Source organism: Delphinus delphis, chromosome 19 (assembly GCF_949987515.2).
Source record: "Delphinus delphis chromosome 19, mDelDel1.2, whole genome shotgun sequence".
NCBI classification, from domain to species: Eukaryota; Metazoa; Chordata; class Mammalia; order Artiodactyla; family Delphinidae; genus Delphinus; species Delphinus delphis.
Window position 1 is genome coordinate 17,959,938 of NC_082701.1, and position 62,188 is coordinate 18,022,125.

At 48.7% G+C, this 62,188-nt stretch overlaps 2 protein-coding genes across 4 annotated transcripts; one reads left to right on the forward strand and one right to left on the reverse strand.

The window, feature by feature from the left end:
- The first annotated feature begins 1,243 nt into the window (after window positions 1–1,243).
- GJC1 (gap junction protein gamma 1) lies at window positions 1,244–24,692 on the forward strand. 2 transcript variants are annotated; one of them, XM_059998157.1, is made up of 2 exons: window positions 1,244–1,265; window positions 22,585–24,692. In XM_059998157.1, the coding sequence occupies exon 2, from the start codon at window positions 22,605–22,607 to the stop codon at window positions 23,793–23,795; it is 1,191 nt and encodes a 396-aa protein (XP_059854140.1). In that variant the 5' UTR covers window positions 1,244–1,265; window positions 22,585–22,604; the 3' UTR covers window positions 23,796–24,692. The 2 variants fall into 2 exon arrangements, with proteins under 2 accessions (XP_059854140.1, XP_059854141.1); XM_059998158.1 differs by lacking the exon at window positions 1,244–1,265 and adding an exon at window positions 21,332–21,410.
- Window positions 24,693–39,206: 14,514 nt separating this feature from the next.
- ADAM11 (ADAM metallopeptidase domain 11) lies at window positions 39,207–59,163 on the reverse strand. Of its 2 annotated transcripts, XM_059997660.1 has the most exons (27): window positions 59,094–59,163; window positions 58,466–58,641; window positions 50,014–50,090; window positions 49,799–49,865; window positions 48,721–48,806; window positions 48,564–48,639; window positions 48,084–48,150; window positions 47,948–48,015; window positions 47,530–47,604; window positions 47,378–47,449; window positions 47,005–47,171; window positions 46,385–46,469; window positions 46,179–46,269; window positions 46,011–46,062; window positions 45,403–45,502; window positions 45,249–45,320; window positions 45,047–45,139; window positions 44,568–44,648; window positions 43,973–44,023; window positions 43,811–43,874; window positions 43,509–43,608; window positions 43,186–43,305; window positions 42,926–43,094; window positions 42,722–42,836; window positions 42,544–42,634; window positions 41,876–41,893; window positions 39,207–41,354 (listed from the first exon to the last, which is right to left on the reverse strand). In XM_059997660.1, the coding sequence occupies exons 1-27, from the start codon at window positions 59,161–59,163 to the stop codon at window positions 41,339–41,341; spliced, it is 2,319 nt and encodes a 772-aa protein (XP_059853643.1). In that variant the 3' UTR covers window positions 39,207–41,338. The 2 variants fall into 2 exon arrangements, with proteins under 2 accessions (XP_059853643.1, XP_059853642.1); XM_059997659.1 differs by lacking the exon at window positions 39,207–41,354 and having other exon boundaries at window positions 41,845–41,893.
- Window positions 59,164–62,188: the final 3,025 nt, after the last annotated feature.

A 62,188-nucleotide genomic window follows, 5' to 3' on the forward strand; every position in this document is an offset into this window, starting at 1 on the left:
CTGATGTGAACTTACTGGTAGCCATGGCCTGATCAGTCTTCAGGAGTTTTTTTTTTTTTTTAACTTTATATTGGAGTATAGCTGATTAACAATGTTGTGATAGTTTCAGGTGCATAGCAAAGGGGTTCAGCCATACATATACACGTATCCATTCTCCCCCAAACTCCTCTCCCATCCAGGCTGCCACATAGCACTGAGCAGAGTTCCCTGTGCTACACAGTAGGACCTTGTTGGTTATCCGTTTTAAATATAGCAGTGTGTACATGTAGATCCCAAACTCCCTAACTATCGCTTCCCCCCATCCTTCCCCTCTGGTAACCATAAGTTCATTCTCTAAGTCTGTGAGTCTGTTTCTGTTTTGTAAATAAGTTCATTTGTATCATTTTTTAGATTCCGCATATAAGGGATATGATATTTCTCTTTCTTTGTCTGACTTACTTCACTCAGTATGACAATCTCTAGGTCCATCCATGTTGCCGCACTGCAAGGCTTATGGGATCTTAGTTCCCTGACAGGGGATTGAACCCAGGCCCTCGGCAGTGAGAGTGTGGAGTCCTAACCGTTGGACCACCAGGGAATTGGCTTCAGCAGTTTTAATAGACCAGAAATACAATGATCACTTATGGTGTGGTATACACAGTGGAGACTCTTGTCTCCCAGGAAGATAATCGCAGCTAGGCTTAGGCAGGCTATCAGATGGAATAAAGAAATTGCTATCAGATGGAATAAAGAAATTGAAGATTAGTTTTTTCCTTTGACATACTGTACTTAGTTCTAATTTTAATTTCTCCCCATTTGGTGGGCCAAGAGTCAGTATAATTAATGTCCCAAGAAACCTGGCTATATTATGCAGTTATACATTAAGGCTGACATCGACAGTTTGAGTATTTCACTTCACTGACAAAATTTTTTTTTGAAATAGGTATACATAATACAAAATCAAAAGGTATGAAAGGATGTACAGTGAAAAATAAGTCTTCTGGGGCTTCCCTGGTGGCGCAGTGGTTGGGAATCTGCCTGCCAATGCAGGGGACACGGGTTCGAGCAGCTAGGCCCGTGAGCCACAGCTACTGAGTCCACATGCCACAACTACTGAAGCCTGTGCTCCTAGAGCCCATGCTCTGCAACAAGAGAAGCCACCGCAATGAGAAGCCCACACAGCGCAACGAAGAGTAGCCCCCGCTCACCACAGCTAGAGAAAGACCATGGGCAACAATGAAGACCCAATGCAGCCAAAAACAAACAAATAATATGTTTTAAAAAAAGTAAGTCTTCCTTTATTCTCTTCTCAGTCACTCAGTTTTCTTTTCTCTGCTGAAGCAATTACTGTTTGCTTTTTTTGTGAATTCTTCTACAGATATCCATATATTCAGTATCCCCCACCCCCCCAACGTATATAAATGGTAGAATACTCTACACACTGTTCTGTACCCTGCATTTTTCATTAATAATATCTTAGTTTGTTTCATATCATTGCAGATAGAGCTCTTTTTTTTTTGACTAATAGATGTTCTGTAATTTGTTTACCCAGTCCCGTACTGATAGACTTTAAATTGTTTACAGCCCATTATCAGCAGTACTGCAGTGAATATTCTTGTACATTATTTTGTATGTCTGAACATTTCATTAGATAAGTGTTGAGCACTGGAATCGCTGGATCAGAATACATCTGCATTTTCAATTTTGATGGATATTTCCACGTTGTCTTTTATAGAAGCTTACCATTTTACCTCATCACTTCCAGTAGAGCACAAAGAATGCCTCTTTATATATACACCCTTCTTGCTGATCTGTTATCAATTTTTAAATTTTTTCCAATTGGATAAATGAAAAAGTAGTATATTGGTATAGTTTTTTTTTTTTGCGGTGCGCGGGCCTCTCACTGTTTTGGCCTCTCCCATTGCGGAGCACAGGCTCTGGACGCGCAGGCCCGGCGGCCATGGCGCACGGGCCCAGCCGCTCCGCGGCATGTGGGATCTTCCCGGACCGGGGCACGAACCCTTGTCCCCTGAATCGGCAGGCGGAGTCTCAACCACTGCGCCACCAGGGAAGCCCTATTGGTATAGTTTTAATTTGTAAATCTTTAATTACAAGTGATATTGAATATCTTTTCATACTGTATTATTAAAAGCCATTTATATTTTTCTGAGAACTCTCTCTTCTTTGCACGTTTTTTTTAAATTGAAGTATAGTTGAGGACCTTGTTGTTTATCTGTTTTATATATAATAGTTTGTATCTGCTAATCTGAAACTCTTCGTTTATCCCTCCCCCCTTCCCCTTTGGTAACCATAAGTTTGTTTTCTGTGTCTGCATTTCACATTTCTATTGAGTGTTTTTTTTTTTTTAATGATCTGCTGGAGCGCTTTATGTGTTAAGAGAATTTAGCCTTTTATTCTAAGAATTGCAAATAATTTTAAGCATTTAGTGTATCTTTTGAGTTGTTTATAGTATTTTTTTGCTTTCTAGAAATTATATTTTATATAATTGAATTTGTCATTTCTTTCATTTGACCTCTAGGTTTTGTGTCATTTTAGAAAAGTTTTCACTAAGATTATTAAGAAAAAATGTTCATGTTTTCATCTAACTTTTATTGTATTGTTTTTAATTTAAAATCTTTGATCCATCTGGAATTTAAAGATCCAACTTTAATTTTTTTCTAGATAGCTACCCATGGTAGTTCAATATCATTTATTGAATATTCCATGTTTTTTCCGTTAGTTTGAAATGCCACCTTTATCATACATTAAATTCTCAGATGTATTTGGATCTTCTGGACTTTCTATTCTGTTCTAGTTTGTTAATCGTTTTGCCAGTTCCACATTTTAAAATTATTACAACTTTATAGTATATATTGAGAGAAGCTTGTATGCCCTCATTTCTCTTTCTGAAATTTCCCAACCATTCTTACTATTTAATTTTACACATTAAATTTAGAATTAGTTTGTCTGGTTCCAAAGAAATCCTATTGGCATTTTTAGAAATCAAGATTGCATTAAATTTAGATTAATTTAGGAAGAATTAATATTTTTATGATGGCTATTATATCCAAGAACATAGAATGCTTTAAGTCTTTAACGTGTTTTACGCATTTAAGTCTTTTGTGTTCCTCGGTAGTATTTTCCTGGGTATTATGTTTCTTGTGAGGCTTATTCCTAAGTTTTTTTCATCTATTTGTTGCTGTTTTAAATGGAATCTTTTCTTTAGTTATATTAATTGTATATCACTGTCAGTTTTTTCAGTGACCTTCTGTTTGGTCTTAAAATAAAATTAAATACTAAATCTACATGGTATAGGAAAACGATCAGTAGGTCTTGAGTTGTATTCTAGGCTTTACAGCTAATTAGTTGTGTGATCTTAAGCAAGTCATCATGATCTTTAGTATTCTCTTCAGTAAAATAAGGATATTAATGTCATACTATGGTGTCAGACAATGGGCCACTGCAGAATAGTTGAAGGATGACCTCAGAATCCATGCAAGTATTATCTGTGAAGTGTATAAGTAATGTCTTACAGATACGTATAACCTTTTCAAATGTATATATGAGTGATGTTATGATACATAAACTGCAGATTTATTTTTAAACTTTACCAGTGTATGTGTTTTCTCCAAAGATAGATAATAAATGTATAACCACTATTATGTAGTGGAAAATCTTTTGCAGTTACATAAAGGTCCTCAGACTCTAGAAATTGGAGACTACTACTAGCGTAGCCAATCTCTTAACATTTCTTTTACCATTGATATAGTGTGTGAACCTATGAAACCGTGTGTTTGTGGAAGATTTGGGTGATAAAGGTGCTTGGTTTGTTTGTTTGTTTCTTAAGATAATGATTTTTAAGCTTATAATGTCAGAAATGTTAATTATTAGTTCTGTTTTTAAAAGACCTGGCTGACTAGCCTATCTGGATTTGTACAGAAAATGATTTAGTGAGAGAAGCCATATAGTACTTTCTGAAAGGGAATTTGTTTGCTTGTCTAACTCAAATAGTTTTCTTTGATCTCACATTCCAGTTCAGTACTAGATGTTCATGTCATTCAGAGTGAAAGCTTTATATTTATTAAAGGTTGAGCAGTTCAAGCAGATGTGCACTTCTCAGATTCACTTGGAAAGGAAAGCTTTCTTTTTTGAGCTTGGAAAAATTACCGGGAGTTGGGGGAGTATCTCAGTTCTTATTGAATTGTGTATCTGAAGCCATTGTCTCCTATCATACTTGAACTCTGAAAAGGAAAGAGGATGGGAAAATGTGTTTATGATCTGTGATATATCCTGGGAGGAAAATTATGTATGCATAGCTTGAATAGATTTATTTTGGTTGCCAGTTAATTATGGTTACTAGTTCAATGAGAAATTTAAAGCAACCTTAGCATTTTGAACCCCAGCTAGAATGCTCTTAGTAGTTAAAAGCTTTATTTTCTACTGCTTTTTTTTTTTCTACTGCTTTTTATTTATTTTGCCTCAGAAAACTGTTTTTTGCCATTTGGTTTTATAATTATATACATGTCAGTGTAGTTTCTTGATAGGAAAATGCAGATGGGAGCAGTGCTCAGATTAGTGCCCTTTAGCAAAGCCTTAAAGTAACAGGTTATTTTGGTTTAAAAAAACTCCATTTAAGGCAGTATATTAGCATTTAGTATCTTGACTCAGGAGATACATCTTTTGGGTTTGTAGTGAATCTCATGGGCACAGTCTTATCCCAACAGCAGAATCCTTGATATGAAGTGGAGTGATTAGGACAGGAAGTATGAGGTTTGTAACATTTTCGCGTGTCAAGTAAACATTTAATAGAACTCATAAGGGACACTGGAAAGGTTTTGGTGGCTGTTTTAATAATCATTTTCTCAAATAGAGGTGACTCTTTCCAAATATTCAATATCAGGCACTCAATAACCAGCAGGTAGCAATGGCAACAACTATGCATTTCAAGGGAGTATTGAGTATGTTAATTTTCTGTGTTGCTTCTGGAGCATTTTAGAGTGAGTCTCTAAAGAAATGGGAAGAGCAGCATTATTATACTACCTGCTATATAACATATGTCAGAGGACTACTATCTTTTGATATATCCTTCCAAATTAAGGATTACCCTGTACTCTCACCATCCTATATTTTACTCTAGGGTGAAATTTTATATAAGTTCTGTCGTGGACCCCCTTATGGAGGGGCCGTGTAGTAATTGTACCAAAGATTCTATGAGATAGTTAACTTTTCTGTGATGTATTCATTACTTAATTAGGTCTTCATGAATGTAAAATATGTATGTATGCAAATATTATGAAATTTGTACCCTGACCTACTTTTTAAATTTCTCTTGGGGCTTTCGTTGCATAGGAAGGCTTTGCCAACTTCATTATTACATGTTTATTGTAGAAGATACTGAAAAGCAAATAGAAGAGAAAACATTCATAGGCAATTGTTAATGTTGGTGTATTTCCATTCAGGCATATTATCTTATTGGGAGTTATTTTGTTTGTTTTTTTGTCTCTTTACTACATATGAGCATTTGCTCACATAGTGAAACATTTTTTTTTAAAACAGATCACAAATTGGCAGGCTTTACTCAGCCAATAAAATATCTGGCTCAATATTACTTAAAAATTTTTTTCTATTAGTTGCCAACATGAAAAAAAAAGGAGACAGGTAGAAGTGTAAATGAATACAACCTCCTTAGGAAAAGTACTGATCTACTAAAGCTGACATATGCATACCCTACAACTAGCAATTCTGGGTCTAGGTATTCAACAGAAATGTACATATAATCACCAAAAGGCACATTTGGTGTGTTCACAGTAGCATTATTCATAATAGCTCCAAACTGGAGACTGCTCAAATGCCCATCAGCAGTAGAATGGATAAATTGTGATATATACACACTGGCAATATAATAAAGCAAAGAGAATGAACAGACTAGAGCTAAATGCAATAAGATTGGTGACTCAGCAGATGTTGAACAAAAATCAGACACAGGGGCTTTCCTGGTGGCGCAGTGGTTGAGAGTCCACCTGCCAATGCAGGGGACACGGGTTCGTGCCCCGGTCCAGGAGGATCCCACATGCCGCAGAGCGGCTGGGCCCGTGAGCCATGGCTGCTGAACCTGCGCGTCCGGAGCCTGTGCTCCGCAACAGGAGAGGCCACAACAGTGAGAGGCCCGTGTACCACAAAAAAAAAAAAAAAAAAAAAAAAAACAGACACGAGAGTGTATTCTTTTATTTAAAAAAATTTTTTAGAAGTGTATTCCTTATGAATCTGATACAAGAGAGTCCATTCTGTGATTCCATTTATGTAACGTTCAAGGACAGTTTAAACTAGTGGATCTCAATGTGGTATAATATTGTTCCCCAAGGGGTATTTGGCAGTATCTGGAGACATCTTTGGTTGTCACAACTGGAAGAGGCCAGGGATGCTGCAAAACATTCTACAATGCATAGGACAGTCTCCCACAACAAAGAATCATCCAAGATGTCAATAGTGACGGTTTCCCTTGGGTAGGAAGGGGCATAACTGTGGCTCTGGGTGGCTGGTAATGCTTTGCTCTTGATTTCAGTGCTAGTTACATGGATATGTGAAAATTCATTGAGCTGCACACTTAAATTTGTGCACCTTTCTGTAGGTATTTTATACTTCAATCAAAAAGTTACCCCCAGGGACTTCCCTGGTGGCGCAGTGGTTAAGAATCCGCCTGCCAATGCAGGAGATATGGGTTCGAGCCCTGGTCCGGGAAGATCCCACATGCCGCAGAGCAGCCAAGCCCATGCACCGCAACTACTGAAGCCCACGCGCCTAGAGCCCATGCTCCGCAATAAGAGGAGCCACTGCAATGAGAAGCCCGTGCACCACAACAAGAGGATGTCCGCGTGCAGCAACGAAGACCCAACACAGAGGAAAAAAAGAAAAGAAAAGAAAAGAAAAAAATTACCCCCAAATCAGGCTTCACATAAAAATCCAGGTTGAAGACTTATTTTGAAAGATATGACAGTCTGGTAACAACAGCAGCTGTAGCTAACAATCAGTAGCCTCTCCTTAGTTGGTGCCTGTGTTGTCCAGGCCCCATTTTTCTGTTTCAGTTCCTTGTGTCACTTACTGGTGCCTAGACATTTAGAAAATGTCTTAAATGGCTTTTTTGATGTATGATTCACACACTGTACAGTTCACCTGTTTAAAATGTACAATTCAATGGTTTTAGTGTATCCACCGGGTTGTGTAGCCATCACCTCAGTTTAATTTTAGAATTTTTTCATTCCCCCCAAAGGAAACCCCGAACCTGTTATCAGTCATTCCCTACTCTTCCCCATTCTTCTCAGTCCTAGGCAACCACTAATCTACTTTTTGTCTCTATATAGTTGTAGACATTTGGATTTTGTGATCTCTGTTCGAAACAAGATTTACAATGGTTGTACAGTATTTCCTCATAGAGATTATATCATAAATTATGTAAAATTTTTCTTTTATTGGGCATTCATTTAAGATATTTATTTTATAAATAAATATATTTATATTTTATTGGGCATTCATTTAAGGTAAATTACTAGATGTGCTGTTACTGATCAAAGGACATAAAACATTTTAAAGTTTCTGATAAATATTACCATAATGCCTTCCAGAAAGATTGTATCAGACCATCCTCACCATCAGTGTATGATAATGTTTTTTGTAAATTTTGTGTTGTGACCCTAGTCATACTGGTAATGTTATATGTTTATTTTTTTAATTTTTTTCTTAGACATGTCATTTTCCTAGACTGATGTCATCCTTTTGATTTGACTTAAGCTGTTTTGGACAAGTGTACCAATACTGTCCTTTTTTACATGAAGACAGTACCACTTACGATGCACTGTGAATGAACACATTATCCCAGGTTCCCCATACTTCTCCAGCTGGTTCCTGAAGGTTCTTACATTCAAATAGAATGGCTTTTTGCCAGCATAGATTGACACTTCAACCCACAATGGTGTATTTTGTTTCCTTGTTAATGGAGCCAAGATTTCAAACTACTTTCTCTCCTTTATTTTATAATTTGATTTACAAAAAAATTTATGTTTCTCAAATATCGTCCATAGCCAAGAGCTCTTTTGAAAAACAAGTTGTTTTCATATTTATAATACATAGATTACTGTTTGTAATACATAGATTAAGGCTGCCATAGTGCTTTTGCTTAGAAATTGTCACTAGCTAGTTATTAAACATCTATTATCACTCATGCAGAATTAACTTCCACTTAAAACGTTCCAGTTAAACAAAACTTCATTGTAAACCCTTTAATTGATTCTTTGTCTCTACACATAAAGCAATCTCATTCAGGAATGTGAGTCACTAGCACTATTCTTAATCGCTCAGCTCATAATCTGGGATGCCCAGATAGTTAATAATGTAGAATCATGGTGAGTCAATATTGAAATTTTTAATTTTAGTCCAACCACAGATTTTCTGGGATGACTAGGAAGTGCCTTTTTGAAAATTTGACATTTTATTATTGTTTAATTTCACGGCTCTTACTTTGCTTCTTTCCTGTCCCTAGAGTTCAGAATTCCACATAATTTGTTGGTTGTTTTATGAATAGTACTCTGCCTGAGTTGATTTTCATCAACTGTTAGTAGAAGGGACCTTAATAATAATCTAATCTGATATTCTTCACTTATCTCACAAATGAAAAAGTGGAAAGAAATATTTATTCCTGAAGTGCCTGTTAGAATCTCTTGGCTCCTAGTTAAGTGCTTGCTCTTAGTTTCACAAAATTCAAAGTTAGAATCACTTTTCTAGAATATTAGTTCATCCTGGATTTTTTGTTTAGAAAAGAAATTAAGGTGTGTTTTTTTTGATTTGTTTTTTTTTTTTTTTTTTTTGCGGTACGTGGACCTCTCACTGTTGTGGCCTCTCCCGTTGCGGAGCACAGGCTCAGCGGCCATGGCTCACGGGGCCAGCAGCTCCGCGGCATGTGGGATCCTCCCGGACTGGGGCACGAACCCGCGTCCCCTGCATCAGCAAGCGGACTCTCAACCACTGCGCCACCAGGGAAGCCCGAAATTAAGGTTTTTAAATATGGTCTACCTATTATAGATTTTGAGGTTTAAAAAAATTTTTTTAATTAGAAGCAGATTAAAACTTGGCTCTGACCCATTTGGACTCGGTTGTTGAATTTGTAAAACATTTAGAATAGCACTACTTATTTAAATTTTTAAAATTTCCTGGTTATTTTAGTTTAGTGAGCATTAAAAAATTGACAAGGGGGCTTCCCTGGTGGCGCAGTGGTTGAGAATCTGCCTGCCAATGCAGGGGACACGGGTTCAAGCCCTGGTCTGGGAAGATCCCACATGCCGCGGAGCAACTGGGCCCATGAGCCACAATTATTGAGCCTGCGCGTCTGGAGCCTGTGCTCCACAGCAAGAAAGGCCGCGATAGTGAGAGGCCCACGCACCGCGATGAAGAGTGGCCCCCGCTTGCCACAACTAGAGAAAGCCCTCGCACAGAAACGAAGACCCAACACAGCCAAAAATAAATAAATAAATTTATTTTAAAAAAAAGTTGACAAGGGACAAGTTACACACTTTTATAGTTGTTGATCTGAAACCCTTGGGAGCTTTTTTTTTAAACATGAGTCTGTGAGAAACATTTCCAAAGATATATATATGAAAGATATTTTTGGATTAACGGTGTTTTTGTGGCCAACATTATAGTAAAGAGGTTGTAATGGAAAAAATGAATCAGATAAACTGGAAAATGAAGCATTTCCCTGTAGAGTCACTATGCTATAAAATATGTTTAAACTTTAACAGATGATTCCAGTTATTTCCTCATCTTCTGCTGCATAGCATATATAACATTAAATACTTCTTGAAAACAACTGTAGGGTTTTTTTTAAGTGTTTGTAATTTCCTATAAACTACTGTATTGCAAGCTTCTTGATGGTAGGTGAATACTAATTGCATGAATGAAGTTAGTCTAAAACTTTTTTTTACTTTTTCATTGTGGTAAAATATACGTAACATAAAATTTACCATTTTAACCATTTTTTAAGTGTATAGGTCTGTGGCATTAAGTACATTTACATTGTTGTGCAAACATCATCACCATCTATCTCCAGAACTTTATCTTCCTAACTGAAACTCTTTACCCATTAAATGCTAACTCCCCATTCCTCCCAGCCCTTGGCAATCACCATTCTTCTTTCTCTCTCTATGAATTTTATTCTATAGCCCTCATATAAGTGGGCCCTCATATAAGTGGAAACGTAATATTTGTCCTTTTGTGACTGACTTCTTTCACTTAGCATACTGGCTCCAAAGTTCCTCAGCATTGTAGAATGTGTCAGAATTTCGTTCCTTTTAAGGCTGAATAACATTGTGGATATATACCATATTTTGTTTATTTATCTGTCAGTGGACACTTGGGTTGCTTCCACCTTTTGGCTATTGTAAATAATGTGCTCTGAACATGGATGTACAAATATCTGTTTGTGTCCCTGCTTTCATTTCTTTTAGGTATACATCCTGAAGTAGAATTGCTGGATCATACGATAATTCTGTAGTTAATGTATATACATTTTTTCTTTTGCGGTACGCGGGCCTCTCACTGTTGTGGCCTCTCCCGTTGCGGAGCACAGGCTCCGGACACGCAGGCCCAGCGGCCATGGCTCACGGGCTCAGCCACTCCACGGCATGTGGGATCTTCCCGGACCGGGGCACGAACCCCTGCCCCCTGCATTGGCAGGCGGACTCTCAACCACTGCACCACCGAGGAAGCCCTATAGTTAATATTTTGAGAAAATCATAAGCATACCATTCTCTACAGCAGCTGCATCATTTTACATTCCCACCAGCAATGCACAATGATTCCAGTTTCTCCATAACTTTTTTAGCACTTGTTTCTTTTCTTTTTTGTTTCTTTTCTTTTAATAGTAGTCATCCTTTTGAGTATGAAATGGTATCTCACTGTGCATTGTCTCATTTGCATTTCCCTAATGATTAATGATCATCTAAAACTTCTTATAGTTTAAACACAGATTGACCCAAGCCTTGTTTCTTGAAAAATGCATTAAAATCATTGGTGAGGGAGTGAGGAAACCAGTATTCTCATACTCTCATACTCTCAGTAGTGGAAATATAAATAGGTACCGGCTTTTTGCAGGGGTGATTTGGTAATACATATTAAAAGCCTTCGAATTTTTGGAGAGATAGTGCATAAAGAAGCTGATCTTTTCTTAATAACACACACAGTTTTTTCACAGTTTGTACAACTATTGACCCAGCAATTCTTTTAGAAAAATGTATCCTAAATCTATAACTGGGGATGTGTACAAAGTTATAAGTATTGTAATAAATCATTGTAAACAACTTAAATGTCTAACCATAGAAGATATGTTAAATTCTGATTCAGTAGGCCTGAGAGTGGGAATTGGGTAAGTAGGACCTAGGAATCAGCATTTTAGACGTGTACTCTGGATAATTCTGATGAAGGTGGTCTGTGGACCACATCTGAGGAACATTTATTCATCATTACTTACATGCTTTAATTTCAGGTTCCATGGTGTGCTAAGGCCCTCTGCAAACTGGTCTTTGACTTCCCTGTTCAGCCTTCTCTACAACTACTTCCCAAACATCCTCCATCATGTTCCAGTCTAAGAGCCTTCTTGTGCAACTTTTCACTCACACCACTTTCTCCATCTGCCTTGCCTCTACTTCCCACCCCAGCTCTGCCTGGTGAAACCATACCCATTCTTCAGAGACCCACTTGTCTTCTGCAGTAAGCTTATACTATTTTTTTTTTCTGGCTTCATTGAGGTATAATTGACAGCTTATACTTCTTAGTTTGTAGGAATTGTCTCTTTTCCTTCTCTGAGTATTTTCACATTTTGTACTTCTATACCATTCCTTGTATTCCGCCCTGAAATGATTGTATTAGTGAACATATTTTATATTTTCTACCTCCTATAAATTCATTTAGATCTTCTGTTAAATATAGCACACATTTATTGAGTTATTTTTGTATCCTGAGGGCTCAGAGAATTTTAAAAAACATGGACTTTCCCCTCAAGGAACTTATATTCCAGCAGAAGAAACGGATAGTACTAACCTCAGTTTAATAGATTAAGTCCTGATTATTTGTGGAATGAAAAATTATTATGGACTTTCTGAGGAGATTAAGCGAGGAGGTCAAGAAAACTTGAAGTGACCTTTGAGCTAGATCCTAAAGGATAAAAATTTTTCCAAATAGGAAATTGTGGAAAGACCATATAAAGCAGAGGAAAATCAGTGAGCAGAGATTCAAATTTATTAAACCACTCAGTTAATAGTTGTTCTAAGTGCCAGGGATACAAGAACAAAGTCCTTGTTTATCTATTGGGGTGACAGATAATGAACAGATTAACAAATAAAAAGTGTTTTAGGTAGTGTTGAGTGCTCTGAAGGAAAAAGGCAGGGTAGGGGTGTAGAGAGTGATGGAAGAATGTTACCGTAGGAAAGTGGTCAGGGAAGTCCTCACCACAGGAGGTGACATCTGAAGGGAAGCATAAATGGAAGTGAGGGAGTAAACTGTGAGGATGTCCAAGGGAAGTGGGTTTAATGGAGGGAAACAACAAATGCATATGTGAAAATGTATAGTGTAAGCTGATGAGAAATGTACAGGTGGTATTTAAATTTGGGGTTAAACAGAAATTAAGATGAGCTCTTTTTAATGTGGCTGTGCAGCGCAGCTTGCAGGATCTTAGTTCCCCGACCGGGGACTGAACCTGCACCCTTGGCAGTGAAAGTGCTGAGTCCTAACTAGTGGACCTCCAAGGAATTCATTACAAAGATGATCTTTTTATAAAACATTTAATTTCTGAAAAATATGTAAGTTTTTTTTAACTTCAAAAAGTTTGCAAAAGGATTTCTTTAAAATCTCAAGCAGACTTTATTCTGTAGGGCATGGAATGCTTTTAGCAGTGTTTTCTTTAAAAAGGCAACTTATTCATTTGGTTAAAAAAAATAAGACAATGTAAAAAGATATTAATATAATCAGGGACTTCCCTGATGGTCCATTGGTTAAGTCTTGTGCTCCCAGTGCAGGGGGCCCATGTTCGGTGCCTGGTCAGGGAACTAGATCCCGAGTGCCACAACTAAGACCCGGCACAGCCAAATAAGTTAATTAAGTAGATTAATAATCAAAGTCTTGATCCTACCCCATCCTCCTTAGTCTCCTTCCCCACTTTTATTCGTTTTTTTAAAAAATGTATCCTTGTGTTTCTTTGTAGAAATATAAGCAAAAACACAGATTGATATTTTTTCTCCTTATGTAAAAGACATATACATAAATACACTTCCTTGCTGTTTTCACTAATTAAATGTTTTGAATATCTTTTAAATTGATTTTTGGCTGCGTTGGGTCTTCGTTGCTGTGCGCGGGCTTTCTCTAGTTGTGACAAGGGGGGGCTACTCTTTGTTGAGGTGCGTGGGCTTCTCATTGCAGTGGCTTCTCTGGTTGCGGAGCACGGGCTCTAGGTGCACGGGTTTCAGTAGTTGTGGCGCATGGGCTTAGTTGCTCTGTGGCATCTTCCTGGACCAGGGCTCGAATCCGTGTCCTCTGCATTGGCAGGCGGATTCTTAACCACTGCGCCACCAGGGAAGCCCTTAAATATCTTTCTATACAAGGAGAGCATTCCTCATTATTTTTTACAGCCACGTGGTATTCTGTTGTATAAATAGACCATAGTGCATTTAACCATTGCCTTGACAGTGGACATTTGAGTTATATAAAAACAGTGTTATAGTTTGATCATTCCCAAAAGTGAGATTACTGGGTCAAAGGATATAGATGCATTTGTGACTTTGTTAGATATTATCAAATTGCTACCAGAGGTTGTACCACTCCCATCAGTGATATGTGAGAATGTCTGTTTTTCCATAGCCTCTCCAACTTTTGGATTTTTGCCAGTGTCATAGGAGAAGAATTGTATCTTAGAGTAGTTTATTATTGAGACATAATTTACATGTGCTAAAATTTGTCCTTTTAAAGTGTACAGTTCAGTGGTTTTAGTATACTCACAAGGTTGTGTAACCACCACCACTGTCTTAATTCCAAACATTTTCATTATCCCCAAAAGATACCCAGTATCCATTAACAGTCACAGTCCATTTCCCATAGCCCCTGACAACCACTAATCTGTCTCTACTGATTTGCCTATTCTGGACATTTCATATAAATGGAATCATACAATAGGTGGCTTTTGTGTCTGACTTCTTTAACTTAGCATTATGTTTTCAAGGTTCATCCACGTTGTGCATTTATAAAGGGGAATTTGTGTTTTTATTTCTGTAGAATGTACGTTTTGAACTCTTTATATATTAGAAATTAGCTCTTTGCTTATAAAAGAGTTACTGAAACCTTTTTCCCCAGTTCATTGTTTTTCTTTTAATTTTTATTTATTTTTTGCTGCATTGGGTCTTCATTGCTGTGCATGGGCTGTCTCTAGTTGCAGCGAGCGGGGGCTACTCTTCGTTGCGGAGCACAGTCTGTTAGGCACGCAGGCTTCAGTAGTTGTGGCTTGCGAGCTCAGTAGTTCTGGCTCGCGGGCTTAGTTGCTCTGTGGCATGTGGGATCTTCCTGGACCAGGGATTGAACCTGTGTCCCCTGCATTGGCAAGCGGATTCTTAACCACTGCGCCACCAGGCAAGTTCCCATTGTTTTTCAGTATTGCTTAGGTTGTTTTTTCTTTTAACCACGGAGACACTTTTTAGTTTTTGTACTCAGATTCATCTTTTCTTCTCATATCCAGAGTTATAACAGATATCAACTGTGTTTTATTCTAATACTTTAAAAAGTCCGTCTTTGCCCCACTGGTTTGAGGAGCCACCTCCATTAGTGGTTTTTCAGCAAAGGAGTAACACATCCATTTTAGAGAGAGAATTCTAGTAGAGATGCAGGAAACAGGCTGAAGCAGGGAGAAAGTAGTGGGTATTGTTTATAACCTTTCAGGTTTTGGTGGGGTTTTTTTTACATTTTTGTTTTTCTTCTAGGATTTTTTAATGCATAAATTTTCCAAAATTGGGATAATTCTGTTCCATATCCTATATTTTTCCGTTAATACATCAGGAGCATTTTTCTAAATGTTTGAATTAATTTATTGAACAGATATTTATTGAGAACCTACTACCATTTGTCAGGCTGTGGGGTTTTAGATATTGGGGATAAAAGAACAAAATCCTGCCTTCAGGGAGCTTATATTCTATAAACAGTAAAATTATAAAATAAAAATTATGTGAGGGTTAAGTGCTATAAAGAAAATTAAAGGGGCTAGAGAATGACAGATGTTATTTTAGGAAAGTGGTCTGAGGAAAGTTAAGGAGATGACTTTTGAGCAGACTTGAATGAAATGAGAGAGTGTTCTGCTAATATCTATGAAATAAAAAAGTTCAAAGCAGTGAAAATAGCAAGTACAGAAATCTTGAGGCAAAAGTATGGCATGATTGGTATGATCAGAGGAATAGTGAGGATGTAGATATCCCTAAATCGGAATGAGCAAGAGGGAGAATGGAAGGTGATGAGACCGGAAGTGTGCTCGTAGCTGTATGATAAAGGGCCTTGTAGACTATAGTAAAGACTTTGGGTTTTGTTCTGAGAGAGTTTTGAGCAGAAGAGGGACATGATCTGACTTACTTTCTAAAAGCTTTACTCTGGTTGCTTTTTGGAGAAGAGATTTGAGAGGCATAAGAGCATAAGCTAGGGGACCAATTAGAAGACTCTTGCTTTTACAATAATCTTGGTTAGAGTTGAAGGGGGCTTGGATCAGAGTTGATGGCAGTGGAGGTGGAAAGAAGTGGTTGGATTGTGGGTATATTCTGAAGATAGAACTGACAGGATTTGCTGGTATAGTTTGCCTATGGAGTGAGAAAAAGGAGTGAGGTTGCCTTGAAGGTTTTGGCCTAAAAAACTGCATGAATGGTGAAACTACTTACTGAGTTTGGGAAAACTGCAGACAGAGTAAGAGTAGCTCTTTGGAGGATGGGAGGATTGGTTTGGGTTATGTTAAATTTCATGTGCCTATTAGACATCCAAGAGAAGATGTTGAGTAGCAGATGAATTTCAAGTCTGAAGTTTCAGGGAGATGTTGGAGCAAAGTGGGACATCATTTCCAGCTTGGATTCTGGTGGAAGAACCAGCAAAGAGCACTGAAAAGGAGGCTAATAAGATAGGACAAAAATCAGGATATGTATTTAGAAGTTTGGAAAAGGAAAAGAAGTAGAAACTGAAAAATAATAGCCACGAGAGTTTGATATCAGGCTGGCCAGTCCCTCATTGCCTCCCACCCCCAACTCATCCATAGGCAACCACTGACGTGCTTTATGTCATTATAGATTAGTTTGCATTTTCTAGAATTTTATATAAATGGAATCATACAGTGTGTGCCTTTTTTTTGCCTGACTTCTTTCATTTGGTCTAATTATTTTGAGATTCCTCCATGCTATGCGTATCAATAGTTTACTGCTGAGTAGTATACCACTGTATGAGTGTACCACAATTTACTCATCAACCTGCTGATGGGCATTTGTGTTGTTTCCAGGTTTTGCCTATTACAGATAAAATTGTTGTGAACATTTATGTGCAAGTCATTTTATAGACATACGGTTTCACTTCTTGCCTAGGAGCAGAATGGCTGGATCATATAGTTGGTATATGTTTAACTTCTAAGAAACTGCCAGACTATTTTCCAAAGTGATTATACTATTTTACATTCCTACTTGTATGAGAGTACCAGTTTCTCCGCATCCTCACCAACACTAGGTATGGTTATTCTTTTCTCTTCTTTTTTTAAATTTATTTATTTATTTTTGGCTGCATTGGGTCTTCGTTGCTGCGCGCGGGCTTTCTGTAGTTGTGGCGAGCAGGGGCTACTCTTCGTTGTGGTGCGGTGGCTTCTCTTGTTGCACGGCACGGGCTCTAGGCATGTGGGCTTCAGTAGTTGTGGCTCGTGGGCTCTAGAGCGCAGGCTCAGTAGTCGTGGTGCATGGGCTTAGTTGCTCTGTGGCATGTGGGGTCTTCCCCAATCAGGGCTTGAACCCATATCCCCTGCATTGACAGGCAGATTCTTAACCACTGCACCACCAGGGAAGTCCCTCTGTGTGCTTTTTTAGTGGTTGTTTTAGGTATTACACTGTACATACATAATGTATTGCCATCATTGGTGTCACATTTTATAGATTTCAGTGAAGAACAGACACCTCCCTTTTTATCCCTTTACCCTCCCTGCTGCATTTATACCAGGGTTCACTGCTTCATGAGGCTGCTTATTCCATTTTTGGACAGGCTGATGCAGTGGGAATCTAGGAGGAAAAAAAATAGAGAGAAGAGATTGCAGTGAAAAATGTAAGGCAAATCTGATAGGAATGCATTTATTCATTTGTTTGTCAAATGTTTATTTAGCACTTAAAATGGCCAATCAGGGACTTCTCTGGTGGCACAGTGGTTAAGAATCCCCCTGCCAATGCAGGGGACTCGGGTTCAAGCCCTGGTCCGAGAAGATCCCACATGCTGCGGAGCAACTAAGCCCGTGAACCACAACTACTGAGCCCACGTGCCACAACTACTGAAGCCCGTGCGCCTAGAGCCTGTGCTCCGCAACTAGAGAAGCCACTTCAATGAGAAGCCCGTGCACCGCAATGAAGAGTAGCCCCGGCTCACGGCAACTAGAGAAAGCCTGCGTGCAGCAATGAAGACCCAACACAGGCAAAAATAAATAAATAAGGTAATTGATTTTTTTAAAAAATGGCCAATCATCGGGCTAGATGCTAGGGAAGCAGAGATAAAAGATGTGTCTAACATCTAGGGGCTCCCAGTACAGTTGAGGTGGTAAGACAAAAAGTTGCAGCAACACTGGTAGTAATGGTAATAATGGTGCTTGCCTTGAGACCAGGCACAGCTCTGAGCACTTCATATGTATACCATCTTTGTATCTACCCTTTTACAAGCATTTTCACCCCTGAACTAAATTTACCACCTTCTGTGTCACTTTTCTCAATGCCCAAAGAAGTTATCCTTCTTAGTGAAAAAAAACATTTTTGTTGAAGATACCATTTTTCTAGTTTATTCTTCCCTTCCAACTGCCAAGAAACAACCTTGGAGTTCTTTTTGGGTTTTATGTTTTGTTGTTGTTTGTTTTGGGGGGTTTTGTTTTGTTTTAACTTTCAATTCATTCTATGTGTAAGATCTTAAACCCTGAAATTTCCCCCTTTGATTTTTTTTTTTCCACTTTCTTTTGGCAGCAGAACTAACCCCCCACCTTTAATCTTTGTGAGTTTATTATTTAGTTTAATTCCGATTCCAAAGATTGGGGCGAGGTGCCCTCCTCTTTATTCACCTGGGGCCTGTACATAGTTCCACCTCATCTGGAATGTAATTCTTTACTAGTAGTTAAAAGCTGAGACTAGAACAAGACTGGCTGACTTCAGATTCTAGTTTCACCTCTTAATACCTGGATGATCTCGGGCAAATTTTATAAACTTTCTGGACCTCATTTCTTCATCTTTAAAATAGATCTAATCATATAATCCGCCTCCAGAGATAATCCAAATAATGAGCTTTTATATTTAATCTTCAAAGATCCTGAGTTTTAGACATACAGTAAACTTTGACTTGATCCTGTTAGGATGTAGCTGATAGAAAACTCTTCAAATATAAATAATTTGGGAGGGGATTACTTAATTTATTACCGTGTTGATACCAAGTAATTTTTTAAATTCTATTTTCTAGTGTAAGACAAGGTAGATTTGAAAGTTATTTGGAAAACAGACTAAAAATAGCACATTTGATTTCTGTCCAGTAAATGTTATAAAAGCAAACATGATTTTCTTCAGTATGTTGGGGGGTGGAGAGAGAATTGAGAATCCTATTAAATGTCAAATGATTGATTTCTGTACTGTATTAAGAATACATTCTGCAGATAAATGGGCAAAAGGATAGAATAGTTCACAAAGAAGGAGGAATATAGGGGAAGGGTATCCTGCTGTATTAAAAACATACAAATTGACATAATTTTGAAATACCGTTTTATACCTAGCAAAGTAGCATAACAGACAGTGCTGATGAGGTTGAGGTAAAATTGTACTCATTCATTGCCAGGCATTGTAAACTGCTAAGACCTTTTTAGAAAGTCAAATGCCAGTACAGAGCAAAAACCACGCAGACTTACATTTCTTGTGTCCTGATAATAGCACTTCCTAGAATTTGTCTATAGATAAATTCAACCAAAGTATAAAGGAATATATTCAAGAAGACATTGTCAAAATACATTTAAATCAGTTGGCTTTCCTAATTGGCAAAAAATATTTAGGTGTTTGGCATCCCCCCACCTCTCACCACCACTCATCACATGCTCCCATATTTTCCATTCATAGAGTATGGAAATGATTTTTATTTTTTTCACGAGAGCTGTTCACAGGTTAATTTTGCATGCTCTCACTCCCTACTCTATAACCAAGTCTGTGTGCTGAAACAGGGAAGTCAGAGAAGACTGTGTTCTGAATCTTAGGCTTCTGGTAGGAGAGCGAAAAAATGTTTCTGAGAAAAGGGAATTTTAGTGGAGCAAGAACACAGCAAGACCACACTTGGCAGTGACACGTTTTTGCTTAGAAATGTCAATTCCAGAACCCACCATTCTTCTCATTCAGTTTTTTCTCCTCTCTCACACCCTCTCTCCCTCTTCCCCTTTCCACCCCACCCCCCAAATTGGAGGAGTCTACTCTGATACTTAAGCCTTTCTCTTAATGCTTACAAGGAGAAGAAAGGGATTTGGAAAGGGAAGAGTATCAAAGAAAAACCTACTGACAGCTCAGTAGATCCATAGTGGTGAGCTGCCATTTGATTAGGAAGCCCATGGTTATTTTAGAAAGAAAATCACCCGTCACCCATTTTATGAGATGCTGAAGCTACATTACCTTACACATCATTTATACTCAGGGTTCAGGTATAGGGTGCTGTGGCACTTATAAGTAGCCACGGAAAACCAGGCTCTAAGGGTTCATCATTGTCTAGGCCTACAGCTTAACCAGTATGCAGTGTGTATTTCTGGATGTGTTTAAGTGGCTGCTTTATAACTTATAAGCTTTGAAGGGTTTGTCACTAATTTCCCCCTGAACTGTTGAGAAATTATTTCATAGCAATAATTATTAAAAAGGTACCCATTTGTTTTCGGTATGGACGGCAGTGTAGAGGATGAGCTTCCTAACTAATTAACAATTGCACTTTCATGATTTTGGCTTATTGGAACAAATAGAATTTCAGGCTTTAAGGGAAATGCTTTAGATATATATGGCGTTTGGGAAAATGTGAATCTGGACTTGTGGACGTGAATCATTATTGAGTTCTGTGTTGGAAATCTGGCTTACATCACCATTTAAAGACTGCATATTATTTACTTCTTGTGGTGTGGTTTTATAACTTGTGTATGCAGTGAGAGAAGTGGTGAGCTCAGTTGGACATCAGGGCTGGAAATAAGAGTTGTACTTGAAGTCCTATGGTGAGATCTTTGTGTGGTTGGATTCTGTATGTGAATCTTCGTACTCGCATGTTATGCAGATGCCTGAACTTTTCTTCTTCTTCATTGACCTTTTGGGAACTGTTCTGAGTTTTTTTCATGTATCTTTTTTATTAAGTTATTTTGAACACATAATAACTTGGAACACTCAGGGATTGTTTTACATTCATTTATTAAATTAAATGATAGTAAGTGTGGATGACTCTTGGCCATAGCTATTCCATAGTTTGCAGAACTTGATAATGAGCAATAATTTGTCCTATATATATAGTTTTTAATCACAATACAGATGCAGGTGTTTTCCTTCTGTGAGCAGTTGAGTCTGTAAATCACCTTCTGTGGATATGGGTGTCCCAGTGACTGAGAGCCAGCTGTTGGGTGTTTAAACTAAACAGCTCGCTCCTAGTTGGCTGCTCAGATCCCATTGGGAGAGGTATTGGCTGCTCCAGAGAATAGAACAGGAATAGAGCACACAGGGTGAAGATTTTTGCAAGGCCTGTAGTGACCCAGTTTAAATTTGGTGAAATTTTCTACTTTGGCTTTTTCCTATAGGTGCCAGAGTTCATCTGCTTCAGATTTTCACCAATGACTCATCTTCCTGTCATATTTTCTTAGACTACAGTGACCTAAGACTCTTTGAGTCACTGTTAGGTAGTTTCTCCTACCACGTATAGGAGGAGAGAACAGTGATATTCAAACTCAAGCCTGTTTCCATCTCATGCTGATTGATTCCTATGGTACATAGAAAACTGTTTCTCCCTGAAAATGGCGTTCTAGTGATTTATTGTTTTCTGTGGGAGGAAACTTATGACCTTCTTTTTTCTTTTTCCCTTCCAGAGGGAATCTGGAAAACTTGTAAGCAAAACATCATTTCTCTTAGAAAATTTTGGATAACAGAAATTCTGGATAACAGGTAAAAAGTATATTTAGATTTCTTTGGTGATGCTGATAATCAACTATTATCTGCAGAAGTAAACCAAGAGAGGAAAGATAGAAGAGAAAAGCTAGGTGTGCTGTGTGGCAGGGGTTGTATTAGGGATTTTACGTACATTATCTCATTTGATGGTTTTTACCTGGATTCTGGACATAGATCTAAGAATCTCAGAATAAAACTATCCTTCAAAATGCTGTTTTAAGTGGATTTGTCTATTGATTGGATTTTTAATGTCCTCACAATTCAATCTACAGGCATTTTTTAACTTCTACTGTAAACAAAATACAGAAACATACAGAATGCTAGAATCTCTGTGATGCAGCCTGGCTCAGGAGTGTCTTCCTTGTTTCTTTCTGTCTTTTATTGTAGTTCTTGATCTTTGCCAGTTATTTGCAGCTGTACTATCTCCTTAATTCTTTTTTAATACTTTGTCACCAGGTCCAAAATTTAACTTTCCTGGTAAGGTACCTCTTCACAATGGAGTCCATCCAGCCCGGGTGTCCCCGTTATGTTCTCAGTGGCAGTCTTACTGTGACCAAATAGCCATGCTTCTGTGCTATTTTCTTCTCTATATTCCACAAAGTTCGAAGGTCTTATGAAATAATACTGTATGTAAAAAATCCAGTATAGGGCTTCCCTGGTGGCGCAGTGGTTGAGAGTCCGCCTGCCGATGCAGGGGACACAGGTTCGTGCCCCGGTCCGGGAAGATCCCACATGCCGCGGAGCGGCTGGGCCCGTGAGCCATGGCCGCTGAGCCTGCGCGTCCGGAGCCTGTGCTCCGCAACGGGAGAGGCCACAGCAGTGAGAGGCCCGTGTACCGCAAAAAAAAAAAAAAAAAAATCCAGTATATTTTGAGATATATATCTCAAATGATAGCTATAATTTTACCTTTTAAGCTAAGGAAGACATGAAAACTAATCAGACTTCCTAGGACCCTGTAGGCCCAAACCAGTGCTCTTAGACTGAGGTGAATGGTCCTACCTGATGGTAGTATAGAGAGTGAGATGCTATTTATTCTAACAGTCATTCTAGTATGAGCCTTGAAGATAAATTTCAAGTATGTAGAGAAGTACTTACTAGAGATATCATCAATGAAAAAATTAAGATTTTAATATTTGCTGATTTTCCTTTAGTATTTTTTCATTTTTATCAGGGTGAACCAGTTCAGTCACCATGAGTTGGAGCTTCCTCACTCGCCTGCTAGAGGAGATCCACAACCACTCCACGTTCGTGGGGAAGATCTGGCTCACTGTATTGATCGTCTTCCGGATTGTCCTTACAGCTGTAGGAGGAGAGTCCATCTATTACGACGAGCAAAGCAAATTTGTGTGCAACACAGAGCAGCCAGGCTGCGAGAACGTCTGCTATGATGCCTTTGCACCCCTCTCCCACGTGCGCTTCTGGGTGTTCCAGATCATCCTGGTGGCCACCCCCTCAGTGATGTACCTGGGCTACGCCATTCATAAGATTGCCAAAATGGAGCACGGTGAAGCAGACAAGAAGGCCGCTCGGAGCAAACCCTATGCAATGCGTTGGAAACAGCACCGGGCCCTGGAAGAAACAGAAGAGGACCATGAAGAGGATCCCATGATGTATCCAGAAATGGAATTAGAAAGTGAAAAAGAAAATAAAGATCAGAACCAATCTAAACCTAAGCATGATGGCCGACACCGGATTCAGGAGGACGGGCTCATGAAAATCTACGTGCTGCAGCTGCTGGCAAGGACCGTGTTTGAGGTGGGCTTTCTGATAGGGCAGTACTTCCTGTATGGCTTCCAAGTCCACCCATTTTATGTGTGCAGCAGACTTCCTTGCCCTCATAAGATAGACTGCTTTATTTCCAGACCCACTGAAAAGACCATCTTTCTTCTGATAATGTATGGTGTCACAGGCCTTTGCCTGTTGCTTAACATTTGGGAGATGCTTCATTTAGGATTTGGGACAATTCGAGACTCACTAAACAGTAAAAGGAGGGAACTGGAAGATCCGGGTGCTTATAATTATCCTTTCACTTGGAACACACCATCTGCTCCCCCTGGCTATAACATTGCCGTCAAACCAGATCAAATCCAGTACACCGAACTGTCCAACGCTAAGATTGCCTACAAGCAAAACAAGGCCAACATCGCCCAGGAACAACAGTACGGCAGCCATGAGGACAACCTCCCAGCTGACCTGGAGACTCTGCAGAGGGAAATCAAAATGGCTCAGGAACGCCTGGATCTGGCAATCCAGGCCTACAGTCACCAAAACAACCCCCATGGTCCCCGGGACAAAAAAGCCAAAGTGGGGTCCAAGGCTGGGTCCAACAAAAGCAGTGCTAGTAGCAAATCGGGGGATGGGAAGACCTCCGTCTGGATTTAACCTTGGCTGGGCTTAAAACTTGTGCTTTTCATAGTTCACGGTAAGCAGCGGCTCACGGAATAACGACTTCCACTGAGTAAACATTCAGCTCTGGTTATTTTCAGGGATGCTGTTGGCTCATGATCCAAGCTCAGGGGACTCTGAAGTGGGGGCTGGGACAGGGGGAAAGAACGGGAAACACAGTGTTCCTGGACACATGTTCCAGCAATAATACAGTTGCAGAACTTTACATTTGCGTCTTCCAGATCTGGAAAAGAACAGATATATTTAAATCATTCTTGTTGAACAGTTTTTGTATGTACAGTATTATGGTACTTTTTTTTTTTTTAGTATGAGAACTTTTCTTTGTATTTGTATATTGGACCACTGTAGTTATACTTTTATATTAAAGGGGAAATAATTCTTAAGGTAATGCCTATTAGGCTAGTGTTATTACTTTGTTCAGCAAATTCTACCCTGGATTTAAAGTTTTAATAGATGCTACATACCTAATAAAAGTGCCTCTCGTGTTGCAGGGAAGATTTCAGATATGTAAGGAGCCGGAGGAGGATGAATCAGTTCTCAGTCTTGGAAAGAAAGTCCATAGTAGAGGGAGGTTGAGATCTTTCTTTGACTTGAGAAATCTTTGAATCTCATTCATGTGTCCAGATTTGTATCTAGTCTTTGAAAACCTATTTGTGTTTTCAAAGAAGATAAAGTGATTCACTGCAGAAGTCCTTTAAATATCAAGCCTTGCCAGTGTATGCTTTGATGGTGCGTATATAACGTCAATTCTTTCAAAAGGCTGGTGCACAAAGCTGTCCTCATCCAGTAGCAGTGTGGAGACCCTGGCTAGAACTGTTCTAAGATTCCTCTGTCACAAAACAAAGGCACTCCTGGGAAATAAGCCCTGATGACATGTTTAGTTGTGGACCTGTTTGATTTGCCTTAAACCTGTATGCAAACACCTGCCTCTCTGGTTTCTTAAGAAGCCAGTGCTGGATATTTTTTTTATATGGTAACAGTAAAAATACGAAAATTCCCTTCTAGGCTAAAAATTAAAGCTACCTTAAACTGCATATGGCAGAAGGCCTAAATTCAAATTCCTTATTTTTTATAATTCACCATGGAACTTTTATAATTTACATATTTCTGCCAATGTAGGTTTCTGCCTGGAAGACCAGTCAGACCTGGGATTCTATCTGTGAATAGACCGAAAGAGAATTTCAGTATTTATTTGCTATAGGCATATCTATTAGTTAATGACAAGCATTAATGTTCACATAACACTCGTAATTTGCAGTAGTATTTTACTGCCATTTTCAACCTTCTCTAACGTTGGAGAACTTTGCTCTCCTGTCATGTTCACATCATTTGTCTTACAGTTTATGAGCTTCTGAGTAAGAGCTTTTGGTAAAGATTTAAAGGGAGCGGTGTTTGCTTCACCAGGGAGCTTTCATTTTGGGTATCTCACTCTCTTCCAACAGAAAGTTATTGCAAGCCACCTCCAACTTTGAAATTCCAAGAGTGCTATTTTTTTGACTTAATTTTTAAATGTCAGTTCTCTATTCTTAGAACAGCGTCCTGTATGCAGTTCTTTTTTTCTTTGTTGCTGTCCATTGCATTTCTCCCCCACCTCCACCCACCCCACCCCCCCCCCCCCCCCCGCAAAAGACACTCAGTTGCAAATTTAAGCTTATCTTCTAACCATGCATTTACCTTTATTTTGCTTTTTTTAGTCTGTAAATTTTAGCCTAGAGAAGTTCTTCAGGATCTCTAAACACTTAAGCAAAAGGTAAACTCCCTTGAGACTGAAGGGGAAATTTCAGAAAATGATTTCTACATGTATGGATCCTTGATAATTAATAGACCTGCACAGTTTCCTTGAAACCAAGTGTTTAATAAGGAATTTCAAATAATTATTCTAAAACAGGGAGGATTTTAAATACTTCAGGCCAGCTAAGATAAAGAACTAGCAATAATTCTTATGTCAGTAGAACTTCATGTATATTTCTTAATTGAAGGACAGAAAAAATACACATACATTCACATCCATATTCAGAGCCTGAAGGAGAACAGAGTGGCTTTGCCAGTGGAAGGGTTGGGGATCTGAGTGAGAGAGAGGGAAGGAGTCAAGCAGAAATGCCAGGCAGACATTCGGCGCCAGAAGCATCCACTTAGTTTCTACAAACAGGGCCTCTGGTGTTTCATCTGGGCTTGTTCTGATGAGAATGTTATCTTTTGTGTCTGGATAATTCTTCAACTTCCTCAAGTACATAGAAAGATATTCTGGGTCACTTCACATGTGTTAAGGTCTATTTTTATTCTCTCACTAAAGTTCTAATTATGACATAGATTTCCGAACTCTCACTGCTTTCTTAGTCCATTTCTTTCAGCCTTTGAACATATGAGTTTGCCAAGGCCATTCTCCCCTAACAACATGTCGTGGACTTACATTAAGAAAACGGCCCTATCAGTGTCTAGCTTGTTAACCCATTAATTGGGTCTACATTGAGTCTATAAAATATCGTTCCAGTTACTGTTCTGGAACTTGCAGGTATTTGTATAAAACACCTGTCAGCAGGGTTTTTTTTCCCTATCAAAATCATTCCTTTGAATTGCTGTATAAGACATGCTCTGTAGGGCTTCCCTGGTGGCGCAGCGGTTGAGAGTCCGCCTGCCGATGCAGGGGACTTGGGTTCGTGCCCCGGTCCGGGAAGATCCCACATGCCGCGGAGCGGCTGGGCCCGTGAGCCATGGCTGCTGAGCCTGCGCGTCCAGAGCCTGTGCTCCGCAACGGGAGAGGCCACAACAGTGAGAGGCCCGCGTACCGCAAAAAAAGACATGCTCTGTCGTATGACATTTGCTTCTCTAAATAGAAGTTGAGTGCTTAGTCCTTCACAGACTACAATCAGGATATGGTCAAGATGTTATATTCCTTAAAATACAGTTGGATTTATTCAGATGTGGTGTGTCCTTTGTTCATCTTTGTTACAATTATTCAGAAGAGATCAGTAAAACAAATAGGCTTTTTTTCTTAGTTCAAATTTGAGGGAAGAATTATATAACATTTTCCCCTAAAGAAATGTTACTGTTCATTTTGTGGCTTCCTCTTTGCTTTATGCCTTAGTTTCGCCTGTTTCTATATTTGTTCATTTAAAACCACAAGCGTGTTACTTCATTGAAGTCAGTTTGTCTGGGGATTTTCCTTGACTGACGTCTATAGACTTTCGATAAAAAGGAACTTTGCCAACTAAAATGGTTCTCACAGGTTAGGGCTCCCATATATCTGTCTTTTAGAAGGACACCTATATCTTTAAAAAGAAAAACGTCATCATTAGGTACCTTAACTGTCATTTCTTCATGGTATGAGACTAGGCAGTTCACTTTACTTTTCCAAGTTCCAGGAGCCACTTACCTCTCAGAAGTGTTATGAAGTAGTTAGAAAAAGCGTCTGGTAAAAAGTATTAAAAAGCCAACTATTATTGTCATTTGTCTGACCTTGGAGCTTCAAAAAAAAATAGGTGAAAGAACTATGTGATGTAGTAAGAAGTCCTTCAGTGCTCTTTATCACAGGAGTCAGTGATTGTTTAAAACACTTAACTTGCTCTAAGCAGTTTATACCAAGAATGGACTTAAATGTTATTCCTATTAGTCATACCTATGCTTTACCCGTTATGCTTATAAACGTCTAGGCTTTACGTTTTCTGTCTCATTTAAGAGACAGTACACTGCTAAAAATAATACCTATAGTTTAGGATAAATTTTTGGCCAGCCAGTTTTTTTATAAAAGGCAAGTATGTTATACTTGAACCTACTTCACAAATGCCTTTTTATACAGGAAAGGTCTTTCCCAACTGGAAGAAAAGTACCTGAAGTCAGAGATATGCAGCTGCTGGTCATTTTGATTGGAAGGTTCCAGTTGTTAGATTAATTTTATCTTTATAAAATCATGTAATTTCACGAAGAGTCTTACCACCTGAAAGTAAAGCCCCTGCACCTATACAGTGCAGAGTTTGGAAATAAAATTTCAGCTCGCCTATATATCGTAAATCTGTACTAATCCACAGTTACCATCAAAGATTAGAGTCACTAGGTTGACTTGCATACTTGTCACGCATTCTGGCCACATGTCCTGGAGAGTTTAAAAGATTTTATTTGTTGTCCCTAATGTGCAGTTGTGTTGTTTTTAATAATGATGGTAAGTGAGTTTGGTTCATGCACATTCCATGTTAATAATCATACTTTTGAAAGAAGCAATCCATGGATTCCAAAATTCAGGAGTCCAAACAAAAGAAAGCCCTGCTCCCGTGCAAAATCTCTACAGAAATAAAAGAAGTAAGAGTTCTGCACTTCAGGGTTGGCTTGCTGAACCAGCAAAGACATTTGGCTGTATGATTCCAAGATTGGAAGTGGTTTTCTTTTCTGTACTCTCTATTGTGTCCTCTTCGATAAATCTCTTACAGAAGTCTCTACCTCAGGCACTAAGTGTTAGATATGATTAGCATATTGATACCAAAAATCTTAGCTAGGACTTCCAACTTTTTAAGATAATTTAAATGTAAAATTCAACTGTTAACCAGCAATTTAATGTCATGTGATGTGCAGTTTGGATATTGTATGAACAGCTAAGGAGTTACCCATTCTAGTGCCAAAGATCACTCGTTGCTAATTTTGTTCTGTACAGTTGATGTAAAATTTTATGGTGGGGACAGACTCTGCTGAGGGCCTTGTCTCTAGGAAGATTTTTTGTCAGTTCCAGATGTTTTTGTCAGTTCCAAATACAGCTTAGAAGATTCATTCGTGGTCTGTGCATCTTTTTCCAAACGTGAAAACTCAACTGCCAGGAGATGTCATATTGAGGATTTTTACCCCATTCTTTGTGTCAGATAGTGCCCGAGAGCTTAATGGTTTACACAGAAAACCTGATATGAAAGTCTCTTCCCATACCTTCACCTGTAAGTTGATCTCAGTGGAAATACGTGAGCAGGAAATTTTCCAAGTAGAGGTTTGGGCTCAAAAGATGCCTTTTTTCATAGCTGGGTTAGAACTCCTCTGGAATGGCTGTGGCTAAAAGGATTTGGCGTGTTTGTGGCATCACAATCTGGGAGGCGTAGGTGGCCTTAAGGGTGGAGGCTAAGGTCTAAGCACAGAAACCGGGAACATACCCGCTCTCTGGCTCCCTTTGGTTCTTGAGGCCTGGAGAAGAGGAGTGCCTTCTGAGAAAGATGCTCCTCACAGACGTAGACCAGTCTTGGTGTGACTAATCCACTTTGTGAGAGTAGCGGATGTGGGAGAGGGCTGAGGAGAGGGTAGCATTTATTCCAACAATGCCCTCTGTTACCCCAGACACAGAATAGCTGACTGAGTGACAGAATAGGTCATGCGTCAAGCCCACCCTCAGCGGCACAGATTGTAAACTGGTCAGCTAACCATATTTGGTAATAAACTTGTGAGCTGTTTGAAAGCTGCTGGAGCTGTTAAGTCACTGCTAGTTTGGAAAGTGGATTCTTTAGCAGATTTGCCATCAGAACAGATATTAGTACCTGGAAAAGGTGTTGCATCAAAGTTAAAGTCTGTTTTCTTTGCTACATAGAGATTAAAACAATATTTCTAAGGTTTTAAGGGCTTATACCAATCTTAACATGTAATACTTTTAGCGTTTGCCTCCTTTAGTTATTTCGAGTTGGAAGCATGTTACACAGGGGCATAAAGGATAGGGGGGTCGAGGCGGAGCTGAGAACAGAATCCAGGTCTGCACAGTGATTGCGCAGTGGCTTAATCCAGCGTCCTATGTTCTTTTCCTAGCGAAGTGCAGAAGCAGATATGAGTGGGGCTCTCACTGTGGCAGGGGGTGGATCCAGCTGGCTGGACCGTCCTGTGTTTACAGCATTTTTTCCAAATGTGACCCTTGGACCACCTATGAAGAAGTAACAGGGAATTCCTATTAAGATGTTGGTTCCTTGGACCCATCTGAGGCCTATAATAAGAACTAATAAGTTCTCCAGGTGATTTTTAATCTTTTATTAAGGTGTAATTTACATGATGTAAAATTCACCCTTTTTAGTGTATAGTTACAAATGCATGCATTGAGCAACTACCACCGGAAGATACAGAATAGTGACATCACCCAAAAATTCTCTCTAGGTAATTCTTAGGTATACTGAGGTTTGAGAACCACTTAGGAAAAAAATGAAAACATGGAATGTGGGCCAGAATAAAAGTGAGAGGGGGATTGTTTTGAGCGATCTCTGTTCAAGGAGGTTTAAACCTGACGTAGCACATGAATGTCATCTCACGTGCCAGCTCAGACTGATGGCTGTCTGGAGTGGAGGACTGCAGGATGATTCAGACTCTCATCTGGAATCAGTGGGTTAGTCCGTAAGTGATTTGGGGGAGGGGCGGGGGCCGCTGGGAAGAATGCTGTCTCCAACTAGATGTTTAAACATAAGTGTTTTTTTATTGGAGTATAGTTGATTTAAAATGTGTTTCTGCTGTACAGCAAAGCGAATCAGTTATACGTTCACATATATCCACTCTTTTTTAGATTCTTTTCCCATATAGATCATTACAGAGTATTGAGAAGAGTTCCTTATGCTATACACTAGGTTCTTATTAGTTATCTATTTTATATATAGTAGCGTGTGTATGTCAATTCCAATCTCCCAATTTATCCCTCCCCCCCAAGCATAAATTTTCAAAACATCTTCCAATATGCACTCAGGACTTCTGGCTTATGACTATGACTAGACCAAGAACCATCCCACCTTGTATATGAACGAGTTTGGTGTCTTTACTTCGGAGTTTCTCCACCCTACATTCTATAACATCTTTGAGGAAATTAGAAATAGGAAGTGACTCAGGGTTGGAAAACAAAAGGAAAAAGATGATGACATGGTAACACGCATCCGCTGTCAGTTGGTTTTCTCTCCTGCCCTCTCAATCCTGAGGAAGTGGCACAGCACTTCCTTGCCCTGCCCTTGACATGCTATGCCTACTTTAAACGAGATTCAGGGATGGTGAAAGAAAACCTATGGAAGCCCACTGCTAGTGCCTCAAGGAAAAGCTGACCGGATTCCCTCTTTACCCTCGGCCAAACCTCCCACAAGTATCCTTGTCTGCTCTGCTCTGCGGGGCCATCACACAGGGTATGGGCTGGCTGACAGCCTTAAACTCCAGGCAAGGCAGAACCAAGCAACTGTTCATAACCGATTTCGGTGCATAGCCAGTGACCTGAATGGGACTTGACCATGGGGAAAAATGATACAGAACTAGATAGCTTTTTTCAATTTTATTTTTAGTTTGTACAGTCAGTCCCGTGAAAGTGAAATTTTATCTTTGCTCTGGAAACATTGAAAAACACTGACAGGGAGCTCCTTCAGCCTGGCCCATTTTCCTGAAAGCGTGTTGCAGCTGTGGCTTCTGCCCAGCAGGCAGAGACTGATGTTCGATCCTGCACCCAGGTGCTGTAGAGAGCAATGACAGGCCTCAACTGCTGACTGCAGAGGGGTCTGCACAGGATTTGGGCTCCGTAAGACACTTTTAATGCCAAAAGCCCTGGAAACAGCGCGAATTGTCAGTGGATTGCTTACTTCACATTCAAATGTGGAAATGATCACAGACAAAGGAGCTACAGCTTTGTTTTAAAATATAAATTTATTTATCGTTGGCTGCGTTGGGTCTTTGTTGCTGCACATGGGCTTTCTCTAGTTGCGGCGAGCGGGGGTTACGTTGTGGTGCGCGGGCTTCTCATTGCGGCGGCTTCTCTTGTGGAGCACGGGCTCTAGAGCGCAGGCTCAGTAGTTTTGGCGCACGGGCTTAGTTGCTCCGCGGCATGTGGGATCTTCCCGGACCAGGGCTCAAACCCGCGTCCCCTGCATTGGCAGGCGGATTCTTAACCACTGCGCCACCAGGGAAGCCTGAGCTACAGCTTTTGAACCAGTTGTGATTATAGACCAGCTTGTGATTATGGTGTTTAGTTCCAGTGGTCTGCTTTGGGGGGCTTGTTGACCCAGAAGACACATAGTGTGGGGTAGGAACTGCTTTTCCTTTATCTTAATCGACCCTAGGCAGTGAGCAGCTGCTCAAGCCAGCCCTTTGAGTTGTTGGCTATGATCCCGGGAAATAGCTAGAAGAGTAGGGACTTCCCTGGGTCCAGTGGTTAAGAATCCACCTTCCAGTGCAGGGGACATGCATTTGATCAGGGAACTAAGAGCCCACATGCCGCAGGGTAACTAAGCCCGTGTGCCACAACAACTGAGCCTGCGCTCTACAGCCCGCGAGCCACAGCTACTGAGCCCGTGTGCCACAACTACTGAAGCCCACGTGCCTAGAGCCCGTGGTCCACAGCAAGAGAAGCCACCGCAATGAGAAGCCCACGCACCACAACGAAGAGTAGCCCCCGCTCGCTGCAACTGGAGAAAAGCCCGCGCATAGCAACAAAGACCCGACGCAGCCAAAAATAAATAAATACATACATTTATGTATTTTTTAAAAAGTAATATACATGCACATGTCTTAAAAATTCAAAGTACCGGGGCTTCCCTGATGGCTCAGTGGTTGAGAGTCCGCCTGCCAATGCAAGGGACACGGGTTCGTGCCCCGGTCCGGGAGGATCCCACGTGCCGCGGAATGGCTGGGCCCATGAGCCATGGCCGCTGGGCCTGCGCGTCCGGAGCCTGTGCTCCGCAGCAGGAGAGGCCACAACAGTGAGGCCCGCGTACCGCAAAAGAAAACAAAAACAAACAAACAAAAATTCAATGTACCAAAATGTGTTAAGTGGGTGAAGAGTAAATATCCCTTTCCCAATAGTTTTTCTCCCCAAATGTAAATGCTGGTCTGTTTTTGTGAGTTCTACACAGGTTTTTCCTGTGCGTATATCAGTCTACGTATGAGGTGTCATCCTATAGACACCTCCATGTCTTATTTTTTCACTTCCTACATCTTGGAGCACTTTTCACACCAGCGTTTGTAGACCTGCTTTGCTGGATGCCTTCAGTTTTATACTTTATACTCCTAGCAACCCTCAACACCATGTTCTCAAGAGAACAGGAGAGAGAGCTTCCCAGAAGTGAATTTGCAAGCGCTTACCAAAAGCGAAGACCATGCAGGTGCTTGATGGGGGGTCTTCAGCTGTCTCTCCGAGCGTAATTTCGTAATTTCTAGTGTCTTCGTATAATACATCCTCTGAACGAGGATTGACATGTAGTTTTGGCTCTTTCCTAAAAACTGTTATTAAATTTAGCCCCCAAAACTTTCTCAGATTTAACATCTACAGAGTTAGGCCAAATCATGGTAAGATGAAGGCCGGTAAATACGCATTTCTGATGTGGTCTGATCAGAGCACAGGTACTGCTTCTGTAGAAGTGAGGCTTCCTCATCAAGGATGGTAATGGGCCCACTGCTCTGGCTCGACTGGTCGTGACACACTGGCGTATTCTCTGTTTCTGGGCAACGTGCTTTAGGAGGAACATGGGTAGGTTGGGGCATGTCCAGAGGAGAATAACAGGACAGGGCAAGACCTGGGTCCCTGGCCCGTGAAGGGCACTTAAGGAATCCGAAAGGATCTTTAGCTTGAGGGAGAGAAGACTTGCACTGGGGAAGTAGGAGCAGTCCTCGCAGTTAAAGGACTCGCCTAGGAATTCCGTGGTAGTCCAGTGGTTAGGACTCCGGGATTTCACCGCAGGGGACACCGGATCGATCCCTGGTCAGGGAACTAAGATCTCGCATGCAGCGGGACGAAAAAAAAAAAAAAGGACAGTCCTAGGAAGATAAGAGGACACTAGTAAGGAGGAATCGGAGGGAGGCAGAATGTGGTTACAATTTAAGTTTTCTGATAAAGAATCTCTAGGGTTTTGAGGTGGTGTGTTTCCCATCATTGTAATTCACACGAAGGCTAAACTGGGGGGTTTGCAGCAGGAATCAAGCGGGAAGCTGGACAGATACTTTCTCGAGTCCCTCTCATTTCCTGATTCTGCAGTTCTGTCTGAATAAACAAGATTTTAGTCTCCATCCCCCTTTCAACAACACTGATTATTAGGATTTTTTTCTTTTATTCTTTCCCCTGAAGCTCCTGGAGGGGCTGGCCAAGTGTTTTAGTAAGTAAACACTATAAATCTTTGAAGTTTATGAATTACTCAGAAAAGGGAAGAACCCATGGAGATCCTCTGAAGCTAGTGGCCAGCTCTTGTGTTGGAGCAGCAGGCCTGTTCTACCGCATAGCTCCACCGTCTCCGCTCTGGGCCACGGCGACTGCACAGGGTGTCATGTATTAGCGTCCTCCCCAGCAAGGATGTTAGGTAGCCCCACATAAGAAAAAACTCTGCAGAAGTTGCAAAAAGACAGAAAACGAGACTCCCTGAGTGCCTTTACAGAGTTGTAGAAAATAGGAGCTTTACATCAAAGTTAACAGGGTCAGATGAACGTTACAAGCAACATAGTGGGTTCAAGGGGGCGTGTCCTCTAAGGCTGGGTTTCCTTATCTGTCAAGTGGGGCTAAAATAGACCTGCATTTGGTGAGTGTATCACCTGAGATGCTGCGCCAGTGCCCGGCCCACTGTAAGCCCTTACTAACTAGGGGCTGTGAGTTCTAAGGCTTCATACATGAGGGTACTTGGTGGGACGAATGGTGTTTCCACCAATAAACCTGGAAAGGCTCAGAGGAAATATGGTTGAGGGAGAGGGTGTGGGATTGGGAATATAATCCCAATTCTTTTTTACAGTAACAAGTCAGATATTCTTTCTGCTGTGCATTGGGAAAGAAATTTCCACAGTGAACACCTGTTGTGGGGTATGTCTCAAATGAAACTGTTTTGCTCTCACACCCCATAGATCATTCACAATCCAGATTAAACCCCAGTTCAACACAACAGGGGCTTCGCTGGTGGGCCAGTGGTTAAGAATCCACTGTGTGGCCGAGAAAAACAAACAAAAAAACAAAAAAGCAGGACAGTTGTGAGCCAGTCTGGATTTTCAGGTCCAGTTGTACGTTTCCTATTGTTTTCCCTAGCCCAGTGCACAGCCATCCAATCCAGTCCAGTTTAGTCTTTGGAGGCACTGCCTTTTTTTACTTGACAAACACTAAGCACCGTGAATATTGCAGGCATCACATTACATGCTGGGAATATGATACTGTGAAAGGCAGGCTCTGCCCACCCGTCACGGAGCTGATGCTGTCTGGAGGGGTGGGAAGCATGCGTGGACAGGCTAGTGTGATGGAGTGTGCTGAGTGCTCTGATCTAGGAAGGAGAACAAGTGTTCCAAGAACATGTGGGGGAGACACCCAACCCAGGTGTCTTTCTGGAGCAAGCCACGTCCATTGAGACCTAAATGATGAATAGGAGTTAGCTGGAGAAAATGAGGGTCAGTCACGTCATAAATGGGGAGAAGGTCCTGAAAAACTTCAAGAGACTGAAAGAGATTCCCAAGGTTGTAGTCTAGGGGGAAGGTGGACTTGAAGTGAGCTGGAAAGGCAGGTAGGGAACAGGAAGGTGAGCCAGAGCTCCGCGTTGAGGAATGACTGGAGAGGACGTGGCTGGAGGAGTGGAGCTGGCCGTTGCCAGGGTCCGGATGATGGGATAGAGAAGGAGATGGATTTGGAGTTGACAACCTCCAGTGTTTGCTCCAAGGACTGGATGATTTTTTTTTTTTTTTTTTTCGCGGTACGTGGGCCTCTCACTGTTGTGGCCTCTCCCGTTGCGGAGCACAGACTCCGGACGCGCAGGCTCAGCGGCCATGGCTCACGGGCCCAGCCGCTCCGCGGCACGTGGGATCTTCCCGGACCGGGGCACGAACCCATGTCCCCTGCATCTGCAGGCGGACTCTCAACCACTGCGCCACCAGGGAAGCCCTGGATGATTGATGAGGAAATGTGATGGTAGGAGCAGCCAATTCTATCAAGAAGTGTGGCTGTGGTGCCACAACTACTGAAGCCCTCGCGCCTAGAGCCCACGCTCCACAACAAGAGAAGCCACTGCAATGAGAAGCCTGCGCACCGCAACAAGCCCGCGTGCAGCAATGAAGACCCAACACAGCCAAAAATAAATAAACAAATACATAAATTTATTAAAAAAAAAAAAGAAGTGTGGCTGTGAAGATTCAGGGCTGGTAGCCAGGGGTGTTCTGGTGGTGGTGGTTTTGTTTTTAAAGATGGAAAGGTCTTGAGTTTGCAAAGAAGTAGAAGATATCAGGGGAGAGGATTAGTAAATGACAGAATGGGGACTTCCCTGGTGGTCCAGTGGGTAGGGCTCTGCGCTCCCAGTGCAGGGGGCCCAGGTTCGATCCCTGGTCGGAGAACTAGATCCAACATGCATGCCGCAACTAAGAGTTCACGTGCTGCAACGAAGATCCCACGTGCCGCAACTAAGATAAATAAATAAATAAGTAAAACTTAAAAAAAAAAAATTAATGGCAGAATGATGTCCTGAGAAGGTAGGGGGGGTTGCGGTTCAAGCTAAAGAGGGATTGACCTTTGGGAGGAAGGACTCAAGAGCACTGGTAAGAATGCAAGTGGGACCCCGGCAGGGCTTAAGAGTGGGGTTTCAGTTTGAGTGTGAAGTAGGAGGCGAGTGGTTATCTGGGTGAGAAGGGGTGGGATGGGGTGAGTTTGTCGGGAGCAAAGGAGGTGGGATTAAATGACGGGGAGAGGAAAGCATCGACCAGGCAAATGCAGGTGTGCCTGTGCCGCTGCTGTGAGCACCCAGCTGAGGTGGGAGACTACTGTGTTTTTTTTGGTTTTGGTTTTTTTAATTTTACCTATTTCTTTAATTGAAGTAGAGTTGATTTACAATGTTGTGTTATTTTCTGCTGTACAGCAAAGTGATTCAATTATACATATATGTATTCTTTTTTTATTCTTTTCCATTATGGTTTATCAGAGGATACTGAATATAGTTCTGTGTGCTATACAGGAGGACCTTATTGTTTATCCATTCCATACATAATAGCTTATGTCTGCTAACCCCAATCTCCCACCCCATCGCTTCCCCAATCCCCTCCCCCTTGGCAACCACAAGTCTGTTCTCTATGTCCGTGAGTCTGTTTCTGTTTCGTACATAGGTTCATTTGTGTCATATTTTAGATTTCACATATAAGTGATGTCATATGGTATTTGTCTTTCTCTTTCTGACTTGCTTCACTTAGTATGATGATCTCTAGTTGCATCCATGTTGCTGCAAATGGCATTATTTTATTCTTTTTTATGGCTGAGTAGTATTCCCTTGTATATAAGGACCACATCTTCTTTATCCATTCATCTGTCGATGGACATTTAGGTTGTTTTGAGACTACGGTTTTGTAATGATGTCAACCTGGGCAAGCCTGAGAGTCTCTCTCCCCCTAAGATCAGCCCTGCTTCCCACCACCCTACCCCTGTGCCCTCAACCACACCTCAACCTGGGAATGAACCCCAGAGAACTGACAATCATCTCATGACAAAACAGAGTTTTCTGGGACAAACTTCATACGGTCTGTCCTCAGTGGAGACGCTGGAACACGTTCCTGCAGTGGCCTCTGGGGTGATGGAGGCCCCGTACTTTCAGCAGCTGCCGAGATCAGGCTTAACCTGGAGGAAGTTACAGGGGTCAGGCTGAAGAAAGGCAGAGCATGAGTTTATTTTTAAACCCAAGTGGGCACTCCAGCTGCCAGGGAGGAGCAGACAGCTCTTGGGGAGAATAGAGGTTGGCAGTTGGTCAGACACTTGTCAGGAAGCATGTAGGCTGCCAAGTGGGCAGGGGTTCAGGTGGCTGAAGGCCAGGACAGTCCCAGAGGGGCCGGGGTGGGGATCTGCAGGGAGCAGCAGGTAACACTTCGGAGCCCAAGACGGCAGTGGGGGCGCGAGGCCTGAGCCCAGTGGTCTGGGCTGCCCTGGGGCCGTGAGTGTACTGAACACGGCTGGCGTCACTTCCCGGGGGGGTGGGTCAGGCTGGGTCTCAATTCGTGGTCAGACGGACCACGTGAAGAGCTCTTTGCAAGAGCAAAGGGCAGTCCAGCATCAGGGATGCTCTGTTGGCATTCTGGGGGACCAAGTGTGCCTCATCTCCTTACAGCTGAGCTGGAAGGCAGCACTGCGCGGGGGATGGGATCCGGGGCTTCACAGCCTCATCAAGTTCAGGAAGTACGGAGACACTTCTCCCAGGTTCAGGCGACAGCAAGTCCTCCTGAGGACTCCTGCCCCAAGGGCTGTCGCCGCACCTTTCAGGAACTGTCACCACGGGTGGCGTCCAGGTCGTAAGGTCATAAAAGAACAGTGATAGTTTGAACCACAGCACCGATCGACGTTTATTTCCCACCTTGCTTTCAGCACCAGGAGGCCTGAAGAGCCACTGTGAATGTGGAGCTAAGGTTGGGGTGCGGAGGGTTCCGGGGTTGGCAGGAGCTCCTGGGGGTCTGCGTGAGCCTGGGGTGCAGAGATCTCACTCCCTTAAATGTATCTGTAGCATCTTAAGAAATGAGAATTAATCTCCATCTTCAAAGGCCAAATGTTGAAGCTGAAGCCATTACTGAGAGCCCTTGAAGTCCTTTCGGCAAGAAGAGTCGTCATCGGTCGTCACTGACCTTCTGCAGTGGGGGAGTCTGGGGGTAGAGGTTGCAGATGTGCTGGGGGATTGAGATGCCGGAACAGGGTGGGGACCAGGAATTTAGGCCAGCACTGCCCCGTGGAGGTGGTCCTGCACGTGGAGGTGGTCCGAGGAATCCTGCCCTTCCGGCAGCTTCTAGCTGCTCGCCCTCCCCAGGCCCTTGCCCACTGCAGCTATTTCTTGCTCCCCTTATCTCTTCTCTACCCTTCCCTTCCTCCATCCTTGCCCCAACCTCTCTCATCTTATCTTTCCCCTGAACAGGCAGGACTTTCAGAGCAAGATATCTGCAGGCCCAAAACGCTCTGGAGGGGAGGATGGGAGGAGGAGGTTCTTGGCTCAAACTGGGCCCCCAGTGGGGGAGGGACTCCCAGCCTTGGCCTTGCTCAGCCCCTTCCTGCCCCGGGCACAGTGAGGAAAGAGCAAATTCTCTGTGGGCTCAAGAGCACAGTGCCCTTGGGACCAGATAGCGGTTTTATCCAGCTTTCTGGACTCTCTTGGGAGGTGAGGACAGGCTGCTCTGGCTTCAACCATAAAAGGGAAGTTGGGTCTTCTGCCTGTTGGTAAGATGCTTTCCTAACTCAACTCCCATCTGCTTTGCTGAAGCCAGAGACAGCATTATCTTTGTCAGGAGAGCAAGGAAGCGGAAGCGCCAGGCCCTCCACCCAGTCGATGCCTATTTCCTGTCTGGGAATGGAAAGCTACGCCCCTTCCCCCCAGCCTCCCAGAGCCCAGTCCTGGGTGCTCCCGTCCCACCTTCAGTGCCCAGTCATCACACTCCCTCCTGGGCCAGAGAGGACAGGGAAGGGTCCCGAGCCACCGCGCGGTCATTTACAGAAAGGAGAGACACAAGTCGGTGTGAGCTCCATGGAAGCCCCTGGACATGATCTTTAATTGATGTTCCTGTCCCTGCCTCCCCACCCCGAGCCCCAGATGACATATTTACAGGATGCTGTATGGAGCCAGTTCCAGGCCCAGGTCAGTGCGGCCTCCACTCCTCCCTGGGCACTGCCAGGGTGGGCGCTGCCAGGGTGGGGCAGGAGGATGCAGACAGCTGGGAGCCAGGTGGACTGGTCACAGGAAGTCTTGTGTTCTCCACATGCCCACCCCCACCCCCATGTGCACGCACACACAGGTGTGCCTGTGCGTGCAGAGGTATTCAGACTTGTGCGGAGATGTGGATCCAAATGCTTGTGCCAGATGCACCGCCACCTGTGTGCACGTGTGTACCACCAGAGGATGCCTTCAGGTACCGCAGCAATAGTGCAAAACCCGGCCCTCAGCCTCCTGCCCCTGCCTCAGTTTGTATGGCTGGTGGGGCAGTACTGGCCAGAGGGGTACCCCATCCACCCCCCTCACTTGGGCAGTACCAGCTGGAGCTCAGTATCAAGGACCCCACTGCAGCTGCATCCAGCCACCTTAAAGGGTGTCAGTGGGCCTCAGTCCCCAGGTTGCCCTGAGGGGTGGTGCAAATAAACAGGGAGCCATTTCTTCCATGATTCCTCCTCAAAGATGCCCCAGGGGGAGGCAGCTCAAAGGCCCTGGGGTGTTCAGAAACCCCTGCTGGTCTGGGTGGGGGTATCCCTGGGAAGACGGGCTCCGTTCATTTGTGGCTTTCATCCGGAAGGTGGCTTGACCCCCAGCTTGCCCCTGCCGGCTTTTTTTCAGCAGTTAAGGAGCCAGCTCCTCTGTCCCAAGCGAGGGTCATGAGGAAAGGCCCTGGGCAGGACTGTGTTTGTGGGGGGACTGAGGAATTCTGCCAGCCTCGGTCTCGGGCTCAGCTGCAGTGGGGATCAGAGGACTAATGGGGAAAACGACTGTAAACTTACTACTCTGCCCTGGAGTGGGGTTAAGGAGCAGAATGGGTTTGACAGGGACTTGAGGACTTTTCTAGAAGCTGAGGATCAAACATGAGACTTGCCTTTTCCTACGTCCTCTTGCACATCACAGGCAGAGCCCCTAACCCTCCAGGCACTGGGCCACCCCTGGCCTTCCGTCCTTGGGAGAGTGCTCCCTGGGAAGATGGCCCAGCCGGGAACCTCCAGGCCACGCCAGGGGGCACCTAAACCCTGAGTCAGAATCACCCTTCTTGAAAGGGGGAAGGTGCCGTGTTATTTTAGGGACTGTATTTTCTAGGACCGTCCCCCCAATACATGTGTCCTGGCAGGGACAGCAGGACGGTTGTTTTGGAATTGAAGACAATCTGGGACATGTGGTTGCCGCACCCATAACCTAGGCCTTGGGCACGGAACAGGCAGCTTTGGTTTGAATCAGCACTCGTACTTCTCTCCAAGCTCAGCAGGGCTGGGCGGAGGGGGCAAGCAGGGATGCCAGGCCCCTGCCTGGCTTGGGGACGTCTGTGTTCAGTGAGAGGATTCCAGGTGTGACCATCCCAGGGGAGGGACGGCGGGGATGGTCAGACCTCAGCTCCTCCAGTCCTTCCTGCAAATGTCGAAACATCCTCACAACTGCCCTGGCCCCAGCACCCCCAAAGTTACATTCATCAGTTGAGATTCAGTAAAAAAAAAAAAAAAAAGAATGTAGATGGCAGCCCTCTCCCACTAGGTCCCAGAGAGCTTAAACCCTGCCTGGTCCCAGCTGCCAGGTTTTGAGGAGGGGCCATCCCAGGCCATGCCCACTGGTGGCTGCCTGCCCCACTGGGGCACCCCTCTAGCCCTCCCCCCACCCAACTTGAGCTGTGGCAATCTGTGATGATGGAAGGTACATTCACACAGGGAGAGTTGGTGTGCAAGGCCAAAGCTGCATGAGGTGGGGTGGGGGACCATGGGGGAAATGCCCTGCAGGCCTGGTCCACCCTGGTGGTGTGAGGGCAGGGCCACAACCCGGCCCCAAGCCCTTGTAGGGCCGGGGGTTGAAGGGCTGAGCCTGGAAGACATTTGCTTGATGCCTCCCTCCGTGGCTGGGCGGGGGCAGACTCCTGGTTCAGGGCCGAGATGGTGGACGCCAGGCTCGGAGGGAGGGGGAGGGCACTTAGGCTCCTCCAGACCTGGAATGGAGAGGGGGCATCAGGGGAGGATATAAGGCAGGGCCCAGGAGAGCCCTCGAGCTGGGCCCTGGGAGGTCAGTGCTGGGCCCTGGAGACAGCAAGTCACAGGCTGGTCAGGGAGGGGATCTGGCGGGAGGTCAGACAGCGGTGACATGAAAGACAAAACAGATGGGACGCAGAGGTAGGCTCCCTTCCCAGGGGTTAGGGCCTATGTGGGCGGGGGCACAGCTCCAGGGTCCACGGGGCCAGAGGTGGTCTGGCCGTAGGAAGGGCAGGAGTTAAACGACCAAGGCCTGAGGGGGTGGGTGGACTGGAGGAAGGGGCAAGGGGCAAGTCGAGGACACTTCCTGGAGTGGGGTTCTCCCACCCCTGTAGTGACAGCAGTGACAGCAAGGGTGGAGGAACCAGCCCCAGCTCCCCATCCACAGAATGCGAGGTGACGAATGAGATGGAGGAGACAGGGACAGCGGGAGGGATGGCGTGGCCGGCGTCACACTGCCCCCTGCTGGGTCGGGTCATACCTTCCTCGGCGGATGTTTCTTCAGGAGCCAAGGAGAGGATAGGCAGAGAAAGGAAAAGGAGCCGTCTGTGACCTTGTCCTTCTCCCAGGGAGGGGCCTTCTGGCTCCCGGGAGACCCTTTGCCCCAGAGATGGGCCAGGGGCCCCAGGACCTAGATGCTAATGACAGGCCCAGGGAGCGCTACCAGGAATACCTACTGAACTTGGGTCCTGGGTTTGAGTCCTGACTGCAACTAACTCACCGCATGACCCTGAGCCTCAGGTCCTCCTCTGTACACTCAGGGGTTAGACCAGCTCGAGGGCCCCAGACACGGGTGCCCACAGAGCACCGTAGGTTGGGTGGGGCCTGGGGACTGAGGACTCGGGCAGCTCCCTGCTCAGCTCCACTGTGGCCAGGCTGGGATGCACTGAAGCACAGGGCGCCCCCATCTTCTCACATTTCAAGAGAAGCTGGAAATCAGGATTCTTAATGTAAAATCTCCTGGTTTTTTAAATGTGAGCAACCAATTTTTTTAAATGTTAAGACAAGACGCTGTGGGCTGGCTTGGATTGTGACAGGCGAGCTCCGGTTTGGTTAACCGCTCAGGGAGGCCCCCTCAATTCCAACAGCCTGGGGTTCTGATAACCCCAGAGGATGCCAGGGGGTGCAGGGGCCGTGTGTGTGTCTTACTTAAATCCCCAGCCCGTGCCGCCCAGGACGATGGCTGCAACCAGGACAGCCCCGGCGATGGAGCCGATGATGATGTTGGTGCCGCTGGGACCTAGGGAGGAGGGCAGGGCTCAGTTGGCAGGGACAGTCATGGAGGACAGGAAAGATGGAGCCCCACCCTGGCCAGCTCCAGCCTCACCCTTATATCTCTCCGTCTCCCCTGTGGGCAGAGACGTGGGCAGGGGGTTGTGGATACTGCAGTCCTTGCCCGTCCAGTCTGGCTGACAGATGCATTTCCCTTCATTGCTGCAGACCTAGAGGTGGGGTGGGGCCGGTAGAGGTGAGCAGGGCCCTGTCCCCACTTGTAAGCCCTTCCCCTGATCCCTGACCTCCAGGCACCCACCCCGTGGTGGGAGCAGATCCGGTGCTCCCCGCTGCCAGGGCAGGTGCTGAAGTTGAAGGCAGAGGCTGGCAGGCAGCGATGGTCCAGGCACAGCATGTTGGGCCCGCAGGCTGTGCCGTCCTCTACGTAGCTCAGGTCTGAACCATCGGCCAGCTGCACGTGGCCACCCCTGGGGAAACAGCACAGCCGACCTCTGCCCTTGCCCCCAACCCCAGCACGGCTGCAACCTCCCCTTCCCCAGCCATGGTCCCAGCCCACACCTGCAGTCCAGCTCCTTGCCCTGGTGGTAGAAAGTGACGCTGCTGATGTCTCCCCCTAAGTCCCCCAGCCGAGGAGCTCCAGAAATGTTGACACAGAGGAGGAAGCCACAGAGCACATCCCTGTTGGGGTAGTGTGGAGACAGTGGGCCCCAAGTCTGACCTCAGACCCAACAACTGACTTTGTATCTGCCCTCTCCCCCTGATTTTTCACATAGTCTCCCGCTGGGACTCATAGCCCGCCCCATCTCTGAAAAAACCCTGCCCAGCCCCAGAGCCCCAGCCCCAAAACTGGGGAAGCCCAACCAGGAGCTTTGACTACTCACTGTTTATTGCACTGGACCCAGCCTGACCCCTTGCGCCCACAGTTCCCACGTTCTGTCCCCTCCACGTTCAGCTTCTCGTAACAGAAGCGATCAGCAGCCGCTGTAGGGAGATGACGCCAGGCATCACCCCACCCACTCCAGAACCCACCTGGGGCCTCAGGCCTGACCCCAAGTCCAGCTGGGTCCCTGAGATCCTGGGGAGCCGCACATCTGGCGGAAGGCATTTCAGCCAGAGCCTGTCCCCAGCCTCTCCATTCCAGGTATTCCACGTTCCCCTCTCCCATCTCCAGCCAAAGACTCACCATGGCCCCAAAGGGCCTGGCACTGCCGGTCCCGGGTTTTGCAGCGACCTCCGTAGCAGCGGCCCTGAGGGACAGACAGGAGACAAGGGACACAGACACTGAGGACAAGAGACTGCACTGAGCCAGAGACCCACAGGGGGTGGAAGCTCCACCCCATCATACCTGTTCGTGATCACAGTAGTAACCGTCCAGCTTGTGCAGGTTGGGGGGACACTGCGGAGAAAGGGGCTGGACTGAGTAGAGCTGACCCAGGACTGGGAGCTGAGGTCGGCTCCAGGGAAGAATAAAGGGGTGCCAAAGGCCCACCAGGTGGGGGCTCAGGTCCCAGGGCTCCTCCAGGTCAAGGACAAGAGGAGGGAACTCAGACCACATGGATTGGCAGGTCCCATAGTTTCTCCAGTCTCCCTCAGTTTCCTGCACCTCCTTCACAGGGCTGGGAGGACTGAATGCCTGGTATGTAATAAGGACTTAGAGGTTAAATAATATTATTATCCACTGTGATCCCTAGTAGACACCAGGCACTGCGCCAGGCACTGGGAACACCAGCTAGACTATAAATACTGGTTTAACGATTGGAGGAACAAAGCCAGAAGGCATGAAGAACTCCTTTCTCAGATGAGAAACGGAGGCTGATCAGCGGCGGCGACTACAGCAGCGGAGAGGAGGGGCGCGCAGAACAGTCACCCAGCAGAGCTAAACGGATAGGGATAGTGGTTGCCTCGCTCGGGACTCCGCAGGGCGGCCGGGACGGACGGACCTGGCTCGAGTCCCCGGTGCAGGTCTCCGCGATGTCGCATTCGTTCACGGCCTCTCGACAGGACACACCCCGCGGCTCGTACTAGGGAAGGGATGCATTGCGGGGCTCAAGCAAGAACCACCGACCCCTCGTCTTCCCGCCTCCTCGGCCCGGCCCCCGCCCGCTCCCTGCCCACTCAGCACCGCCCCCAGATCCGTTCACGGCTCCGCCCACCCCGCTACTTCTCAACAGGTGCTCCGCCCCACTCCCCGTAGCTCCGCCTTCAACAGAACGGAGAGGGCCGCACGCCCAGCTCCTCCCTCCCCATTGGCGCTTTCTTCGCGTCAAGCCCCGCCCCTACAGATTTGCCTCCAGCGGCTCCTCCTCCTTAAGTCCCGCCCCCTATCTGGACGTCCGCAGCCCAGTCCCTCCCGGTCCCCGCTCCTTCCCGTCCCTCCCGGTCCCCGCTCCTTCCCGTCCCAGCGGCGGGTCCCCCTCACCTTGCAGCGGCGACAGCAGAGCCCGTCGCTGCACATGGCGTCGTGAGTCAGGGTGCATTTCTTGCAACAGTTCCCGCCCGCGCGGCTGCACTCCTGAGGGACGCAAGGAAAGGGCGAGCCCTGACCCTCCCCACCCAGACCCTCCCTCGCACTCACCCCTGCGTTCCCCGCCCCCCACCTGGCACCAGCACTAGTCTCGCACCTGCACCGAGCCGCAGTCGCACTCCTCCCCCGCCTCCACGAAGCCGTTCCCGCACTCAGGCGGGTCCAGGAGCTGGACGGGGAAGAGGTGTCGGGAGTCTGGCCGGGACCCTGCCCAAGCCCCGCTCCCACGTTCCCAGCCCTGGGGCTGGTACCTTGAGGGGCTTGTTGAAGAGGCAGCTCCCGCCGCCCTCCTGCAGAAACTGGTTATACTCGTCGATGCTACAGCGCGAGAACTTGCGGGGTAGGTAGAACCTGGGTAGGGATGAGGGGGCCGTGCCGCTAAGTCCCCGCCAGCCCACTGTCTCGTCCTTTCTCAAGACTGGGATGGGGTGCACCGGCGGACTCGGTCACCATCTCGAGGAGGCTGAAGATCTATGTGCCTGGACACTGCATGAGAATCCTCCCGCCTGCCCATCAAGCGGGAGTGGGCAGGGGACGCCGCTCCTGGCTTCTCCCCGAAACCTCAGGACTCCGGGAGTCGGAGGTTTGTGCGCCAAGGAGGGAAGGTGCCTCCAAATGAGGCTTTGGCGGTGCCCAGTGGCGACAGTGCGCACTACAAGCCTGAACAATTCGGGCGTCCGGCTGGGGAATGTGCGTCTCCCTATGCAGTGTCCACAGACAGCTGTGCTTCCTGGAATTCTGAGTGGTCCCGAGAGAGAGCTGGGTCTCTTGAGGCCACCGGGTCCAGAATGTCACCCAGTGCTCGCTCTAGGACTCCCTTTGCCCAAGATCCTCCCCCGTTTTGTCCCCAAGAACTCACCCAGTGTCCTCCATGATGCAACCCAGCCAGTTGTCCGGACATTTGCAGTCCCCTGAGAGGTAAGCCAGATGAATATAAGGGAGGGTGAAGAACTGCCCCCCTCCCGTGGGCACCCTCTTCATCTCTAGAGTGTGGGTCTGGGCGGGGTGTGAGGGTCTTCACTGATACCTGCCGAGCTCCGGTGTTTATTCCACATCATGCCCAGGTTCTGCCCCAGCGTCTGGGCCAAGGTCACCGCCATGGCCCCCATGTTGTCATACTTGGGGTGAGGAAGATGGAGCACAAAGATGTCTACATCCCTCCCAAAGGCACAGGGCTCATGCCCTTCGCAGCCCCTCTCCTTCCCACCCGGCCACGCCCCCGCCACTGCTCACCTCGTTCACACCCCCACCCCTGGACAGCGAGCAGATGCCCCCCACGTAGGCAGCGCCACTGCTGGTGCTCTGGAAAGTTCTGCCCCTGGAAGGGAGAGGCTTGTCAGGAGAACCCACTGCCTTCCCTGTGGTGGCTCCCCTGGGCTCTGATGGGGAGACAGGTGAGCCCCCCCCCATGAGGAGGTGAGTTCTGCCCTTCATGTCAGTCTGTGTGACCTCAGGCAATTCCCTTCCCTTCTTTGGATTCATTTGCCCTTAAGCCAAATGAGGGATTCCTAATAGATCATCTCTAACTGCAAGGACCTTTTATCAGATTTTTTTCCCTACTAGGGCATTGGAAGGGATGCCCTGAGGAAGGGATGCTGGGACCATTTGAAAGGGGAAGAGGGGACGAAGGGGAGGTATGGGCAGAGGAAGACCACGGGTGGTAGGGAAAAGGGGCCTGAGCCTAAGATGCAGGGGAAGATGCCCAGCCACTGCTGCAAATGGCTGGGAGTAGGTACAAGGGGAGCCCAGTCCCCACACCCTGCAAGCATGCCTGGCCCAGAGCCATGTTCAGTAACCCTGTGCACCACAGCCACCAGCAGAGGCTGGCAGGGTTCATGGGGTGAGGGACTCACGAGAAGAGGTGGGTGGCATCACTGGGCTCAGGCAGGCCCTCCCGCCGGTAGACCATGAGCCGGGCCAGGGTCTCCAGGAGGTCATCCTGCACCTGGATCTTGTCCCCATCTGCCCACGTTTCCATGGCAACCAGCACGATGCGGGTATTCAGCTGTTCCTTGTACATCTGGGCCAGGAAGGGAGAAGATGAGGAGGGGGCTGGGGCTGGAGGGTGGGAGTGGGTGTGGGGGAACAGGGCTGGAGGAAGGTCTCAATCTGTCCCTCCAGGAAGTGGGGGTCAGAGGCTGACGGTGCCCTTGAGAGCTCACCCTGAGGATGCCTGCGGTGGCGTGGGGGGTGGGAGGAGAGGGAAGGGAAGGGAGGGCTGCTCACCACATCTGCCAGGTTCACCACGGACTTGGCAAAGTTGCTGGTGAGGACCACCGACTGTCGCATCTGCTCAAACTGGGAGAGAACAGAGTGGGCGGAGGGCCAGTCTGCTTCCAGCCCCTCCTCCCAAAGTTACTCCCAGCCTGGGACTGTACCAGCTGGTGGTCGTTGATCACAATCAGCTCCACATACTTGGTCTCACTGTGCACTGTAGGGTGGCCCCTGCGGACCTGGCGGGGGGGAGGTGGGCACTTGGAATCAGTCCCCTCCATGCCTGGCATCGTGGCCAAGCCACAGACAGACTCAAGGAGGGGCTGGACTCCAGCCAGAGACAGTGTCGGTTCCCCACTTGTGCGGGTCCCATCCAGCCTTGGTACCAGGGCAGGCAGCCTCGGTTTGCCTAGTCACTAGTGGTAGGGCCTAGGGTGGGCGCTTCCTGCCAGAGGTGGTTCCCTGGCTTCCAGCCACATCAGTCTGAGCCCTCCTTTGCCCCGGCTATGGATGGGGGTGACCTCCTGCTCCCGGCCACAGCCTGAGGCCTCTGCAGCAGGAGGTCTGTGCGGGCCCCCATACCTGCCTTTTCCTTCTCAGCCTTGGTCGGTTCGGAGAAGCAGAATGGGCAGGGGCAGCAAACAGGCAGCCTGGGGGGAGGGTGCCGGTGAGGGGGGCACAGTTGACCCCCTCCCTAGCCCCATTTTCCCTCCCTTACCTGGTTCCCTGCATCCGAGGGGGGCTGGGAGGAGAGGGGTCCGGTAAATGAGGTGGGGAAGGGGTCCCTGCAATGAGGGGAAATTAGTTCTTGGGGAGGCCGACCAGATCTGCTCTGAGCCCAGTTGCGGGGGAACATCTCCAGCCCTTCCCCCCACCCCACCCCAGGGTGACCCAGAACTGGCCAGAGCTCCCATGTCGGATCTGATCTCCCAGATGCTCAGATTCCGGGGTCGAGACCTGGGGGCACCCTGAGAGACAGGGGCAAAGGACACTGGAGCCCGATGGGAGGTCACTTGGGGGACAGAGGGGACATTGGAGCTGGGGGCACGGGGGAGGGAACCAGAGCTGGGGGCACGGGGGAGGGCAGTGAGGCTGAGGTTACCAAGGCAGGAGGATGAGGAGGCAGCAGTAGCCACTGAGGTGACAGCCATTGGGACGAGCGTGGCAGGGCTGTCAGAGGGGCCAGGGAGGGGCTCACCTGGAGGGTTTCCTGAGGCCTGGCCACCTCGTGGGGCTCCATGATGTAGGTGAAGTTCCCATCAGAGAAGACCCCGCTGCAGCAAGAGAGACGCAGCTCCCCACCGTCCCCAGGGCGGGAGGCTCATCCTGGCCGCCCAGCCCCTCCCCATACTCACTGCAGCCCCTGGCAGGTGGAGAGGGCAGCAAAGGAGTTCGGGTTCCCTCGGAGCCTCCCCTGGTAGTAGCAGTGGTCTCCAGCCCCCTGGGGGAACAGAGAGCGTGAGTGGACATGCTCCCTTCCCCGCACGAAGGCAGGAGGATGGGTGAGGGCCGCTGAAGCTGCCCCGTGTGCAGGGCTGGGGTCCCTGGATACACCTGGGGATCTGGAGCCTGGCTCTGCTCTGGCTATGCTCCTAATTTGCTGTTTCACCTTGGGCAAGTTCCTAGCCCTCTCTGGGCCTGCTTTACCTCACCTACAACGTGAGGACTTTGGGGCACATCAGTGGCTCTTAACCATGAGTTGGGGCTGGTACAGGGATCACAGACTCATCTGAGAAGAATAGCTGACGTTCATATAGCACCTACTGGGTGCCAGGCACCATTCTAAGCACTTCCCACGGATCAGCTCACTTAATCAGATGAAAGCTATGGACTCACCCCCAACACACACACACCATTTCACACACGGTGTGTTCACAGACGCCACAGCCTCTGTGGACCACCCCTGGACGCATGGTCTGTGGCTGAGGAAACGTGAGCAGCGTGTGTCCTCCTGGCCAGGCTCACAGGTCAGAGGGGACGAGCACCCCCTCCCCTCTGCTTCCTGCAGAATGACTTGTGCTCCGGTTACTGACCAGTCTGGAGGGGGAGGGCCGAGGCTATCTATAGACACCCCTTCATCTTTGCTTGCACCCCTGGGCCTTCAGGGCTGGGACCCTGGGGTCCCAGGCAGCCTGGAATTCCTTGGTGCTGAGCAAGAGGGGCGTTGCCCCAACCGCCCCCTGCCAGAAGATTCTGGGCATGGAGCAGTGGGGGTCCTGGAATGTCTCCATGCTGGCAGACAGGCTGGCTGGGGGTCAGCCCTCTGGAGCTGGGCGAGGGGAGCTGAGGACTCCATGCCATTCGACAGGCCACCCCGACTCCAATCCTGGAGGGGCCAGGCCCAACCCGAGTGTAGAAAATACCCCAGACCCCATCTCCACCGGCCACCTGTCCCTTCATACCACCTCCCCATCCCCTTCCAAAGGCACTCACGGTGCTGTGCTGGGTGGGCCCCTCCCGGCTGAAGTGGCGCTCCACATATTGCGAAGAGAGAAGGTGACTGGAACAGACAGAGTGGGCAGGAGGAAGGAGCGGGTCACAGTGGGGCTGGGTCCTCTTTGGGTCCCACCACAGCTCAGATCCAGGTGCCCTGCCCCAGCCAGCCTGCCCGCCTGCTGCCCTTCCCCCAGACTCAAGGCCACACTCACTGGTTCAGCTCCAGGTCCAGAGTGAAGTTTGAGTTGAAGGCTGGGATGACGAAACTCACCTGGGCCAGGTGGACAGGCTGGGAGAAAGTGGGGGAAGGCAGAAGAGGAGTCAACCTGGGGAGGCCTGAAGGTGGGAACTGGGGGGACTGGCACAACCCCAGTAAGGGGAGTAGCCCTGGGGAGGGGATGGCCCAGGCCCAGTAGCTGTGGGTACCATTGATCTAGGGGGAAGATGCTTTCCTCCAAGCTCATCTTCCTCCAAGACCCTGTTCCTTTCCTGGGGGGAGGGGCAGGAGCACGCATCCCGGGGCACAGGCCTCCTGGCTCTCTGGGTGCCAGCCCACCCTCTCTGGTGTGGCCCTGGGGCCAGTCTACGGTAGGGATGGGCAGGGGCAGCTCAGCCTGCCCACTGCCTCACGCCAGGCCCTCCCTGCTGCTGGTAGGGCCACGCTCACCCACAGGTGAACTAAAGGGAGGCCCCGAGAAGTATCACGGGAAAAAGGCAAACAGGAGATGGGGTGCAGTGTGACCCCAGGGCCCTGCTGAAGCAGGCCCCTCCCTTCCTGTCCCCCTACCTTGGCCCTAGCCTCAACTTATGGAGGAGGCCTCGTACACTGCAGACAGGGGTGGAATGGGTTAGAAATGATCGCAGGGCCCCTGGAAGCTGGGATGATGGGCAAATGCCATCCTGTCGGGGGAAAGAACGTGGCTCCTCTACCCCCAAGTCCATTGCCCTCTGCCTCGCCCAAAGCAGCTCATCTTTGATATTTCAATCCCATGGTTAATTTTTAAACACGGAAGTTTTCCTGATAAATTTTTCAGAGGGGCCTTTGCAGTGGGGCTGGGAGGCTCCAGGTTGTCATGGCAACGTACCAGGCCTGAGCAAGGTGGCTGCCCTCCCAGGCCTGGGTGCCCAGCTACTGTAGCGGGTACGGATTCCAGACCTGACGCTAGTGTGTCTGGAGGGAAAGCGACCCCAAGAGAAGAAGGGGCAGGAGAGTCTGGGCTGAGGAGAAGTCAGCCTCTCGGGTCCCACGTCCCCAGCCCAAGCCTCAGGTCTTACAAAAGATCTCAAAGCACATGAAGGGCCTGAGGGGGGCTGGAGCCTTCTGTTCATCCCCGTCCGTTTAAGGAGACTGAAATCCAGATCCCCAGATGAGGGGCCCACCACTGGGCTGTACAGATGTGAGGAAGTTTGTTGGCTGCCTTTCCTTCGGGGGGAGCCGGTTACAAGATGGAGGGGAGCCCCGATGTGACAAAACTCCATAGCCTGGTGTAGTCGGCTTCCTCATCAGCCCCCCAGATTCCTAATCTTCATGAGCGCTTGTGCGCCAGGCACTGTTCTAAACACGTAATTTACAAGTATCATCGTATTTGATCTTCACTACAACCCAGTGGGATAGATACTAATGTTATCCTCATCTAACATATGGGGAAACTGAGGCACAGAGAGGCTAACTAACATGCCCATGGTCGTAAGGCTAAGAAGTGGTAGAGCTGGGATTCAAGCCTAGGGAACCAGCTTCTAGGGCCTTCTCCCCTCAACGGTAAGGTAAGATGGAAACGGCCCAGTGTCCATGAGAGGCCCTGGGAGTCAGGGTGAGGTAGGCAGCCCTCTGAGCCCCAAAGACACTGAGTCACCCCACCCCAGGCTGACCGAGGCTCCAAGCTCCATCCTGAGCCCCTAGAGCATCAACCAGATTTGAAATAGAAAGTCAAAGACAAGGAGTCACTGCTTCCCTCTCCCCACCTTGGCCTGGACAACCCCTGCCCTCCCCCTGCCCCTGGGCCTCGACCAGCTCTGTCCCCAATACCCTAACTCCTTGGTCTGGACCACCCCTGCCCTCCCTCTCCCCTCCTGGACTTGGGCTATCTCTGCCTTCCCCACCTATCCCTGTCTGGACCATCCCTGCCCTCCCTCTCCCCTCCTGGACTTGGACTATCTCTGCCTTCCCCACCCATCCCTGTCTGGACCACCCCTGCCCTCCCTCTCCCCTCCTGGACTTGGACTACCTCTGCCTTCCCCACCCATCCCTGTCTGGACCATCCCTGCCCTCCCTCTCCCCTCCTGGACTTGGACTATCTCTGCCTTCCCTACCCATCCCTGTCTGGACCACCTCTGCCCTCTCTTGCCCTCAGGTCTGTTCCTGCTTCTTCTTTCTGGCCCCCACTGACAAGCCTGTATCCCGGCCCCTATGCTGACCACCCAGGAGAGCAGCCTGTCCAGGCCCCTTGCCTTGATTCCGCTCTCTAAAGTTGGTAGCCTCAGGGATAATCCAGCAACCTCTCTGAGCCTCAGATTTTCCCACTGAAAATGGTAAGATGAGCCCAGATACAAGGCTGCAAGGTTGCCTTGTGTTGCAGAGGTTGTCCTGGGCCTGGAGGATTCTGGAAGAGTCGACCCTGGTGCTTGCAGAATCTCCCCCACTCAGAAAGTCAGCGAGCTAACCCATCTGGCCTCCCCACTCTCTCTGCAGACCAAGCTGACCCCAACTCAGGGTAAAGCCCGGACCGATGCGCGAGCAGACGCCAGGTGGCCTTTGTCCCCACCACTTCCTGCAGCCTGCTGAGGCCTCATCCCTCTCCTTACCTGGCAAGGCCTAACTGTGGGGCTGGGAGGCCCTCTTCCCCAGCAGGACACACGGTTCAGGCCAGGTGGGATCCTGGGGCAGTGCAAGGGCAGCTGCTGGGACTGGGAGGCAAGCCCAGGAGGGGTTGGGGGAGCCACCAAAGGCTACGGGAAGAAGAGGACGGAAAGTAGATAATGGGGCATGTTTGCCTAACCTGGCCCGATGCAGGGGCGCTGGGGGGGACACCCCCTGTCTGCAGGAAGAGAAAGATCAGGCAAAGCCACCTCAGTCCCCAGGCCCTCTGGACCCCAGGCGCCCGGGTAGGGGGTTCCTGCTGGCACCAGAGTCTTAACCTCCCCCCACCAACCCACACACTCCCAGCCGAGCTTTCAGCCCATGTTCTGTCAAATCCAAACTGCTCCTGGCCTGCATCCTGCCAGACCTGTCCCTGACCTCTCTCGCTATCCCTCAGTCCCTCCCTCGGGAGCCCCTTCTTTCCCCTACTGCTGCCCTCCTTTGCGCCAAGCTCAGCGCTGCTGGTGACCGGCCGACTGGGCCTCCACCCTGTGCCCCGTGCTTGCCTCTCGCTCCCCGGCCACTGGCTGTCACGTGCTCAGGCTCATTGGATCTCAACCTGCCCGGGCAGTCTGGTGCTCATTTTATAAACGCCAGGGAGGGACACTTGGAGGTGACTGGCCCAGGGCCACGCTTGGGAGAAGCTGGGTCGAGGCTCACCCTCGGGCCGGAGTTCCTGTCTCTCATGGCCTCTGTGACCACCTGGCTGCGGTGACCTCACCCTCCCCTGTCGCCAGCTGGTCCACTCTCCAGGCACCTGCTTGCCCCCCACCAGATATGAGTGTGGAGGCAAGAAGGCAAAATCCCCGCTGAAGTCCCAGAATCACAAATACAGATGCCAGGCCTCCACCCCAGACCTACAGAATCACAGTCTTGGGAAGGGGAAGCCTAAATATCTTTCGGGTTCCCAAACACCTCAGAAAGTTTGAACATCCAGGCGCTACCCCTCAACAGTTACCCTGAATCCCTCCTCCCAAGCTTCCATCTCCTCCCAGGACCTTCTCCTCACCCTCGTCTGCGACCACAGGGCGTGCACCCACCGACCCCACCTGACGGGGCTTCGGCCCCTCTCTATCCCTGGGACCTCGGGCACATCGATTTCTTTGGTCACTGATTCCATTCTTCACAGGGGCGGCCTTTAGTCCCCTGGGGTTCGGGCTACACCCACCTTTTTCCTTGCCCAGGGGCTCAACACTTATGTTGAAGGAAAGGCATCAGAAGGCCCGAGTGAGCTGCTTACCCTCTCTGAGCCTCAGTTTCCCCACTGGTAAAATGATGCTGTCATGAGGACTAAATGAAAGCCCTTTTACATGTGTTTTTCTCACAAGGATTAGTAATATAATAATCAATGAAAAAGGAAGCGTAAATGTTCCAGCTGAACAGGGCTTTGAGGCACTGGAGAAACCGCGTGGGCTGGTGGTGGCAGAGGGGGAGGAGCCAGAGAGGCAGGAGCCCCACCTGGGAGAAATCCCCGCCTTCCCAGCCCTGGTCCCCCAAGATGCGCCGAGCCTGCACTTTTCGGCAGGACAGCGGGAGTCCCAGATAGTGAGAACAGTTGGACCAACTTCCGATAATGGGATTTGACCTAAATGCTTGAGGACAGAGTGACTCCTGACAGGGTCATTAGTCTCTCTGGGGACAGACTCTGGGCAGCTGGGTCCCTCCAGGCAGCCAGGAGGGGTGCTTTGGTGAGGCCAAGCCCACAGGCTGGAGTCTGGCTGGGGAGGACTCAAGACTCCTGCCACGTTGCCCCTCCCCCAACCCTGCACGGAGTCTGACAGGTAACCCCAAATGCCCTGGCTCCTGTTCCTGACACCCAGCCCTCCTGCCACACCTGGCCCCGGACACTCAGGAGGCCAGATGTTGAACATCTGCTCCTGCCGGATCCCAGGCAGGACACCTGACACCCATCATCTCCTCTAATCCTCACAGCAGCCTGGGCGAAGTAGAGACTAGTTACCCCCATCTCATGGATGGGGAAGGTGGGGTTCGGAAGGCTTGCCCAGGCCACTCAGTCAGAAGCAGGGGAGCCAGGACCCACTGAGGCTGTCCCGTGCCAAAGCCACAGGTACAGCCTTTCGAATGGAAGCTGAGCTTCCTGTATGAACTCTCCCTCTGCCCAGCCTCACGGCAGGGCTCGTTCAGGGCCCACCCTGGAGCGAGCTGGGCCCAGCACAAATCCTTCCAGCCACCAGCCCCCTCCCAGGAACCCCCTCCTGCCTCTGATCCCAGGTCAGAGCTGTGACCTTGACCCAGGGCAGGTACTAGGGCTCCAGGCACAGGCCCTGTGGCTTCCTGCCCGTGACTGCCATCTTGCAAGGGACTGAGGACTGAGCCTTGCCTAACTGCCCCCCACTCCTCCTCAGCAAGAAAACGCAGACACCACAGCACACGTCCTCGGTTAAGGGCTTTCAGGTGGCAAATGCTGGTCTGGGCAGCTCTCACAGGAGCTCAACCCAGTGACTGAGGTCCCCTCTGCCAGCTGACTCCTGGGCCTGGGACCCTCCACGCCCCCGTTCACTAACTCACATCCTGCCCTCTCCTTGGTTCCGAAGGAGGCTGGGTTTTTCAGGGGGCAGCACAACCTGCACAGCCGCTTCGTGTGGATTAGAAAAAGGGTCCCTTCAGAACACAGGCAGCCTCACAAGTCCTCCGATTCATTCAGCCCACTGGCCCGGGCACCCTTGTGCAGTGAACAACCAGCCCAACTGTACACTGAGGCCCTGCTTGTTCTTCCGCCTCACACCCAGCTGCAGGCTCCCTGTGATCCCAGATTTCTACACTTCCAGAAGCTCCCCGACCTCTCGGCCTCAGGCCTAGCCTGTTTCCAAACTGGACATTAGTGAGATGTTGAGAGCCGTGGCAAGGAGGGCAGAGTCCCCTGGGCCTCTCTTTGCTGTACCCTTGAGCGAGGGGCCAGCATGCACTGGCTAAGAGGGCTGCCCTGAAAATCAAGCTTGACCATGCTGCTTAAGTGCTGAGTGACCTGGGGTAGTTACTTCACCTCTCTGTGCCTGTTTCCCCATCTGTGAAATGGGAATAATAATAGCCCCACCTCCTGGAGTTGTGATGCGGATGAAATAAATTAATAACATAGAAAGGTAGAACAGTGCCTGTCCCATTGAGGGCCCAGTAAATTGTAATTTCTCTAGCTTCGAACTCCTTCCTGGACTGCTTCGCTCTCCCTGGTCCCCCCTCACAAAACCCAGGAGTCTTTCCCCATCACTACCTCCTGGCAGTGGGTGGGTCTGAGATCAATGTTCTCATCATCCTGATTTGAGGGATCCGGGCTCAGAAAGGTGCTGGCCCAAGGCCAGAGCAGGTGAGCACCCTGGTTCCCACCATCCCATCCCTGCCGGCCCGCAGGTGCCCCCAAACTTGTCACATGACCCACAGCAGATGGAGATCTTGCTGCTGACCCAAGACCTTGTTTGGCTTGAGATCCCAAATGGGTGCAAGAACTTCAGACAAAACCACACAGCAGCAGAGTGGGACACTTCCTGTTGGGACATTGGGCTCAACGCTGCACGGGCTCCACCATCGGCCCCTGAGGTTCTGAGGCCAGAAGTGCTCCAGGGAGAAATGCCAAGTGGGAGCTAGAGGGGCCTCCTTCCGGTCAGGTGGGAATATTCTGGACATGTCTTTCTGTCTCCCTTGGCCTTCCTCCACCTTGTGCTGGGCTGGGGTGGGGGGAGGGAGGTTGGGAAATGCCACCCCCACCCCCACCCCCGTGCCAAAACCCAGAGAGTGCCTGGAGGCAGAACGGCACTGTGGGAAGATCCCTGCTCTTGGAGAAAATCACCCCACTGATTAAGATCTCATTGACTTTGGGCAAGTTACTTAATCTCTCTGAGCCGCAGTTTGCTCATCTGCAAAATGGGCAGACAAAAGTTACCCGCCTTACGGAGCTGTAAGAATTCCACCCCAGGGGAAAATGGGGTACAGACAAGTCAGGACAATGAGTGAGCCTCATTGGGAGGCTGCAGGGAGGCCCCAGGGAAGGCTCAGTCCCAGAGAGATCCCCACTGGAAGCGACCGTGACCACTGCCCCACAGCTCCACAGAAGCTCCACTCCCACCCTCCAGACACCCGGTTGGGCTTATTCAGACTTGGTCACTCACACACTGTAACACATGCACACATGCCACCCACTCACCCAGCAGAGAGACACCCAGAGAGACTCCCCCATCCTCTGCATACTCAACCCATCCAGTCCAAGCGCACCCATCCCCGTCTCCCCACCATCACAGGTACCACCATACCTCAGACTCCTGCCCCCACTCTTTCTCTTCAGGAAGGACTAAGCCAAAGGAGCACCCACTCTTCAGCCTTCCCTGGCCCCCCGGCTTTCCCTCATCCCTGTCCTCTGACCCCACTGTGGTACCACCCCATCCTCCAATCTGGACATCCCCTAAGACACCAGTCAGACTCCCAGCAGCCAGGAACGGCAGCCAACTCCCAGCCAACACAGACTTGGGGTGCACGGTTCACAGGTAGGGGGCCACCAAGGAAGAAAGTCAGACCAAGGGCCAAACCCAGCAAGGACACCCTATCCCTGGCCCTGGGACCATGCCTACTGCCCATCTACCACCTGCCAGGGAGCCTGGGCAGGCCCCAAAGGCAGCCTCCACCGCCTTCCCCTCCCTCCCAGCCCACCTCCCCCCACCCCTCCCCATCTTCACCAGGCCTGCCCGCTCAGGACCATTAACCACCCCTCCCCCACCCCACACTGCCCTGAGTGATGGTCCATCTATTATGCATGCCGCCTTCCTGCTCCATTCCATTTCCCCGAGTACCCCCGCCCCCCCACCCCCCGGCAACGCCACAGCCCCCTCCACCCCCCCTAAGGGCTTTTAACCAAGTACATTAGGCAGGGCCAGAAGCCAGTCTGACAGATGTCCGCAATGTTAGCCTCCGTTTCCCTGCTTCCTCCCTCTGCCCAGCCCAATTTACCTCCCACCACTCCCAGCTGCCAAAACTTCCCAGACCTTGATTGTACTCCTCTGAGTCTCTCTCCTCCTCCTATTTCTGCCAGGCCTTTGCCGTCCTGCCCTCGCCGACCCCTTGGCCTGGCTAACTTTCAGCTTCGAGCTCCTGGAGAGCCTAGGCATGCTGAATGAATATTCCATCTGGGTGATTATTATTCACATGACATTAATTAATTATTAATTGCAATTAATCTCCTTCATTCCCAACCTTCCTCAGGGAGGCAGGAGGGGCCTGGCAGCTGAAAGGGACAGTGGGTGAGTGGAGTGGGCATTTGTGAGTGAGCTTGGGGCCTTGAACATTTTCCCAAGGCCCACCCACAGCGAGAACGGAAAGGAGAACAACAATTCGATCAGGGCACAGGGGGAAACTGAGGCAGAAGCAAGCACTAAGCTGGTCCCCAAAAAAGCCCACTGAGGGTGGCTGTGGCGGGCACCCAGCAGCCCTAACCCCTGACTGGCCTCTTAGCTGCTTCTTCCTGCCTCTCACTGCCCTCCCCAAGCCCCATCTGGTGTAGGACGGCTTGCTTTGGCAGGAGAGGGGGCTGGCGGAAAGCTGACCAAGGCTGGATTGAGCCCTGGGCCTTCTAGGTCCGCGGAGGGCAGGGGATCCCCACCCTGATGGGAGGGGGCCTGGAGAGGGGCAGGTGTGTGCTCCCACTAGCGGGCTCCAGCACCCCCTCGGTAGCCCATTGTACAGAAGGGGAAGCTGCAGGAGCCGGCTGCTGGGGAGGCAGGCGCCCAAGCCTTGGCTGCCCCGTGGTCTCCCCTGGGCTCTAAGGCCTGCTCCAGCCCCCTGGCCTCACTGCCGGCCCCACTCACCGGGCCACCGGGAGGCTCCTGGCGGACCCTGGTGTCCAACTGCTGCTTTCGGACCTCTCCCCCGGAGCTCTCCCCCACCAGACGGCTGGGCTCTGTGACCTCCGGGGCTTCCAGGCCCCCCAACGGGGGAGAGACCCTCCAGCGCAGAGCTCCGGCGGGACCCCGGGTCCCCACACCTGGGGAGAAAAGGGCATAGCTGCAGACAGATGCCCACCATGGGGCAAGAGACGGGAATGGGGTGGGTACGGCAGCCCATCCCCCACTCTGATGTGGCCCCTGGAACCCTGGGGGGATCTGGGTGGGAGGATCTGCTGCCCTGCCGAGGCAAGAACCCGATGGGGAGGGGGCCAGGAGCTGCACTCCAGCCCGACCGTCACGACTGCCCCCCCACCAAAGCCTCACAGACCTGCAGAGTCCGCCGGCCGGCGGCAGGGGGCTGGCCGCAGTGGGGGGCAGATGTGGACAGGTGGGTGCACGCACCCTCCCCCCCCCCCACGCCCTCCCGCGCTCTGGACCTGCTGTCACCCCGAGCACTGCAGGAAAATGTGGCTGCAGCAGAAACCGCCGCAAAACCCGGGGCGGGGGCAGGGAGGGGGCGCCGAGGCCGGGCCGGGCGGGGGTCACTCACCGGGCGAGGGGAGCAGCGGCAGCAGCAGCAGCAGCAGCGCCGCGAACGCCCAGCGCCGCAGCCGCCTCATGGCTCGCTCATAATCCTCCGGGTCCGGGGGCTGCGGCGGCGAGCTGCGCGGCGCGGGCGGGAGGAAGGGCGGGCGGGGAGGCGCGGGCTGCGGGAGCCGCGGGCGGGGGCGCCGAGCAGTCGGGAGAGGGGCGGGAGCGGTGCGCGGGCCGGCGGCTGCGGCGACGGCGGCAGGGAGGACGCCCGGCTCAGCGCGCTCCGGACGCGGCCATCCCGGCGGGGCTGCGGGCCGGGTTAAGAGCCGAGCGGCGGAGCACGTGAGCCGAGGGCCCGCCCCTGCCCCCCGCGGCCCCCCACCCCCACCCGCAGCTAGGCCGGGCCGGGGCCGCCGCGACGGGAGGACAAAAGAGGCGCCGCCCGGGACCAGCCTTCCCGCCCCTCCTCGGCCCCCTCGGCAGGTGCAGGGCTGGGCGCACGCGGTTTCCACCTCGCGATCCCCTCCTCGGCTGCCCTTGCTTGGGGAGCTCCGAGGACCCGTCGATTCATAGGGGGAGGGAGGCAGGGTACAGAGGGACCCCCGGGCTCTGATCTGGTGACGGCTCTTCTGGGGACCCGCGCGATCGAGGTGCGGGGGCGTGGCTGCCCCGCCTGGGGTCACCCCTCTGGCTTCGTACCCGGGAGAGGGCTTCCCTGGACCCAGCCCCCAGAGCCCTGCTCCACTGAAGGCTATTGGAGCTGGGAAGGCTGAGGCCCCAGGGATGGAAGCGAGGGGCAGGGGCTCTTGCGGCCAACCCAACTCAGTGCCTCTGGGATCTCTCCCGGTGGAGTAGGGCACTGCTGGGTCCTCTCAAACTCTTGGGCCAGACCCCTTTCCATCCAGCAGCCTCCTTCTCTGGGTGAATGATGCCCTTGCCTCCAGGAGGGCTTCAGGCATTGCTGTCACCGGGGGGGTCCTCCCCTCACTGGGCTGAGTCCCTCACACAGGACACCTCAATTCTTTCCCCTTCCCCTAAATATATAAACTAGCCAGGTAATTTACATGAGGTTAGCATGTCCAATTTCTGTCCCTCCCTTGCCAGCCCACATCTTTGAGGAGCAGAAGATACCTCTGCAGCCCCAGCCTCCCCTCTCTCGCCAAACTAGGTTGCCCTGTCTATAGACCATCTGGCCTCCCAACCTACCTCCCCAGCTGTGCCCTCAGCACAGCTCCCAGGTTCCTGGGCAAGGTGGGTGCCCACACTGGGGGCTTGGGATCTCTGACCCCTGCTAGGAATCCTAAGAGTCAGTGATGGGTTAGGGTGTGGTAAGACGCGTGAGCCCCGCTGGTGAGGCCTCACCCTGACTTTGTGCCCCAAGCCAGAGCATCCTCACACCCACACTGGGAGACCACAGATCACTGAGGAGCAGGAATGGAGGCAGGGATCCCCTTGCTGGGTCCTCTGCTTCCCCAGGGACCCAGGGCCTCTGCCAGGGAGGGAGCTGCCTCTGGCTCATGACAGGCCCCCCCCCCCAGCTCTATATTAGGCCCAGGAGAGGTGAGAAGGTGATTTCCCAGGAGGCGCTGACATCAATGCTGGGAACAGGGTGACTCCCCCTCCCCCCCATCCAACCACCTGCCATTCCAGACCCAGATGCTCAGCAAGTCTGAGTCAATTGTTCCTTCACCCTTGAGACATCTTGGAAACCTCCTCCAGGGTGTAGGGGCTCTGAGGAATTAGGACCTACTGTGTGATATTCCCTGGAAGCCCACAATTATCCAGGAGGGGGAGACTGTGTTTCTCATTTTACAGGTGGGGAAACTAAGGCTCTGAGAGGCTACGCGAGCCTCCCAAAGTCAAACAGCTGGTCGGTGAGAGGTACATCCCATATTCCAGGGTCCCCCTCCTCCCTGGCCACCCCTATCCCCACCTTTGCCTTCTATCTGGGACCTAGAAGGGACTGGCCCATCTGGTCCATCTATCCCACCCTCTACCCCTTTGGTTGGCACCCCAGACACCACCAGGGTGAGTCTGTCCTAACTTACCCTCGCCATGTTACACGGCCTCCCAGGGTTTCATTTCACCATGGAGGGCTTTGGGCCTGTGGGAGTCTGGATCCCCTCCTGCAACATGCCCAAGACCACACAGAGACCCCAGTCTGTGGCCCGGACCTCCTAGGCTGAAGCACATTCCTACAACTTCTGTGGCCCGGGTTCCTTGGTCTTCCAGGTGGGGAGATCTTGCTGGTCCTGAGTGACACGTCTCCCGTGGCCTTCTGGGCCAGCTCCCCTGGAGCTCAATTGTAGGGCCCACTGGCCTCCAACAGCCCCTTATCTCTCTGGGTTCCCAGCTTTGAGCACACCCAGCTGGACAGCTTGACCTTCCCTTGACCATACGCCACTCCCCACCCAAGTCCCCTCCTCCCCATCGTGTCCTCAGTGGCAGCTCTGCTACAAACTGCACGCCACTCCCAAGCAGGAGGCTTCCTTCAATTCCCTCACGCAACCTCCTGCCTGACGTCGGGGGTGGCGGCTGTAGACAGCTTCTGCTCAGACTGGGACTTCACAAGAGTAGGGATTGCCGCCCCATCCTACTTGGCCCCTGATAGCAAGGATGGTTTTCTCCTTAGATGGGGGCTCCTGAGGGCAGGGCCTGTGTTTCCCCCTCAAACAGGGGTTGGTTTCCCTGAGGGAATGCTCACCCTAACCCCACAGCTATGGTGGGCTCCTTTGGACCCTCTGCCCATCACTTGTTTCCCCACGCAGAAGAAATCAGAGGTTGGTGGCCACTGCTGTCTTGATGCCATCCTCGGGCCACCCTCTGGGGAGATGTTAGGCTCTGGTCCCCACCCCCAGTCCTCTCTCAGGAGCCCCCCTACCATCAGGAGGCTGGGGCCTCCTTCCCTGTACATTCTTCCTGCCCTTCAGCCAATTTTCCCCTCAAATTTTCCTGCACAGGGGCGAAGCTGGGCGTATGTGGGACCAAGACCTAGTCCCAGCAGCAGCTGCAGGTAAGGGAGGGGTGTCTGCTGCCTCCACCCTGGGGCGGCATGGTGGGCAGGGATTCCTGCCAACAGAGGCAGTCTAGGCCCCCTGCCTAGTCTGCGAG

Bases quoted from the DNA above. Each gene is read 5' to 3' on its own strand.
- GJC1 (XM_059998157.1), top strand. From the start codon at position 22,605: ATGAGTTGGAGCTTCCTCACTCGCCTGCTAGAGGAGATCCACAACCAC.
- ADAM11 (XM_059997659.1), bottom strand. From the start codon at position 59,163: ATGAGGCGGCTGCGGCGCTGGGCGTTCGCGGCGCTGCTGCTGCTGCTG. The intron at 47,172-47,377 runs GTGAGCAGCCCT...TTCCTGGCCCAG, and splicing joins TGGTGAACCTGGCAGATGTG to ATGTACAAGGAACAGCTGAA. The intron at 46,470-47,004 runs GTGAGTCCCTCA...TCTCCCTTCCAG, and splicing joins GATGCCACCCACCTCTTCTC to GGGCAGAACTTTCCAGAGCA.